At 36.4% G+C, this 71,059-nt stretch overlaps 5 protein-coding genes across 11 annotated transcripts in view; 2 read left to right on the forward strand and 3 right to left on the reverse strand.

The window, feature by feature from the left end:
• Nucleotides 1-14,147: 14,147 nt before the first annotated feature.
• Nucleotides 14,148-27,578, reverse strand: morc3b (MORC family CW-type zinc finger 3b). The gene is made up of 17 exons (XM_073842569.1): nucleotides 27,543-27,578; nucleotides 27,022-27,094; nucleotides 26,214-26,346; nucleotides 25,211-25,438; nucleotides 23,612-23,752; nucleotides 22,543-22,657; nucleotides 20,992-21,120; nucleotides 20,787-20,906; nucleotides 20,606-20,703; nucleotides 20,405-20,512; nucleotides 18,566-18,688; nucleotides 18,202-18,276; nucleotides 18,076-18,118; nucleotides 17,868-17,943; nucleotides 16,427-16,523; nucleotides 14,976-15,501; nucleotides 14,148-14,657 (listed from the first exon to the last, which is right to left on the reverse strand). Exons 1-17 carry the CDS (start codon nucleotides 27,576-27,578, stop codon nucleotides 14,403-14,405), a joined length of 2,376 nt encoding a protein of 791 aa, XP_073698670.1. The 3' UTR covers nucleotides 14,148-14,402.
• A 376-nt stretch (nucleotides 27,579-27,954) lies between these two features.
• cbr1 (carbonyl reductase 1) lies at nucleotides 27,955-31,649 on the reverse strand. Of its 2 annotated transcripts, none has more exons than XM_073842387.1 (4): nucleotides 31,491-31,649; nucleotides 31,076-31,374; nucleotides 29,334-29,441; nucleotides 27,955-29,254 (listed from the first exon to the last, which is right to left on the reverse strand). In XM_073842387.1, the coding sequence occupies exons 2-4, from the start codon at nucleotides 31,359-31,361 to the stop codon at nucleotides 28,818-28,820; spliced, it is 831 nt and encodes a 276-aa protein (XP_073698488.1). In that variant the 5' UTR covers nucleotides 31,362-31,374; nucleotides 31,491-31,649; the 3' UTR covers nucleotides 27,955-28,817. The 2 variants fall into 2 exon arrangements, with proteins under 2 accessions (XP_073698488.1, XP_073698489.1); XM_073842388.1 differs by having other exon boundaries at nucleotides 31,076-31,391; nucleotides 31,491-31,617.
• Nucleotides 31,650-31,787: 138 nt separating this feature from the next.
• setd4 (SET domain containing 4) lies at nucleotides 31,788-37,486 on the forward strand. Its single transcript, XM_073842434.1, has 10 exons — nucleotides 31,788-31,946; nucleotides 32,033-32,128; nucleotides 33,145-33,182; nucleotides 33,305-33,393; nucleotides 34,055-34,484; nucleotides 35,764-35,938; nucleotides 36,029-36,110; nucleotides 36,247-36,327; nucleotides 36,484-36,607; nucleotides 36,701-37,486. The coding sequence occupies exons 1-10, from the start codon at nucleotides 31,847-31,849 to the stop codon at nucleotides 36,830-36,832; spliced, it is 1,347 nt and encodes a 448-aa protein (XP_073698535.1). The 5' UTR covers nucleotides 31,788-31,846; the 3' UTR covers nucleotides 36,833-37,486.
• A 1,523-nt stretch (nucleotides 37,487-39,009) lies between these two features.
• Nucleotides 39,010-45,998, reverse strand: cryzl1 (crystallin, zeta (quinone reductase)-like 1). 2 transcript variants are annotated; one of them, XM_073842128.1, is made up of 14 exons: nucleotides 45,950-45,998; nucleotides 45,579-45,657; nucleotides 45,392-45,469; nucleotides 44,756-44,828; nucleotides 44,615-44,659; nucleotides 44,463-44,531; nucleotides 44,228-44,361; nucleotides 43,009-43,120; nucleotides 42,386-42,406; nucleotides 42,089-42,187; nucleotides 40,595-40,707; nucleotides 40,379-40,484; nucleotides 39,416-39,461; nucleotides 39,010-39,241 (listed from the first exon to the last, which is right to left on the reverse strand). In XM_073842128.1, the coding sequence occupies exons 2-14, from the start codon at nucleotides 45,639-45,641 to the stop codon at nucleotides 39,142-39,144; spliced, it is 1,059 nt and encodes a 352-aa protein (XP_073698229.1). In that variant the 5' UTR covers nucleotides 45,642-45,657; nucleotides 45,950-45,998; the 3' UTR covers nucleotides 39,010-39,141. The 2 variants fall into 2 exon arrangements, with proteins under 2 accessions (XP_073698229.1, XP_073698231.1); XM_073842130.1 differs by lacking the exon at nucleotides 42,386-42,406.
• A 1,904-nt stretch (nucleotides 45,999-47,902) lies between these two features.
• The window catches only part of itsn1 (intersectin 1 (SH3 domain protein)), a 66,023-nt gene continuing 42,866 nt past the window's right edge, over nucleotides 47,903-71,059 (forward strand). For all 5 annotated transcript variants that reach the window (XM_073843047.1, XM_073843048.1, XM_073843049.1 and 2 more), the window contains exons 1-4: nucleotides 47,903-48,064; nucleotides 60,716-60,779; nucleotides 66,790-66,885; nucleotides 71,038-71,059. The exon at nucleotides 71,038-71,059 is cut by the window's right edge and continues 42 nt beyond it. In XM_073843047.1, coding sequence (XP_073699148.1) covers nucleotides 60,752-60,779; nucleotides 66,790-66,885; nucleotides 71,038-71,059 — 146 coding nt within the window. In that variant the 5' untranslated portion in view covers nucleotides 47,903-48,064; nucleotides 60,716-60,751. The remainder of the gene's footprint in view (nucleotides 48,065-60,715; nucleotides 60,780-66,789; nucleotides 66,886-71,037) is intronic.

The following is a 71,059-nucleotide window of genomic DNA, read 5'->3' on the forward strand; positions in this document are numbered from 1 at the left end:
AAATCTCAAGGGATTTTACAACTGTACTGCCTTAATTGTTTGTTTTCTACTGTTTAAAAAAAAAAATCTGAAAAAGATTTGCAAAATCGCTCCAAAATCCTAATCTGAAACAAATGATTCACAATATGTGCTCTGAAGTCCCAAACTGAATCAAATGATTTGCGATCCATGCTCTGAAGTTCTGATCTAAAGCAAAAGATCTGTGAACCCGCTCCGAAGTTCCGATCTAAATCAAATGATTCACAATCCACGCTCTGAATTCTCGGTCTTAATGATTCGCAATCATTTCAGATCAGGACTTGAAGCGTGGAGCGCAAATCATTTGACTTCAAATCACGTATTGTGAATCATTTGATTTGAATCATTCAATTTGTGAAATGATTCACAAACCCGTTCTGATCTAAATCAAATGATTCGCGATATACGCTACGAAGTTCCGATATGAATCAAATTATTTGCGATATGCAAAGTTCTGATCTGAAACAAATAATTTGCCATATGTGACCTAATTGGAGTGCATTCCTAAAAATAAAGGTTCTTTATTGGCATCGATGGTTCCATGAAGAACCTCGAACATCCATGAAACCTTTCAAATGCAGAAAAGGTTCTTTATAGTCGAAAAAGGTTCTTTAGATTTTTAAAATGTTCTTCAAAATGGTTCTTTTAAGAACTCTCGACTGAAAGGTTCTTTGGGGAACCAAAAATGGTTCTTCTATGGCATTACTGCAAAAACACCCCTTTTGGAACCTTTAATTTTAAGAGTGTGCTTCGAAACTGAATCATTTTGCGACGCAATGGTTTAACTGATTCAGAGTTTTGAAAAGCTCTGTTTCACCCATCGCTATGTGCTTTTTAAAATCATTACAATCGATGTTAAAATTTGAAAAATGAAAGGCTCTTTTAATTTGATCTGGTTTTTGCTAGTGAATTGCTGGAAATTGATGATCAAAGTCACAAGTTTGAATCAATCAGAGCAATTCCAGCGCAATTGATGTGGTTCATCTGTCCTTTTTATTTTAACACAACATTGTCAGTACTACTACAGGCTTAGCTCACTAGACAATATCTGAAATAAGTGAAAAAAGATATGTGCTCATTGAAAAAATGTAATACATAGTCTTTCAATAATTCAAACATTTTTCAAATAGCTCTTCAGAAATATTGCTATTTTCAAGGGTTTTCCAGGCCTTACATTTCAAAAATTCAAGTACTTCAAACACTTTAAGCACCTTGTACAAACCGTGTAAATACATGTACATAAGTTGTACATAAAAAAACTGGAGTATGTTTTACAAGAAAATACTATTTCAGACGTTATACTTAAACAATTTAAACAATTCTCTGTTTACTTAAGTGTTACATGTGCGTCGAAGACTGATGCGGAAGAGAAGAAATTGCTGAATAAAGTTGTTATTTTTGTTTTCTTTGTGCACAAAAAAGTATTCTTGTAGCTTCATAACATTACGGTTGAACCACTGATGTCACATGGACTATTTTAATGATGTTCTTACTACCTTTCTGGGCCTTGAATGTTTGCATTGCTGTCTATGCAGGGTCAGAAAACTCTCGGATTTAATCAAAAGTATCTTAATTTGTGTTCTGAAGATGAACAAAGGTCTTGCAGGTTTTAGATAGTAATTTCTGAGTGAATGTTTTTCTCTCTCATACACAAAATCTTTCCTTAAAAAGAAGCAAGAAAAAGTTATGATTACTCATTTTTTTATCTATTATTTTTCTGTTTAACAAATTTAAAGAGATGATTTTTTTTTTTTTTTCAGTGGGCTCCAATGTTGTTTGGTTTCCAACATTCTTCAAAATGTCTTTTTTATGTTCTGCAAAAGTAAAAGTGAGAAAATGATGACAAAATGTTCATTTTTTGATGAACTGTCCCTTTGACAAAGCAAAATGAAAATGTTACCCCTTGGAATCTACTTAAATATCCCCTGGGCACACTTAGCCCTGGTTGGGAACCACTGTACTAGAGGACGTGAAAGGGTGAAGAGGAATGAAGGAGGGAAAATAAGCATAGAAGAGGAGGGGTAATAGCTGGGAAGTAGACAGATGTGTCAATCAGACACAATTGTAAGCAGATGGACACAAAGACACCAACAGCCTTCCATGCAGTTCAACCACACTCTTTACCAGAGTATTAAAAGTTCAACAAAAACAAATGCCTGAAATCAAAGCGAGTTACTGAGATAAATACAGGGGTCATGTGATTTCATTATTGGATTCTTCTTCTCACAAGACCTAGAAATAAAGGTTTTTTATAGGCATCGATGGCTCCATGAAGAACCTTGAACATCCATTTAACCTTTCAAATGAAGAAAAGGTTCTTTTAAATGTTCTTCAAAATGTTTCTTTTAAGAACTGTTCACTGAAAGGTTCTAAAATGGAATGGAAACAAAAACACCCTTTTGGAACCTTTCTTTTTAAGAGTGTACTACATTGAAAAAATACAGGAATGTCCATTTTATTGATGTCTGTGGATCAAGACGTAACAATTTTGGTGCTACACAGTAAGGTTCAGGACACAGACACAGTCTGTGAGCTGCATGCGAAGAGTTAATGTTTAAACGGGCTGGTTGCTAGTGTAGAGGAAGGCAGGAGGGGGCGGAGCCACAGGACGGGCTTCCATTGAGAATTGAGCTGCCTGTGATTGAGCTGAACTATTCTGGGCCGCGGGGGAGGGTCTCATTCTCGCATTTACCTTCCTTTGTACGTAGCTTTAAAAATGTGACCTTACACATATTTTCTTGTAGTCGTTATTTCATAAATAGTTGTAAATGTGTGAATGCTTCCCTCATGTGGGTGTACCCTCAAAGCAATAGTCGAAAATGGTCCTGTATCACCCCTATGATAGTATTCCCAGCATCAATGAATGGTGGTGGATTTATAGGCTGGTATGTGGAAAAATACACTGTAGATTATCATAAAGGAGCAGGCTATTAAAAGAAACCTTGGAGGTTTGTAATGACCGTGTTTACAATTTCAACAATTTCAGCTGCCGTAAACAGCGATACCGTCAAAGCAATTAATGTTGTTTATGAAAGCAAACTGGCTTTTTGGTTTTGAGCCACAATTCTATCCCGTGGAGGCTCTATAGCAGCACTGCTCCTGGATCTGTATCGGTACACTTTAAGATGATTTTACACCAAACAACTGCTTTGAAACTGACCCTGAGTCAGTCCAAATTGAGCTGTATTGCTTCAATCAACCATACACACAATTTTTCTCTAAAAGCTCTGAAGTGTTAAGCTTCACCACGATTTAAAAGTTTGGTTTCAGTAGTGTTTTTTTAATAAAAATACTACTTTTATTCAGCAAGGATGCATTAAATGGATCAAAAGTGGCAGACTTGTGTTTTTACAATACTGTACACAAAAAATATGAAGTAGCACAACTGTTTTCAACGTTGATGATTATAAGAAACGCCTCTTAAGCAGCAAATCAGCATATTCAATATATTTTTCAAAAAAGAAAAATTAACACTTCTATTTAGCAAGGATGCTTTTAATTGATCAAAAGTGTCAGTAAAGACATTTATAATGTTACAAAATATTTATGTTTTAAATAAACGCTGTTATTTCGAACTTTCTGTTCATCAAAGAATGGAAAAATGTACCACTCTTTCCAAAAAAAAAACATTAAGCCTTAATTCAGCATATTAGAATGATTTCTGAAGAATCATGTGACACTGAAGACTGAAGTAATGATGCTGAAAATTCAGCTTTGAATCACAGAAATAAATTATATTTCGAAATATTTCAAAATAGAAAACAGTTTTTTTGAAATTGGAATAATATTTATTAAATTGTAATAGTATTTTTGATCAAATAAATGCAGCCTATGATTTTAAATGTTTAAAATGTCATTCTTCTTAATTCCATGACATGCTAACACCCACAAAAAGCCAACATTATGTTAATCCTAGCGTTAATTTGTTATAAATGAAACCTAACGGGCCACTTGACAGTGTTCAGGGCAAATCTGATTTACTGGACAGTATAAGCTCAAAATGAGGCAGTTTCTAGCTGTCATTTAGACAATCGAGGCAATTGTGTCCAATCACATTCCACTGCATTACAGGCCACTGCACATTTGGACAGTGTCCAGACGACGCTGTGAGACCTCATGCTGGCTGGGATGATCGCTAACATGCCATCAGCAGAACTTCACAGCCTGAAGGAGAAATGCAGGAGACGCTGGACGGCTCTGGTTGCGGGACACACATGGGATGGCAGATGCATCAGCAGGCGTTCTCCTGCTCGCTACGATAACACGCTGTTTCATTCTGGATGACGGGACACCATGTCCAGCACTGAAGTCAAGGGGGGGCAATGCCATGGCATATGTCTAGGCATATCAGAGGAACCTTGGAAAGAACGTGCATTGCTTCAAGGAGATACAAGGCAAGAATATTCAAGTACACTGCCGTTCAAAAAGTTTAGGAGCAGTGCGTTTTTTTCTGGAGCAGACGACTTTTCTACTCATCAAGGCTCCGACTATTCGATTAAAAATACAGAAAAAACCTGAAATATTATTGCAATTTAAAATATTGGGGTTTTATTTTAATATACTTTGAAATTTAATTTATTTCTGTGATGCAAAGCTGAATTTTCATCATCATTACTCCAGTCTTCAGTGTCACATAATCCTTCAGAATCATTCTAATATGCTGATTGATTATCAATGTTGGAAACAGTTGTGCTGCTTAATATTTTCCTTTTGGAAACTGTGATACTTTTTTTCAGGATTCTTTGATGAATAAAACGTTAAAAAGAACAGCATTTATTTAAAATATAAATCTTTTCTAATAATGCACTACCGTTCAAAGTTTGGGGTCAGTACATTTTTTCTTTCTTTCTTTCTTTGAAAGAAATTAATCCTTTTATTCAGCAAGGAGGTGTTAAATTGATAAAAAGTAATAGCAAAGATGTATATTGTCAGAAAAGATTTCTATTTTGAATAATAGCTGTTCTTTTTATCTTTTTATTCTTCGAAGAATCCTGAAAAAATATCATGCACTCTTAAAAATAAAGGTGCTTTAAAAGGTTCTTCACAGCAATGCCATTGAAGAACCATTTTTGGTTCCACAAAGAACCATTCAGTCAAAGGTTCTTTAAAGAACCATCTCTTTCTTACCTTTTTATAATCTGAAGAACCTTTCGCCAACAAAGAACCTTTTGTGAAACAGAAAGGTTCTTCAGATGTTAAAGGTTCTTTATGATTTCTGAAGGATCATGTGACACTGAAGACTACTCCATAATGATGCTGAAAATTCAGTTTTGCATCACAGAAATAAATTATAAAGTACATTTAAATAGAAAACTGTTCTATTAAGTTGCAACGATATTTCATAATATTACTTTTTTCCCTGTATTTTTGATCAAATAAATTAAACTTTGATGAGCATAAGAGACTTCTTCAGAAAAATTGGCTTATTCCCTATTCTCTGGCTCCATACAGTACATTTTTTTGGTACAAAAACTTTTGCGCTATTTTCCAATAAAATATTTAAATGATGCATAAAAAAGTATTACCTTGATGCAATATATTTTGAATTAAGCTAGCATTTTTTTCTTGTTTAAAGCATAAATCTAAATTGAGTGAAGTTTATGCCTAAAGCAAGAGAAAAAAAAAATAGTTGGAATAGTTGGAGTTGGAAATATATTGTCACGTATGTGGTCAATCCTGTCTTCATGAACTCTTGCACAACACATTCTGGACTGCATTCCCCACAAGCCACTGCACCAATCACTGCACACACCTGTTCCTCGTTTTCCACTGCACTGATTGCTGCACACACCTGTTTCATGTTTACCCACATGCATTTAAGCCACAGACACACACACTTCCGGGCTAAGTCTTATTGTTCCGTATGGTCATTATTCTGAGCGTTTCTTTCCGTGTTTGTTTTCCCTTGTGTTTGATTCCTGGACTCCTCCCCGTGTTTTGATTCTCACTGCCAGCCCCGATCTTCTGCCTGTGTTTGACTACTCTTTGGATTATCCTCGTTGTTGTTGTTTGCCGGTGATTGACCCTGTCTGTTTACCACGCCTTCTAAATAAAGCCTGCATTTGGATCCGAACGTCAGTCTCCAGACCTCCTTGTGACATATATAGTCAAACCAAACATTATTCAGACACCAAATATTATATATATATATATATATATATATATATTACTTTTTTTTTTTACTAGTGGATGCAGTACACTATAGTTTATTTATGTAAGTGAGGATCGCAAAATAAAGTAAACTCTGACATATTATACCCAAAAATGATTCATACAGTGAATTACCTGTAAATCTGATCAAATTTGGGACCCAAAATTATTCAGACACTTTGATCTGACCAATGTTAAAGGTGTCTGAATAAATTTTGGTTCAACTGTATATATCTATATCTTACAAAATATAACTTGATATAAAAATAATGTATCTAGTTTAAGGATGTTAAACTGATTACTGATTACGTGCAGTGGGACTGCCAGTCTCCATCGGTGTCCAGACTGAAGGATCCCTCACCATCACCTCCAGTCTCAGAGTCCTGGACTCCACCTCGGCCCTCCGACCCTGCGGCTCCACCCCGGCTCTGTGCTCCCTCATCTCCGTTGTCGGCCGTCGGCCCACCAGCTCCTCCGGGCTCCATCGTCTCTCCGGCTCCGCCCCGGTCAGTTGTCGCCCCACCTTCGCCTCTGGACTCTACTCCTTCGGCTGCGCCTCGTCACTCCGTCCTGCCGGCTCTGTGGACCTCCTCCCTCCCGTGGGCACAGCCTCGATCCTCTGTCACTCCGGCTCCGCTGCGTACCTCCGGACCTCCATCTCCGCCGGGGTCGCCAGAGCCTTGGGTTCCGCCTTGGCCCTCCGGATCCTCTGTGTCACCTAGGACTGTCGACTCTCCGGTTCTCCCTCGGGCTCCACCGGCTCCACCTCCGTCGGTCGGCCCCAGGCAGGAGCCAACCCTTCCTCCACCATGGCTTCTCCCTCCGGCGGTTACTTGCTTTAGTGCTTCCTGCTCTCATCCTCAAAACCTGGTTTTAACTCTTCAAGGTAAATTGACTACAAGATTTCAGATATTTCAAAAAGCTCAAGCCATTTCCAACTCACTGTATCCTTGATATGAGATGATATAATGATCCTTAGCTCCATAGGACCAGCTTGACCTTCTTTTGACAGAAATCTCGCATCAAAGAGAGACTTTTACCGTCACAAATGCTCCATCTATTAAGGTAGTTGAATTCCGTCTGGTTGAGGTAATAATGGCTCTCGTTCTGGGCTGCCATCACAGAATTACTGTAGTTCAGGGGCCGTATTGCAGAAACTTCCTATCTCAAGTTAAGATCTGACAAGTTCGAACTCAAATCGCCATGGTAACTGAACAGATAAGATTTTACAGTTAGCATGCTTCTTTAATACGGCCCCAGAGGACAAAGTTTCTAGTTTATATAGCGCCTTGACTTGTAGTGTCAGATATGGGAGACTTGTTACACGGAGAAGTCGTCAGAAGGGATATATCTCAGTATATAGGGACAAAAGGGCATTTTCACGCTAAAACACAAAAGTATAAATTCTGAATAAAATCATTACTCTAGTCTTCAGTGTCACATGATGCTTCAGAAATCATTCTAATATGCTGATTTATTATCAATGTTGGAAACAATTGTGCTGCTTAATATTTTTTTGGGAAAGAGCAGTACATTTTTCAACGATTCTTTGATTAAATCTTTTGTAACATTATAAATGTCTTTACTGATACTGTTGATCAATTTAATGCATCCTTGCTAAATAGAAGTGTTAAGTTTTATAATATTTCGTTTTATGTTAAAATTGCTCTAAAAAGGCTGTTAATGGGACGTTCTATTGTGACAACTAGCCCCGGCCTCTCAGTCGCTGTCTCTATCTATCCCTCCACAATGAGCAGATCAGGAACAATGAGCCAGAAATGAGACGGAAGGCAAATATGTGGCCCATTGTGTCCTCATTACGACTTCGGAGCTGTGACGTGACCGTACGGCAAAAATTCAATCACGTTCACACTCCCTAGTGATGCTGCTACCGCTTAAGGGGACCAGGAAGGCCACAAAAACGTTCCCAAATGCTACATATGTGTTATTTAAACATTATATAAAGACTACAGAAATGTAATCACTTTATGGCATCTACAGGAGGAGGAAAAGGATGCTCAGAGAGAATCTAAAGCAACTGCTCACTATCATCAGTACAGATACAGTATGTTATCAATAAATTATTTAATAACTGAACACTGATTCATGTGGATCTGTTGCTTTTTTGTTGCTTTGGTAATAATAATAGCAACATAAATAATTGATGTTTTCTTGTATTTTCTAGTCAGAACATGCATATTCTTGAGCCTTTTGCTTCATTAGCTGAAATACATAAGATAAAACTGCTTTTGATAGCTGTACTGAAGACTGAGCGCCCCATTGTGGACATTTGAGGAAATGCATTCGGGATTTTAGGTCAACATTTACTCACACACTACCATTGTTAACAAAAATATTGTCTTTACTATTACTATTATCATTTTACATAATAGTTAACTGTTATTTACGAATAGAAAAGTATTTGAGTCTGTATTTTTAACTAACAAAAGCACAAAACAGCATATTACCAAGTATGGAGTCATGCAATCTTGCTTCCTCAGGGACTAATTTACTTCCTATCTTTTTGAAAGGCACACTTGAATGAATCATTGTGTTAAAACAGCTAAACTCTCTTCAATTCTGTTGTATACATGTAAGCTAAATGCCCACTTTATAGATTGGTTTCTATAAAAGAGATGGTGACAGTAAAGCAGGAAGCTCAAAAGTGTCTGCATATTCTCAACACCTCCTTATATACAACTCTCACAGGCCTAGTACAAGTTGAGATGGATTGATGTGAAGTGAGGAGTAAATCTGAGCTAGCTGATAAGCTCTAATCTTGAATAACTCCACTAATGCAACTCCATTAAAATCCATTTTGAGACCTTGGATCTGGCTCAGCGTGTGGCCCATAAATCAACATGCAATATTCAGAGGGGGTAAAGATCGAAGAGAATCACATAACCCTCGGGATACTACTTAGTGCAAAACACTGAACTTGTAAGAAATGGACCTTTCTAAAAAAGACTAAATGTCTGACCTCTGGTCCTGGTGTGACAGTGGCGAGGCTGGAGACTTCGGGGTTTGAGCTGGGTAATTTTTTTAAGGCCATTTCATATTGACCTCCACCAAAAACTCTGCAGAAAACCAAAGTGAGAAATGTTTAGAATGGCAGAATATTCCAGATTTACACTAAGGATGATAACTATAAAGAACCTTGAACCACAAAACCAGTTGTAAGTAGCACAGATATATTTCTAGCAATTAGTCACCAATACATTTCTTACAATAAATATATAAAAACTTTTTGATTAGTAATATGCGTTGCTAAAAACTTCATTTGGACAACTTAAAAGCGATTTTCTTAATGTTTTTATTTTTTACCCTCAGATTCCAGATTTTCAAATAGTTGTATCTCGGCCAAATATTGTCCTGTGCTAACAAACCATACATCAATGGAAAGCTTATTTATTCCGAAAAATGTTACCTCTCTTACTGTTTTTGTGGTCCAAGGTCAATATAGTTCCAAAAATCGTTCTCAATATTAAAATATAGCAGAGTCCACACACCTCAGCTATAACAATAAATGCACAGAGAAACGATATCGTTGGAATCACTCTTTTTCATGAATCACGATTTTTTTTCTCTGATGATGAACGATAAAAACATTGACACGCAATCAGAATCAATCTTGATATAACAGCTCCAGAATTTAAAGCGGAAGACGAGCACAATCTTAGAATAAACAGACAAGATCGTCTGCTGGTGTGGACGCTAATATAGTTATCCTTATTGGTGTGAACCGGCATTAACAATACATAAAGGTTCCAGTTAGAATTAAAATAACTTTTTACTTCCTAGTTCCTTCCAGTCATCAATGGCACTAATATGTTGACATGCAGAACCGATAATAATTTTTTTTTATATATATATTTCAAAAGATTCACAGTCAAGCGAAGATCCACCTTATTTTTGCCGTACCAGCGGGCGCGGACATTTGTACATTTTACAGGTCTTGCTTCTGGTCTCATCACGTCCATCTAGCCTGTTTTTAGCTTGATATTTTTAGCTTGGTGTATCTTACTATATTACTTTAATGTGTTATCTTAAGATATTGGTTTGTAGTGCAAACAGTTTTACCATTTACTGCACATTGTTATTCTACCATTTCCCTATGAACAGTAGGTCTCATCCATATGCGTACTTCCGCGTTTAAAGGTCATATGGGTTTTTAAAAAAAAATATATATATATTGCAGTATATAACTTAGCTGTCCTTCAATGTAAACAGTCTGCAAAGTTATTAAAGTGAAAGTTCACTTTTAGAACAAAAATTTAAATGAGCCTACTCACCCCCTTGTAATCTGAGATGTCCATGTCTTTCTTTCTTCAGTTGTGAAGTAATTTTGTTTTTTGAGGAAAACATTTCAGGATTTCTCTCCATATAGTGGACTTCTATGGTCAAAAGGGCTCTAAACGATCCCAGCCAAGGAAGAAGAGTCTTATTTAGTGAAATGCAAAAAAAATTGACAATTTACATACTTTTTCATTTTCAAATGCATGTCTTGTCTAGCTCTGCATAAACTCTGTGTATTCTAGTTCAAGACAGTTAGGGTAGGTCGAAAAACTCCCATCTCAATTTCTTCTCCAACTTCAAAATCGCCCTAAATCGCTGCAGAAGTACCGACCCAGTGTTTACAAAGTGAACATGCAAAGAAGATCAAACAGCCTTTACTAAAAAAAAAAAAAAAAAGGTAAAACAGCAATGTAGGATGATTTTGAAGTTGTAGAAGAAAATGAGTTGGGAGTTTTTCGACATACCCTAACTGTCATGAACCGGAATAGACAGAGTTGACGCAGAGATAGACAAGACAAGCATTTGTGGTTAGAAGTATGTAAATTGTCATTTTTTTTAGAAAATAACCAAGCGTTTTACTAGATAAGACTCTTCTTCCTCAGCTGGGATCTTTTAAAACCTTTTGAAGCTGCATTTAAACTGCATTTTGGAAGTTCAAACTGGGGAGCACCATAGAAGTTCACTATATGGAGAGAAATCCTGAAATGTTTTCCTCAAAAAAACAATTTTTTAAAGACTTTATTCTACTTTATGTTTTCTTCCTACCAGTTTGATTTTGCTGGTCTGAGCAGAGATGGATCCTGGTAGAGGAGATTGAATAACAGGGCTGGACCCCCTGACCTGACATCCAGAAGGAAAAGGACTTTGAAAGATACCAAAGAGTGTTTACCAGATACAAGCTCAGCTTGGAGCTTTCAAGCTTCAAACATCACTAAAACAGTTTCGTAAAAGTAGACTCGAGCACTCGAGAATTGACCCATGCTGGTTTTGTGAACTGTATCAAACAATTCCAACTAAAAAAAGGATTCATTATCAAACTGGACATCTCTTATGAACTCTCAAGGTGAGCTATAGCAAGATTTTCAGTGAATAATGGCTTTAATTTTGGCCTGTTTTATTGTTTGGCTTCAGAATATAATGCCTGAGTCATATGGACTACTTATATGACCAACTTTTATGGCTCTTCTTCATCATTTTGGAACTTGACAGCCCTAGATACTATTTTTACCTTGTGTGTCTACAGAAGGAGGAAAGTCATGCAGGTTAGGAACAATATGAGGGCCAGTTAATGACGACTTCTTGGTGAACTACTCCTTTAAATGACAGTATTAACCAGGCCATGACACAGCCGTCCCACTGCCCTCCAGGAGATTACATCTGACTCTTGTTATGCCCTGGCAGGGCCAGTGTAATATTTTGGTAACCTTAGGCATTTAATGAGCCTGGTGGCAATAAGACAGTCACGTAAGCTTTCCCAAGAGTAGTCCATTTATAACACTGACAGGTGTTGCATGAAATTCGGCCTCTACATCAGCTGGTAGGTAAGTAGTCTTAAGAATTGACATCTGCTGGGACAGTTATGCCTGGGTAGGGTGTTGTTTTAAGATTCAGAAAAAAAAAATAATTATGTACACTACAGTTCAAGAGCTTGAGGTTGATTTTTAAAGGTCTTATGCTCACCAAGGCTGCATTTGGATGATCAATACTACAGTAATATTGTGAAATATAATTAAAATGCTTTCTATTTTAATATATTTGAAAATGTAGTTTATTCCTGGTATGGCAAAGCTGAATTCAACAGTCACTACTCCAGTCTTCAGTATCACATTCCGTTTCTTTCAGTTTCCTAATGTTATGAGTATTTAAAACAGCTGTGAATTTTTTGTGGAAACCCAGATACATTTTTTTCAGGACTGTTTTATACATAGCAAGTTCCGCCAAAAGAACATCATTTATTTGAAATAGAGAAAAAAAATAGTAAACAATACTGACCCCATACAGCAGTTTACACTGAACAGTGCTGGTCATTCTGTATGGCACTGGCAAATCGGTACATATGAGACTGACTGAGAAAGGTCATGAACTTATGACCTTTAATACATCAGGGTATTCATTTATTTTTTTAAGTCAGTCTCTCCCTGGCGGAAGAACTGACTGTGCTGGTAAAAATAAAATAGGCCTTTTAATGATTAGGTCACATCTATAGGTTTTATTTTCAGCGCAAATGGATGTAAGTCGATAGGTCACTGCTGAGTTCACTGTGTACCTTTATTATGTATTTATTGAAGGATGTCTTTAAAAAGAGATTTGATTAATAGTGAGAGTGACAGTTTAAGTGGGTAGATGGGTATGTGTTGAGGTCAGAAATAAGATAGGAAGAGAAGGACGACTGATATGCGTGGAAGGAGCAAGAAAGCATATATAGAGGTCATAGTGGAAAAGAACTTCATTAAATCTATGATAGATTAATATCCAGTACCTGAATGTGAACAAATTAAGTCTTTATTGGAGCAGGTCAGTTCACTTGGCATCTGTCTTGGTTGTGCATGCAAATACAGCTTCTATGTGCCTGACTGGGAAGAGACAACTGTTTGTCAAAATGACATATTTTGTCATAAATTTGGTTTCTTTAGTTCAAATTATACTGAACAACAACAACAAATTTTTTTTTGATATAAGTCTAAAAATTTTTAATATACAGCATACACCTTGCAGAATCTACAAAATGTTCATTATTTTACCAAAATAAGAGGGATCATACAAAATACATTATTTTTTTATTGACCTGTATAAGATATTTGACATAAAAGACGTTTACATATAGTCTACAAGAGAAAATAATAAAAATGAAAACAAAAATGACCCCATTCAAAAGTTCACATATTCTTGATTCTTAAAACTGTGTTGTTACCTGAATGATCTACAGATGTTTTTTTGTTTTTTTTTTGGTTAGTGATAGTTGTTCATGAGTCCCTTGTTTGTCCTGAACAGTTAAACTGCCTGCTGTTCTTCAGAAAAGCCCTTCAGGTCCCACAAATTCTTTGGTTTTTCAGCATTTTTGTGTATTTGAACCCTTTCCAGCAATGACTGTATGATATTGAGATTCATCTTTTCACACTGAGGACAACTGAGTGACTTAAATGCAACTATTACAGAAGGTTCAAACACTCACTGATTCTTCAGAAGGAAACACGATGCATTAAGAGCCAGGGGGTGAAAACTTTTGAACAGAATGAAGATGTGTACATTTTCTTATTTTGCCTAAATATCATATTTTTTTCCATTTAGTACTGCCCTTCAGCTGCAGAAGATACTTACATGTTTCCCAGCAGACAAAATAAGTTAAATTTATCCTGATCTTCAAATTCCAAAAGTTTTCACCCCCAGCTTTTAATGCATTGTGTTTCCTTCTGAAGCATCAGTGAGTGTTTGAACCTTCTGTAATAGTTATTCTCAGTGTGAGAAGATGGATCTCAAAATCATACAGTCATTGTTGAGCTTTCAAACAAAACAAAGAATTTGTGGGACCTAAGGGATTTTTCTGAAGAACAGTGGGCAGTTTAGCTGGTTAGAACAAACAAGGGACAAAAAAATCCAGCTGTGGATCATTCAGGTAACAACACAGCATTAAGGATTAAGCGTATGAAAACTTTTGAACGGGGTCAATTTTATAAGTTCAACTATTATTTTCTCTTGTGGAGTATATGTAAACGTCTTTTATGTGAAATATCTTATTCAGGTCAGTACTAAATCAAAAATAACATGCGTTATGCGTTTTATGATCCTGTATGACAAAGTTTATTAGAAATTGTAACAATTTTACCCAATATTTTTTTTTTTTACTCTAACACGAGATTCCTGGTGTATATACAAATGTTTAGTCATTTCCATTCTCAGTAAGAATCAGTGCTGACATTGTAAATGAGAGAGACTGCATTTTAAGTGATATTTTCTAGAACCTGGATGAGGATGGTATCTATGACATCACTGTTGTAGTCCACATGCTCAAGATGAAGAGAAGGAATGAAAGACACCAGCAGACGGCTGAGGTTTAGACGCAGTGTTCTCAGTTTAGAGCTGTCGTCTTTGTCTTCCTTTCCTCTCTGGCTGTGATCCCTGAGCTCTGACAGTTGACTCCTCAGCTGATCACACAAGGCAGAAAGCCTGCTCTTCTCCTCCTCGACACTCTCCAGCTAGACACAGCACAGACACAATTCAATATATTTAAGTAAAACATGCATAAATGGAAATTTATAGTTGCAGAACACAGTATGCATGGTGCTTAACTGTGCAAAAGTCACTGGCATAATGCAAGGTTGTTTTTGGGTGGTTGCTAGGGTGCTGCTATACAGTGGCTAAGGTGTTGCTAGAGTGGTAATGACAGAATTTACATTTTTGGGTGAGCTATCCCTTTAACCAATGAGACCTTATTGTAAAGTGTTACCATAACTTAATAATTGAGGGCGATGACAACCATCCCACAGCTTAAATGGATCACCTCTGCCTCCTACCCTGCTGATAAACTGACTCCTTTCGTCCTCCAGGGCGGCGATGTGCTCTCTAAGCACCTCCAGTTCCTGACGGCACGCATCTCTCTCCTCCGCCGTCTCGTGCATCAGCTCCATTAGCTCATCCTGCCACTGTTGCACCTCTGTCAAGCTACATTTCTCTTCTACCTCCTCTTCTTCATCATCAGCATGACCTTCATGATGCACCACCCCTTTCCTCTCATTTTTCAGGGGCAATTCAATTATCTGCTCCGCAGCTGAGCTGTATTCCCTCCCTGTCCCAGATGATGCATCTCTTTCACATGTCTCCTCTGCAGCAGCGGGCCCCTGATGCGACTCAATTCCTTCCATCATGCCGCACGCAGCTTTGCTCACGAGTGTGTCGAATTGAGTGAGAGACTTTCTCTCCTCATTCAAATCAGGCCAGAGTGTCTGAGAGGAGAACTCTTGTGGCAGGGTGAGAGAGAGGACAGGAAAGGATGGCGTCACCTCCATCTGTGTTTCTATGGCAGAAAACTTCTGTTTTGCTCTAGAAATAGAGAAATAAAACATAAATGTAGCTTTATAAATGTTATATGAAACATGTTTACTTTTTTAAATATGTATGAACAATCACAAGTTATATTATCCCTACCCTCTTAGAGAGTTTGAAAGAGCAGTCAGGTTAATGAGCGGCAATGGGGACCTCTCAGCTAAAGACCGTCCTAAACACAAAATGAATACTTAAAGGAATAGTTCACCCAAAAATAAAAATTCTGTCATTAATTGCTCGTTCCAAACCTGTAAGACCTTAGTTCATCTGCCAAACACAAATTAAGACATTAATGAAATCTGAGAGCTTTCTGACCCTGCTTAGACAGCAACACAACTGATGAAGGCCCAGAAAGGTATCACTGATGTCACATGGACTATTTGATCAATGTCCTTACTTCCTTTCTGGGCTTTAAACATGTCAGTTGCATTGCTGTCTTTGCAGGGACGGAAAGCTCTCAGATTTCATAAAAAATATCTTCATTTGCGTTCTGAAGGTGAACAAAGGTCTTTCAGGTTTGGAACGATATGAGGGTGAGTAATTAATGAAAGATTTTCAGATTTTGGGTGAGCAGTCTCTTTAAGTTACAGAAAATACAGTGAAAAGATGCATTTACACAGGTTTTCACTTTTTGATATGTTGCAGCTCTATGTTAAACTGCTTTAAAGACTTTTTTAAATAGCACATCAGTCTATACTCCATACACCGTAATGACAAAGCACAAAACAGATTTGTGACAACTTTGCAAATTTATTAAAAATAAAACACTGAAATAAGTACATTGCATAAGTATTCATACCCTCAGTACTATTCAACTCGGTACTGAAGCACTTATAGCCTTACAGTCTTTTTGGATATAATGCAACAAGATTTGCACATCTGCATTTGACCGTTATCTGCCATTCTACTCCTTACCTTTCACCTCTCAAGCTCTGCCAGCTTGGATGGGGGCTGGCAGGCATTTTCGGGTTTCTCCAGAAATATTTGATTGGGTTCAAGCCCAGGTTGTGGCTGGGCAACTAAAGGACATTTGCAGAGTTTATACGTCACTCTTGCTGGTTATTGTCCTTTCGGAAGATGAACCTTCTGTCCAGTCTGAGGTTCTGAATGCTCTGGACTAGGTTTTCACTTGGGCTATCTCTATATTTTGCTGTGTTGAGCTTTTCTTCTACTCTGATGAGTCCCTGCCACTGAAAAACAGCCCCACAGCATGAGGTTGCTACCAGCACACTTTACTTTTGGGATGTACTCTTCAGGTGGTGAGCAGTCCCTGGTTTCCTCCAAACATGAGTTGGAATTGAGGTTCATCAGACCAGAAAATCTTGTTTCTACCAGTCTGAGAGATCTTTAGGTGCTTTGTTGCAAATTCCAAGTGTGTTTTCATGTGTTTTCACTGAGGAGAGGATTGAGTTTGGCCACACCGCTATAAAGCCCAGAGTGGTGAAATGTTGCAGTGATGTTTGTCCTTCTGTAAGTTTCTCCCATCTGCATATATGATCATGGAGCTCAACTAGAATAACCATCAGGTTCTTGGTCACAACTCTAGCCAAAGCCATTCTCCATCAATTGCTCAGTTTGGCCAGGAGGCCAACTCTAAGAAGAGTCCTGGTTGTTCCAAACTTCTTCCATTATGAATATTGGAGGCTACATGCTACTGTGAACCTTCAATGCAGCAAAAGTTTGTCTGAACTCTTCCTCAGGTCTGTGCCTTTACACAATCCTGTTTCTGAGCTTCACAGGCAGTTCTTTTGACCTCAGGGCTTGGTTTTTGCTCTGATATGCATTTTCAGCTGTGCCTTTCCAAATCATAATGATTCAAATTAATTTGCCACAGGTTAACACCACTTGAAGTGTAGTAACATCTACAGGTGATATGAATGCTCCTGAGCTAAATTATGCAATAAAGTAATTTCAGTGTTTCATTTCTAATAAGTTATCAAAGTTGTTACAAATCTGCTTTGTGTGTTGTCATTGTGGTCTATGGAGTGTAGATTGATGTGGGGAAAAAGAAATCTAAAGCACTTTAACATAAGGCTGCAAAATAACAAAACATGAAAGGAATGAAGGAATATGAATACTTTAGCAAGGCACTATATATGTTTCCACATACTTATCCCAAATGAAGGAAACACTATTACATACTCAAATCTTGTATTTTTCAAAATGTGACCCTCAGTGTTGATTCTCACTACAACTGAGAAAAAACTATACACACACGGATTGTCATGAAAAGCCAAAGTTTAAGGGGTCTAATGAGGCATTTCATTAGCACAACTAAAAGCCACATCAGAGCCTCTCAAACCACCCGGTAAGGCGGGTCAAAGCTATTTTACTATGGCTTTTATGTGGCATTGCATCTTTACCAGACATAACAGAGGCTGGTGGATGTCTGGGTGCCTGAGTGGCTGTTAACGCTGGCTGCTCTTGAGTCTGTGTGCTCTGAAAGGAGAACACAAGACTCTGATTTTCCTTTTTGATGAATTTTGAGCTTAATGAATGATAAAACATTGAATGAAAACACTTTTACAAATGCACCTAATGAGAGAATCTGTGAGTTGTAAATATTCTTACATCTGGAACGTTCTCCTCAAGCAGACTCTTTGTATTTCTCCTTCTGAATAAAAACAGAATGTGACAAATATCATAATCATTCTGGTATTCTTAATAATGTCAAGAACCAGTGACCATATCACATACTGGCGTTTAAAGGGTTTAGGGTACGACTTCTGATCTTCCTCCTCATCTTCTAGTTCTTCCTCTACCAAGCAGCTCCTGTGTGGTGAGTAAGGTGACAATCAATGAAAACATACAGCATTTTGAGAAAGCCAGCATGGAGGTTGGCATAACAAAACAAAATGTCATGTGGGGCTGAACTAAAAATACTGTATCTAATGACCTACTATAGAAGCAATTGCAGTTATTCCTTCCCATCAGCTGAGCTTGAATAATTGGCTTCCTTTTGGTTTCTTTAACCTTCATACATCTCAGATGTCTCAGACCAAGTCAAATCTTTCCCTTCTTACTCATGATATCATTGCATAACTATTTAGTTTGCCGTCACCTGAACTGTGGGTCATAGTTCATGCTGCAGAACCATTTATCCGGCAGCTCAGTGATGGCATCTGGAAGCCTCCTCCACTTCAAGCAGCTGTCACATTGAACCCACACTTGATCTGGAACTTTCCTTCCAGAAGAAGACAAAGGTAACATTAGAAAACACTGAAGGGATAGTTTACATAGAAGTGAAAACTCTGTCAACATTTCCTCACCCTCTTGTTTTTCCAAAACTAAGACTTTTTGTCATCCAAGGAACACAAAAGGAGAAATTGTGAAGAATGTGGTTTACAGCGGATGCTGACTGGAGCGTTCAAGCTTCAGAAAACAAACGAAAGCACTATAAAGTATCATTTTAATGAATCAGATAATGTGGTTCGCAAAACCATTAATGATCCATTTACAAATCACTTCATTACTTCAAATCACTTGATGAACATCTCAGGTAGCTACAATGTAAAAAAAAAAAAAAGAAAAAAAGAAAAGTCACGACAACATGCGTTTTTACATTACTTCAACTCATTTATATTGAAATGATTCAATTGAGGCAGCAATTTTTTACAGTATAACCTGAATGTCACAATTTTCATTGTATAATTACTAACATTTTGGACCATTTAGTTGCCAGAAGTCTTTGTGTGACTTTAAAGGATTTGGAATTCAAAGCATATGTGGTTTTGCATCTTTTTGATGTCTTAAAAGCATCAAAGCTCATTCAAGGAGTGACATTTTGCAAAATGGCTCATTTTGTGCCAAATTTTAATTTTAATTTTAGTTTAGGCTTTAATCATTCTATTATGTGTTTATTTATTATATTTATTTTCATGTATATATACACATACAGCAAGCACAATTTTTTAATATTTTTACTATTTAAAAAACAGTTTTCTATTTGAATATATTTTAAAATGTATTTCATTCCTGTGATCAAAGCTACATTTTCAGCATCATTAACTCCAGTCTTCAGTGTCACGTGATCCTTCAGAAATCATTCTAATATTCTGATTTGCTCTTCAAGAAACACTTATTATTATTATTATTATTAATATCAATATTTAAAACAGTCAAATAATTATTTTCAGGATTCTTTGATGAAAAAGATCGACATTTATCTGAAATAAAAATCTTTTGTAACATATACACTATACCATTCAAAAGCTTGGAGTCATTATTTATTTATTTTAATTATTTTCGAGGAAAGAATTTATAGAAATGAATACTTTTATTTAGCAAGAATGCTTTAAATTGATCAAAAGTGATGATAAAGGCATTTATAATGTTACAAAAGATTTCTATTATAGATAAACACTGTTCTTCTCAACTTTTTATTCATTAAAGAAACCTGGGAAAAAAATTATACTATTCTGAAGGATCATGTGACTGGAGTAATGATTTGAAATCAATTGAGATTTTAAAATATATTCAATTAGAAAACACTTATTTTAAATAGTACAAATATTTCACAAGTTTGCAATGTTTGTTGTACTTCAGATCAAATAAATGCAGACTTGGTGAAAAACATTTGAAAAAAAAACAAAACATTAAAACGCTTACTGTTCAAAAACTTTTGACTGGTAGTGTATATATTTATTTCAGCTAGTTGCCATATTTTTTCTCTAATATTTTATTTTATTATAATTAAGCTTTTTTTCCAATTACTGAATGATTTTTAATTGTTTTGGTTAACAGTAACACACGTGTTTCATATGAGACTGGAACAACATAAGGGTGAATAAATAATTGCAGACTTTTCACTTCTGGGTGAACTACTTCTTTAAATTAGCTAGAAATGTCATTTAAACACTGTGATTTTTGGTTACTAACAGTTATTGACATCAATACTCACAGCACATCCTCTATTGCTACTGTGCACTTTGGGTCCTCTTTCTTTCGCTTGTAGCGGATTTCGTTCCAATACTCCTCCAGCTTTATGCTGAGGTTGTGCATGATCTTCCTGTACAAAATAGTGCCTTTCCATCAAAGTAACCCAAAGGCATCATTTGGGGTAAACACCAGCAGAGTGATAAACAGCGTTTGTTGAGCGCACCTGTATTTATCGGTGTCATCAAAGTCTTGTTTGTTGTGAGTGGGCTGAAGGAAATTGCACTCTATAACACCAATAACGCCCACACCTTTTCTTTCGGCCTGTTATAAACGCAAACCACGGCTTTTAGTATTGAATTTATGGGTAAAGGAAGCAGAAGAAACATGCAATCGTTTCTGGTTACCTTACATTGGCAGCTCACTTTCACATATGGCTTTATTAGCCTGTTTTTATGGTACATCATAATCCCATAATGCTCTTTGCTTTGGGTGTTGTATCCGAAAGTGATGCGCACACGCTTGTTCTAAACCCTGAGTTAAGAAAAGCTGAGATGGTAATGATGTTATATGTGTGTGCACTCCAAGAAACAATATATTTTGTAAGGATACAAGGAATGAAGGTCTGTAGTTGTCCTGTGCGATATGAGCCAGACTTTTGGATATCAGCTGACTCTTCACTCTTTGGCCTCGAATAATGATCTGCATGCGAGGCTTCAGGTATAGGATGCTACAGTATGCCTACATTACAAATACATAAAGAATCAATATTCCTCCTAACCCGTCATCAAACAGCCTATTTTACATCCCCTCCCTTTACAAATGTGACCCTGGACCACAAAACCAGTCTTAAGTCGCTGGGGTATATTAGTAGCAATAGCCAAAAATACATAGCATGGGTCAAAATTTTTGATTTTTCTTTTATGCCAAAAATCATTAAGAAATTAAGTAAAGTTCATGTTCCATGAAGATTTTTTGTAAAATTCCTACTGTAAACATATCAAAATGTAATTTTTGACTTGTAATATGCATTGTTAAGAACCTAATTTGGACAACTTTAAAGGTGATTTTCTCAGTCTTTTTGATTTTTTTGCATCCTCAGATTTCTGATTTCAAATAGATGTATCTCGGCCAAATATTGTCCTATCCTAACAAACCATACATCAATAGAAAGCTTATTTATTTAGCTTTCATATGATGTATAAATCTCAGTTTTGTCAAAATGCATTTTTATTTATTACTGACCTGAATGCGATATTTTTACATATAGTCCACAAGAGCAAACAGGGGTGCATTTTTAAAAATGACCCTGTTCAAAAGTTTACATACACTTAATTCTTAATACTGTGTTGTTACCTGAATGATCCACAGCTTTTTTGTTTAGTGATAGTTGTTCATGAGCCCCTTGTTTATTCTGAACAGTTAAACTGCCTGCTGTTTTTCAGAAAAATCCTTCAGGTCCCACAAATTCTTTGGTTTTTCAGTATTTTTGTGAATTTGAATGACTGTGTGATTTTGAGATCCATCTTTTCACATTGAGGACAACTGAGGGACTCATATGCAACTATTACAGAAGGTTCAAACACACAATGCATTAAGAGCCAGGGGTGAAAACTTTTTGAATTTGAAGATCAGGGTAAATTTAACTTATTTTGTCTTCTGGAAAACATGCAAGTATCTTCTGTAGCTTCTGAAGGGAAGTACTAAATGACAAAAATATAATAATTAGGCAAAATAAGAAAAATGAACACACCTTCATTCTTTTCAAAAGTTTACACCCCCAGCTCTTAATGCATTGTATTTCCTTCTGAAACATCAGTGAACCTTCTGTAGTAGTTGCATATGAGTCCCTCAGTTTTCCTCAGATGGATCTAAAAATATCTAATATATTTTCTTGTGGACTATATGTAAACATCTTTTATGTGAAATATCTTATTCAGGTCAGTACTAAATAAAAAATAACATGCATTTTGTATGACCCCTCTTATTTTGGTAAAATAATTAACATTTTGCAGATTCTGCAAAATTTATGCAAACTTTTGACCTCAACTGTATTTGCCTCTTTTCATTAAAAACATAGACACAATGATGTATATTTCTACTATTATAGTATATAATATATATAATTGCATTCCACATTCTTGTGAGATGTGCTCTGCTCACCCGTAAGGAGTATTCGCTTTCTGGGGTCATGTTGCTCTTGTCACAGATGTTCGCCCTGATCAGAATGTCATATTTATCTGTGTCAAAGTCAAATTCAGTCTCGCCCTTTGTGGACCTGAAAAACACACAATTTATTCACTACTGTTCACAAGTTTAGTGTTAGCAAGATTTTTTAACGTTGAAAATCTCTTTTTGAAATGATTTTTGAATTTTGTAACAAATTTGTTTTATAAAAACATTTAAAGTAACTATTTTCTCTTTCAAGAGAGGCAATTCTGAAAATTTACATTTTATCTGAAATAGAAATATAGAAGTCGGTGTTTGCAAACAGTGATGAGGTTTTTTTTGTGTGGGCAGAGCCTATCTGGTGGCAGAAAATGACAGTTTTCAAGTAGCAGTCTATGAAGCCATGGAATAAAAGAAAAAAGGTAAATTTGAGTTTATATTTCAAAATTCAAATTTTATTCTCACAATTCCAAGATTATATTTCACAATTCTGATAAGAAAAATCAACTTATATGATATAATATATTATATTCCACACTTATGGCTTTTTTCCCATCAGAATTGACAAACTCACTATTGTTGAGGTAAATTGAGTTGTAAAGTCTGAAAATAGAGATATAAACTTGCATTTGCAAGAAAAAAGTCAGAACTGTGAGATAAGATATGTATTTCATGTTGTAACTGTAGGGCTGATATATTATGTCCCCTATAAACTGCATCTGTGAATATTATGTATTGCTTAAATCAAATGAATGCTTTAAAAGTAGAGTAACCATAGCAGGTGTTATCCATATTCTGTCTGTTTAAATTTCTGTGTTTAGCTTCAATTGGCGTTTTTGATGACAGTATTCCATAAACATGATTTACATTCCGATTCTGACATCCAAATGCACAACAATGTATTTTATCTCTTATTCCATGGATTTTACCCGTTTCACTCCACTTGTTACCAGTATTTTCTGTCTACTCCAAATTGGTCTATTCTGTAACACTATAAATGTCTTTGCTGTTACTTTTGATCAATATTTTGCATCCATTTCTGCTTGTATCCAGAGTTGCTTACTTGCGAAGGTTCCAGATAATGATGCGTGTTCCTGTGGGTCCGGCAGCACTGATGGCGCGCAGCTCTGCAAACAGATCTTTCTCTGAGTTGAAGAGCGAGTATGCAAGGATCGCTCTTAGACTGGCTCCATCCTCCACACTAGTGAGATCAAAGGTCAAGACTTCAGTTTATGTCAAAGCTTAAGAAATACAGTCAAGTCCGAAAATATTCATACTCCTGGCAAATTCTGACTTAAAGTTACTTTTATTCAACCAGGGTTTTTTTTATTAGAAATGACATCTCCCAGAAGATAATAAGACGATGTACAAGAGGAATCATTGTGAAAAAAATTATTACTCATCTTTTATTTACATTTGAACAAAAAGTGGCATGTCCAAAATTATTCATACCCTTCTCAATAATCAATAGAAAAGCTTATTGGCTATTACAGCAATCAAACGCTTCCTATAATTGTTGACCAGCTTTTTGCATGTCTCCACTGGTATTTTTGCCCATTCATCTTTAGCGATGAGCTCCAACTTCTTTAGGTTGGAGGGTCTCCTTGCCGTCACCCTGATCTTTAGCTCCCTCCACAGATTCTCAATTGGATTTAAGTCAGGACTCTGGCTGTGTTGTTGTTGTTGAGAATTTTGATGTATTGCTCCTTTTTCAAGGTGCTGTTTACTGTGATTTTACTTCTCCTTTTTTACGTCAAATGAAGGCTACATCATTGTGGCCAAACAATTCAACTTTTGTTTCATCTGACCATAAAACAGAAGACCAGAAGTGTGCCTTATCTGGAGAAATGGTGTCCTCCTTGGTCTGCGTCCATGGAACCCAGCGGTCTGCAGTGTCCGTTGGACTGTCTGCATTGAGATGTTGCCACCAGCAGAGCCCAGATTCTTTAGGATGGCCTTGGTGGTGATCCTTGGATTCTATTTACCTCTCTCACTATCCTCCTGGCCAGCACAGTTGTCACTTTTGGTTTCCGACCACGTCCTCTGAGATTTTTCACAGTGCGGAACATCTTGTATTTTTTAATAATACTTTGCACTGTAGCCACTGGAACGTCAAAACATTTAGATATGGTCTTATAGCACTTTACTGACTTGTAAGCAGCCACAATGCACAGCCGCAGGTCCTCAGTGAGCTTCTTTGTCTTAGCCATCACTGTCCACGAACCAACAGCAGAGAGCTTCTGTTTTTCACCTGTTGAGTTGATTAAAACAGCTGTTCCCAATGAATCAGGGTAATTAGGATGCTTTAGAACAGCTTGGACTATTTGGAATGGTATAGAACTTTGGATTTTCCCATAGACTCTGAGAGTTTGCAAAAGGGTATGAATAATTTTGGACATGCTACTTTTAGTTCAAATGTAAATAAAAGCTGAGAAATATTTTTTCCACAATGTTTCCCTTTTGTACATTTGCCTGTGGGATTTCCGGTCAAAAAAAAAAATGTTGGTTGAATAAAAGTAACTTCAAGTCAGAATTTGCCAGGGGTATGAATAATTTCGGGATTGACTGTACATCCACATAAATGCAATTTAAATACTCACTCAATGTCATTCGAGATCTTTGCAATAACTTTAATAAAACTGAAAAGAAAACTGTGGAAGATTACTGGTTATGTCCATCACGTCTAAATGTGATCATGGGCACCAAGACTCGTTGTGCTCCGATGGCTTCAAGGTAAGACTGGGAGAGAAGTCCTACACTCATTGTGTCTCTGGTCTTTGTGAAAACAATGGCATCTTTTCCCAGACGCATGGACCCTGATTTAAACCCATTGCCATACACACCAACCGGAATGTGAAATTTCGCTGCTTTCTTATCACTGAAACCAAAGCTTAAACACAAAAAACATCAGAGAAAATGCATTACATATACTAGTATTCAAATGTTTTCAAATCAGCATATTAGAATGATTTCTGATTAGAATCATGAGTTTTTATCCCATACTTCTCTATTTTTTTCCACTCAAAATGGACAAACTCACTATTGTTGAGTTAAATTGACTTACAAAGTCCGAAATATCAGGCATAAACTTGAATTAGTGAGAAATTCAAATTTTCAAATGTTTTCAAACTGCATAAGAATGATTTCATGTGACACTTAAGACTGGAGTAATAATACAGAAAATTCGGTTTTACACAGTTTTTTCACAGGAATAAAATACATTTTTTGTTTTATATTTTCGATCACATAAATGCAGCCTTGTTGAATGGTACATCTATAGCAGTATATCACACATCTGATCATACTTTCATTAAGAAATTACTTAACAGATCACCTGCTCAAAAGTTTACGCTAATAAGTAACCGCATTCATCCACAGCATGATAAGTATAGTGATTACAAGAAGCCAATTAGGTGTCCTTAATTATTCTGGCAGTGGGCCCCAGCAGCCAGTGTTGGTTTAATGTTATAGGCTTTTAGTGCTAATGACATAAGACCACTGTGAATCCCTTGAATTAACTGAATAAGACTTCTTAATTCTCCCGCAATTATAGCAACCAGTAATTACAAGTCCATTTCACACACTTTTTACTTGCTGTACTTAAAATGAATAATAAATTAGCTTAAGTAAATGGACAGGCGAGGCTAGGCTGTAGTGTTTTGTACCTGAGCATCTTATGCAGTCTGGCTCTGGTCAAACCCTCCCCGTTATCCATAAACGAGAGGCAGTCTAGTCCTCTGATGCGTGTCCAGTCTATCCAGATCTGTCTGGCATGAACATCTGGGTCATAAGCATTATCTGCAACAAAATTAGTTGACAAACTAAAGAATATATCAAATAAACTGGAACAGCTAATGAAGCTGTTTTAAAATATGACACTAGCATAATGAAAAGGCTTTGATGAAAACCTAAAATTTTAACTTGTTTAAACATTATCAAATGCACTCCCAGTCAAAAGTTTTTGAACAGTAAAGAAATCTCTTATGTTCACCAAGCCACAGCAAAAACAGTACAGTTTTTAAATACATTACATTTTAAATACATTACTTTTAAAAACTGTTTTCTGTTTGAATATATTATAAAATTTAATTTATTCCTGTGATTTCAAAACTGAATTGTAGAATTTAATTTTGAGGTGGAATATAATAAATAATGATATTTTAACAATACAATATATCAAATTATAATGAAAAAATGCAACAACAATCACTTTTTTTTAATTCTCTTTTTTAAATCCAAGCTTTTTGATGCTAATGATGCTAACAATTAAATCACAGGAATAAATTACATCTTAAAATAAATTTAAATAGAAAACCGCTATTTTAAATAGCAAAAATATTCCAAAGAGTTACTGTTTTGCTGTACTTTAAATCAAATAAATGTAGGCTTTTTTAAAAAACATTAAAAATCTTACCGTTCAAAAACTTTTTACTGGTAGTATAAGTCGACATAAGAGGGATTTAGGGAACTTACCGATCAGCTCAGCTATAGCACTAAATGGCCAAGTGTGACTTGTGGAATTAGCGTGAAGAAATTTTGGACTGATCTGCATAAAAAAATAAATAAATAGGATGCTAATTGCAAAATGTGAAAATTTTCATTTAAAAGCAATAAGTTGTTTTATGCATTTTGCTAATTATTTATTTTAAAATGCATCTTGCAATTACTACACTGATTTTCAAAATTGTAAAAAAAGATTTAGAATTATTTTTTACTTTATAACTCAAAGTTTGGTTGAATTCAATGCATTAATTGACATTTCTTTATAAGTATTTGTGACTTTACAAAGTCACAAAATTTGTACATTTTGGATATTGTTGTGGAATTTAATTTTGAAGTAGAATATTATAAATAATGATTTTTAAAAATGACATTTTTAACAAAATATATCAAATTACAATTTTTTTAATTCCATTTTTTTTAAATCCAAGAAATACCAGAAAAATACAGGACAACTTAAACTAAAACAAAACTGATAAATGCATTTTACTTACTGTGCTCAGAGGAATGCCACGTTTTCCATTTGCCATTTTTTTCTGGACGACCTATGTTAGATATTGAAGAAAGCTGCAGAGGAAGGTTTGTTAACTTACTGAGGACCGTTTGCTGTCTGTGTCCAGATATAGCACACACTCTTCCCTCATATTCCAGCTATGCACCCGCTGAGACTTCTAAAGGAGTTCCTCACATATTGTTGTGAGCAGTAAATGCTGGTACAAACGTGTAACCTGACACCTTTTTATTTACGTCTCACAAATGCTGCTTTTATTTAAGCAGGTGCTATTGTATATACTGTATATAACAGACATAGCGAGGATACTGGATATTCAGTGGCCTCTTCCAAACTCTGTGGACATATGCATCACATATATAACAAGAGGAAGCAATACAACTAGGAGAGAAAAATCATGGAATTTTATTTTATTTTAATTCACATTTGTTTTTGTTTTCTTTCTTTTGCAGATTAGTGAATTTTTTATTAGCATTATTTATAGATACAACACACAATTTGAACCTAATAAGATGACTGTTACAATCAACTGAGTAAAACTGAATAATAATTCAGAATTAATTGATGTAGTTACCAATGTTTGCATCAATGCATTTTCCATCTCCAAATACTTATCACATAAACAAGCTGGAGTTCTAAACTATATGTCTCAATCTTTAAGGAAAAGTTGCTTAAAATGTACTTATTTTATCCAAAATGTAGACAAGTTTTTTTCTTCATTAGAACAGATTTGGAGAAATGTATCATTACATCTTTGTTCTCCAATGGATCCTCTATAGTGAATGGGTGCCGTCAGAATGAGCAACATCACAATAATCCTCAAGTAATCCACACAACCCCAGTCCATCAATTAACATCTTGTTAAGTGAAAAGTTACATGTTTGTAACAAACATAAACCTGTTGGACTTTCACTCCGACGGCACCCATTCACTGCAGAGGATCCATTGGTGAGCAAGTGATGAACTGCAAAATTTCTCCAAATCTGTTTCAAAGAAGAAACATACTCTACAACTTGGATGACCTGGGGTTAAGCACATTCTCTGCAATTCACTTTTTTGGTGAATTCACCAAAAGTTTGATCAAATATTAAAGCTTTTTGTGTTATATTTACAATAAGAAATGGCTACAGTAACTTTCTGGAGTACCTGAAGTCGTTGGTCAATGTTTTAAGGCCTGTCTAAATCTTGAAGGGTTTCTGGGTGTGACTGAACTTGACTCCAGCTTTGCAAAACAAACATACACAACTCTTTCTAGCTCTCACCATGGCTGCACTTTCTTCTCTGAAACAAACTGCCCATGAGGCTCTTTAGCCCCAGCAGACAGCAAAGCCAAGTACACTGGAGTGACGGCGCCCTCATCTGGTGACTTGGTTGCATTTGGTCCAGCCATGTCAGTCCTGACCCATCCTGGACAGCAGGCATTGCATAGGATGTAATCTCCAGGCCTTTCTTTTGTCAGATTTCTGGCCATGATTCTAGTCAGGGTGGTGAGGCCGGTTTTGGAGACCCCGTATGCAGTGCTAGGCCAACCTCGCTCCGCGTGGACCCCTTCTTGAGTTTCACGAACGAATCGCTCCATCAGCCCAACCAGTTCTTCCTCTGTGATGTCATCACTTCGGAAACGGGCCTGGAGTTCTGGACTGCAGCGGCTTAGAGCCACCGAGCCCATTACGCTGGAGACGTTCACTATCCGACCTGGAAAGAAATATTACTGTGAAGGAGACAAAAATCACCTGACAAGCAGGTTCTGCAAGGTGTAACTGCCATGACTTACCTCCTGGTTTGATAATGGGCAAGAACACATTGCACATATCTCTGGTAGCAAAGAAATTGGTCTTCAGTGTCACATCTGCTTGGATGGCAAAGGGGGTCGTGTCTGCCACTGCCACGAAGAAATCAAACATTGTTTCCATTACGCATTACGCAGTACACTACCAGTCAAAAGTCACCAAGCCTGCATTTATTTGATCTAAAGTACAGCAAAAACAGTAAAATGTTGAAATATTTTTACTATTTTAAATATTTGTATTATATTTGAATATATTTTAAAATGTAATTTATTCCTGTCACTTAAAGCTAAATTTTCAGCATCATTACTCCAGTCTTCAGTGTCACATGATCCTTCAGAAATCATTCTAATATGCTGACTTGCTGTTTAGAAACTTTTTTATTATTATTAATATTTAAAACAGTTTTTAGGATTCTTTGATGAATAGAAATCTTCAAAGATCATCATTTATCTAAATAAAAAGCTTTTGTAACATTATACACTATACCATTCAAGAAGAAATTATAAATTACTATTTTTATTTAGCAAGGATGCATTAAATTGATCAAACGTGAAGACAAAGACATTTATAATGTTACATAATATTTCTATTTCAGGTAAATGCTGTATTACAATGATTCTTGAAGGATCAGCTTTGAAATCACAGTAATAAATTACATTTTAATATATAGAAAACAAACAGTAATTTTAAATAGTAAAAATATTTCAGAATTTTACTGTTTTGCTGTACTTTGGATCAAATAAATGCAGGCTTGGTAAGCAGAAAAGACACAAGATATATGTTTTTTAAATTTATCAGAATGGTACAAAACATCATGATGTTGTGGGACTCGCAATATGAACACACACACACACACACACACACAAACAGAAAAGCATAGATGTGACTAGAAAAGACTAAAATTGATTTCACATTTGTGATTTTTACAGTCAAAAAGAACCACTATATAAAATGAATGAGAAATCCATAGTTCAAAATTTTTAGAGGTACAATCTAAAAATCATCCACAATCAAGAGGTCTTACAATTACAATTACAAATGCAATCCTAATAAAATGAAGAAAAAAAAAACGATTGAAAATATTATTTTAAGCAACTAGTCACATATTTTTAGGGGTATTTATATATTATACAAGCATCTAGTAGTTTAACCATTACATTACATATGATTTTTGTTATTTCTCCCACCAAATGCTACCAACCTGCTCTGTTTTTAACAATTAATTAATTGTAGAAAAAAAAAATCCTAATATTTGTACTATTTAATACACTGCAATTCAAAAGTTTTGGGATCAGTCAGATTTGTAATGTAAAGTCTCTTATGCTCATCAAGGCTATATTTATTTGATTAAAAATACAGAAAAAACTGTAATATTGTGAAATATTATTGCCATTTCTAATATTGATTTCCGATTTGAATATACTTTAAAATATAATTTATTTCTGTGACGCATTGCTGAATTTTCATCAGCCATTACTCCAGTCTTCAGTGTCAAATGATCCTTCAGAAATCATTCTAATATGCTGATTTATTATCAGTTTTGAAATAGAAAATCAAAATAGAAATCATTTCTAACAATATAAGTCTTTATTATCCCTTTTTAATTCCATATTCTGTTTCAAAAATAACGTTACCTCTTCTTTAATGTTTGTACTTTGACAGGATTTCGTTCAACCAAACAAACGTAATGAAGAGGGTTAATTAATAAACAGGTGCATTTAGTAACCTTTGAAGGCGATTCCAGCGTTGTTGATGAGCACGTCCAGGCCTCCGTACTTCTCTTTGAAGAAGTCCCGTGCGGTGCGGACGCTGTTGGGGTCAGTGATGTCCAGCTGATGGAAGAGTGGCGTCAGCCCCTCCTTCTTTAGACTTTCCATAGCCTCGGTTCCTCGACCGACATCCCGTGCTGTCAGGTACACGTCCCCGGTGTACCCCTTGCACATTGCCCGCACGATTGCGAACCCAATGCCTTTATTTCCACCAGTGACAAGAGCTACTTTGCTGCTGCTCATCTCTGCGATGCGTCTGCAGTGAAAAAGAAACTAAAAATAAAACCATATTCTGTGACAGCAGACTAATAATAAAATAACGAAATTAAATGCATTTAGGAAACATAAGCATTAATAAAACAAAACTCGTACCTGCTCTACTCCGCGGTAGTCAATTCGCTTCTGTTTTTGACAGTTTTGGTGCGCGTTGCCGCTTACTGCGCATGCGCGAAGGAATACACTTGCATAAAGATTTGAAATTTGATGTACAAGTCATGTGCAGCAAGTTTGCTTGCAGACACAGCAACAGTTGTGAGCTGTAAATCAATTTTAAAACGTTTTACGTATATATGTTATATATTGTTTTACGCGTACTCCGATTGGTTCTAAGACAATGACGCGACGACAACTGCATCACGTGATCCGGCTGTGTTTTTGACCATGTGGATGTGTATTTCGTTTCTAACTGCGGTGTAGAATGACTTTACATCCCATATACGCTTTCGGAAATGCTGTCATATGGAAACTTTAAGATTAATGAAACCGGGTGCCGTGCTGGCAGAAGAGCGAGGAAAAAAAGACGGAAAAAACACGAGGATGTCTCCCAAGGTATTCATTGTCTATACTGATATGTTGCAGCTTTGTAGTATCGTGTATTATATTTGAATTGTTTTGTTTGTATTTTGCTTCTTTAGTGACTTTGAGTCACGAGGCTCAGTTTGTTCTTCTGAGGAGATGGCTGAAAGAAAAGGGATTCACCTCACAGTTTCTCATCCCTGCCAACTTCCATGGCAAGTAATAGTTCCCATGATACATGGCTTTTGCAGTTGATGTCAAAAGTTTACATCCCCCTTTTAGAATCTGCAAAATTATAATTATTTTAGCAAAATAAGAGTGATCCTATACAATGAATGTCGTTGTTTATTTAGTACTGACCTGAATTAGATATTTTACATAAAAGATGTTTACAGATAGTCCAGAAGAGAAAATAATAGTTGTATTTATGAAATTTTCCATTCAAAAGTTTACATCTCCTTGATTCTTAATGTTGTGTTGTTACCTGAATGATCCACAGATGTGCTTTTTTTTTGTTTGTTTGGTTGTTTATTGAGTCCATTGTTTGTCCTGAACAGTTAAACTGTCCGCTATTCTTCAGAAAAGTCCTTCAGGTCCCACAAATTCTTTCAGCATTTTTGTGTAATTGAACCCTTTCCAACAATGACTGTATGATTTTAAGATTTATCTTTTTACACTGAAGACAACTTCACTCCCGGCTCTTAATGCATTGTTTTTCCTTCTGGAGCATCAGTGAGCATTTGAATAAGGCCCTCAGTTGTCCTCAGTGTGAAAAGATTGATCTCAAAGTCATACAGTCATTGTTGGAAAGGGTTCAAATACACAAAAATGCTGAAAAACCAAAGAATTTGTGGGACCTGAGGGATTTTTTTTGAAAAAGCAGCAGGCAGTTTAACTGTTTACAGCAAACAAGGAACTAACGAACAACTACAACAACAACAACAAAAAAAAAAAATCAGCTGTGGATAATAACAACAGTATTAAGAATCAAGGGGTAATTTTTATAAATTCAACTATTATTTATGTGACCTATCTGTAAACATATTTTATGTTAAGTATCGTATTCAGGTCAATATTAAATAAACAACATGCATTTTATGATCCTTCTTATTTGGGGTAAAATAGTTAACATTTTGCAGATTATGAAAGGGGGATGTAAACTTTTGACCTCAGCTGTATATTAAATTTCCACACTTAGTTGTGTTACTAACTCTTATGTTTTCCCCCTTAGATACTGGAAGGGGGCTTATGTCAACTCAAACTATCAAGGTAATTATTTGTATGTGCTACTTTGTATGTGTGTGCATATGTGGATGCATGCATATACATATGTTCTTAGTTCCAAAAATCCGAAACCACATTGAAAATATGTTTATTTGTTACCTTTCCAGGCCAAAGACAGTGTTATTTCCTTGCCTGAGAAATGCTTACTGACCAGCAGGACAGTTCTAAAGAGTTACATGGGTGACTATATAAAAAGGTATTTGCACTGATTTTTATATTGTATTCTGTTATAGAGGGTTTGCACTTATGTCACAATTTGGTCAGTTATCCAGATGCACAGCCATATTGGCAATACTCAGATGTAAACAACAGCATGTATTGCACAGTTAATGCACTACTAAATACATTGTTCAGCTAATTTATGCTGTCTAAACATGGGGAAAAATGGGGAAACTGTTAAATCATATAGAGAAGGACTCAGGAAAGGGTGCATTATTTTGACAAACTAAAGGTAATAGGTGGTAAAGATACGTATGAGCAGTATTAATTAAAAAATTAGCCTAATATTTCACCTACCTGACTGAAAATGAATCGAACAAACATGAATGTTGTCAAGATACTTGCCCTGGAAATCCTAATTCAGTTTGGCCAACCGCAGACACCTTTTGTTCCTCAGTTTTTTGCACTCTTCTCCTTGATTTGTTATTACTTTTGCCAGTCTGTAGTATTCCAAATGTTATCCCGGTCTAATCATTTAGTACTGCCCAAAAAATGACAATAATTGACCATTTTCAGCAACAATAATCAGCAAAATATGTGAGTTTCGTTCGGTTTACGTTCAGTGCCGCTAATATGGCCGATTGATGAAGCATCCTGAAAATACTCTGAATTTGCATTCTCTCTCTTTATTCCTGTAGATGGCATCCTCCTGTATCTCCTCTTCTGGCTCTGTGTTGTTTCCTCATTGCTGAAAGACATCGTGGAGATGCATCGGAGTGGAATCCCTACATTAACATCCTTCCAAAGTCCTACACGTGCCCTGTGTACTTCTCTGAAGACATCATTGACCTTTTGCCTAGGAGTCTCCAGAAGAAAGCCAGAGAGCAGAAAGAACAGTTTCAGGAACTCTTCTGCTCTTCACTGATGTTTTTCAGCTCCCTCCAGCCACTCTTCACCCATGCCACGGATGAGTTGTTTACCCAGGATGCACTGCGGTGGGCTTGGTGTAGCGTTAATACGCGTACGGTGTACATGGAGCATGATCAGAGTGACTATCTCTCCAGGGAGAAGGATGTCTATGCGCTTGCACCATACCTCGACCTGCTGAACCACTGTCCTAATGTCCAAGTAAGAGCAACTATCAGAAATACACTAATGTTCAAAAGTTTGGGGTCTGTAGGAATTTAGGCTTTTGAAAGGAGTCACTTCTGCTCACCAAGCCTGCATTTATTTGATCCAAAGTACAGCAAAAACTGTAAAATTCTGATTTTTACTATATAAAATTACAGCTTTCTATTTGAATATATTTTAAAATATTATTTATTCCTGAATTTTCAGCATCATTACTCTAGTTTTTCAGTATCACATGATCCTTCAGAAATCATTCTAATATGCTGTTTGCGAAACATTTAGTATTATTATTATTATTAATATTTAAAACAGTTGGGTACATTTTTCAGGATTCTTTGATAAAGAGAAAGATCCAAAGATCGGCATTTATCTGAAATGTATCTAAAATTTACGATTCAAAAGTTTGTATAGTATGTAATTTTAAAGAAATCTTTTATTTAACAAGGATGCTTGATCAAAAGTGATGATTAAGGAATTTCTAATGTTACAAAAGGTTTCTATTTCAGATAAATGCTGCTCTTCTGAACTTTCTATTCATCATAGGAACCTGAAAAAAATCTACTCAGCTGTTTTCAACATAATAATAATAATAATAATAATAATAATAATAATAATAATAATAATAATAATAATAAATGTTTTTGAGCAGCAAATCAAAATAGAATGATTTCTGAAGGATCTTGTGACTGGAGTAATGATGCTAAAAATTCAGCTATGAAATCACAGGAATAAATTACATTTTAAAGTATATTCAAATAGAAAATAGTTATTTAATATAGTAAAAATATTTTAAAATTTAGCTGTTTTTTTGCTGTACTTTGGATCAAATAAATGACTTGTTTAAAAAACATTAAAAATCTTACTGTTCAAAAACGTTTTTTTCCGTGATGGCAAAGCTTAATTTTCAGCAGCCATTACTTCAGTCTTCAGTGTCACGTGTTCCTTCAGAAATAATTCTAATACGCTGATTTGCCGTTAAAAAAAACAGTATTGAAAACAGTTGTCATGGTTAATATTTTTGTGTAAATCATGATGCATTTATTTCAGGATTCTTTAATGAATATGAAGTTTAAAAGAACTGCATTTATTTAATAGAAATCTTTTATAACATTATAAATGTCTTTACCGTCACTTTTGATTAATTTAATGCATCCTTGCTGAACAAAACTATTAATTTCTTCAAAAAAAAAACCTTTTGAATGGTAATGTACTTTCTTACAGAGCATTAAAGTTGCACAGTTATAAGTAGAGACAATAAACTTTTATTGGTGTGCAGGTTGAAGCTGGCTTCAACAAAGAAACTCGCTGTTACGAGGTTAAAAGTGTCCAAGGCTGTAAGAAGTTCCAGCAAGCGTTCATCAATTACGGCCCTCATGATAATCACAGACTACTTCTGGAATATGGCTTTGTTGCTTTTGGCAACCCCCAGAGTGTAGTATATGTTGATTTAGGTATGTAAGATACATACAAATATTACATATTTTACATGCAAATATTAAAATCTCTGGAATTGCATTGACCGCAGTTTGTTGTTTTTGTAGGAACTCTAAAATTGTGTCTAGATGAAAAAGACAAACAGCTAACACAAAAGCTACTCTACCTAAGAGACAATGACTTTTTAAGGTAAGTAATATAAGTTATTGCATGCTATTGTACTCAAAGTTTAATGTGTAATGTTGCAGTTCTTGATAAGAGTTGATTTTAAACTGATTTGCTGTAAACTCACAACAAAAATCCATATGCTTTCACTCTTCAACAGTAACTTGACGTTTGGCATGGATGGCCCTTCCTGGCGACTGATGACTGCACTGAGGCTGCTGTCCTTAAAACCTGAGCAATAGTGAGAAGTTAACATCCTAAACACATTATTTGCATGCATGGACTTTGACTGCATGATCATGCAAAATGCATGTCATTGTTATTGCTTTCACTCACTTGTATGCCATTTATTTGAATATATTCAAAACTGATTTTAATGCTGTTGTCTATACTGTAGTTCTAGTTGGAAGAGTGTCCTCTTGGGGGCAGCAGTGAGCCAGGATAGAGATAAGTGGTGCATTCGCTCTGCCCTAAAGCTTTGCAATAACCTTACTGACGACAATGTCAAAGCACTAGAGAGGGTGAGTCTAATTAAATCTATTCATTCTCAATGCTGCCTGTGTCTAATTAAAGATATGAAAGCACTTACAGTCTGAGTCTTTTCATTTGTACAGCTATCACAGCTCAAACGGGGTGCGAACCTGTCTCGCCTTGAACAACTGCGTGTGGTGGAGAGCCTGAGACGAGAGGAGCAAAGGATTCTGGAACACACACAAGTGGTTCTTCAAAACCTCTGGGGACAATAGTCACTGTGGAAACAGTAGGGCATTCAGAACACTGAGGAACCAGAAGCCTCATGCTGTCACTGCCAAGATTTAAACACAAGCCAAGAGCCAGCAGATATGGTTAAGCAATGAACTACAGCTCTTAACCCAATCACCTCCAAAACTTTAATTGTTTAAAAAAAAAAAAAAAAAACTTTAATGATTTAATTGCCCTTACGTTGTAACACGAATAGAGAGATTTTAAAGAATGTTAATGCTGCTCTTTTCTAGCAGTGCTGTTATAGTGAACCAACACTATACAGTCGAAAGTTTACATACACCTTGCAGAATCTACAAAATGTTAATTATTTTAACCAAAATAAGAGGGATTATACAAAATGCATGTTGTTTTTTATTTAGTAGCCTACTTCTGATATTTTAAGATATTTTACTTATAAAATGACCCTGTTCAAAAGTTTACATACACTTGATTCTTAATACTGTGTTGTTACCTGAATAATCCACAGCTGTGTATTAAATGTTTAGTGATAGTTGTTCATGAGCTACTTGTTTGCCCTTACAGTTAAACTGCCCACTGTTCTTCAGAAAAATCCTTAATTCTTTGGTTTTTCAACATTATTTACTATTACAGAAGGCTCAAATGCTCACTGATGCTCCAGAAGGAAAAACGATGCATTAAGAAACTTTGAAAACTTTTGAAAATAATTACGATGTGTACATTTATTCTTATTTTGTATGAACAGCATATTTCTTTTCATTTAGGACTGCCCTTCAGAAGCTACAGGTGTTTCCCAGAGGACAAAATAAGTCAAATTTACCCTGATCTTCAAATTCCAAAAGTATTCACCCCCAGCTCTTAATACATTGTTTTTTCCTTCTGAAGCATCAGTGAGCGTTTGAACCTTCTGTAATAGTTGCATACGAGTCCCGTAGTTGTCCTCAGTGTGAAAAGAGGATCCCAAAATCATACAGTCATTGTTGGAAAGGGTTCAAATGCACAAAAAGTCTAGAAAAAAAAAAAAACTAAGAATTTGTGGGAACTAAAGGATTTTTCTGAAGAACAGCTGGCAGTTTAACCGTTCAGAACAAAAAAGGGACTCATGAACTATCACTCAGTCAAAAGAAATTAAGGTTTTTAAGGAAAACATTTGAGGATTTTTCTCCATATAGTGGACTTTAATGGGAATCGATGAGTTGAAGGTCCAAATTGCAGTTTCAATGCAGCTTCAATGGGCTCGACAGGATCCCAGTGAAATAATCATTTTCTAAAAAGAAATAAAAAATTATATACTCTTTAAGGTCACACAGGGTTAGTTCTTCGCCTGTGTACTCTGGTTTAAAAAGGTAGGGTAGAGCGAAAAACTAATCTAATGTTCTCCTCCAACTTCAAAATCATCTAACATTGTTGTTTTACCTTTTATTTGTAAAGGGCTTTTGACTTTCTTTGCACGTTCGCTTTGTAAACACTGGGTCGGTACTTCCGCCTATGTCACGTGTGACCTTTCCAACGTGACTACATAATGCATGAAGTAGAGTGCAAGACAAGGATTTGTGGTTAAAAAGTATATAAATCTTTAATTATTTTTAGAAAATGACCAATCGTTTCGCTAGATAAGACCCTTATTCCTCGGCCCGTTGAGTCCTATTGAAGTCCACTATATGGAGAAAAATCCTGGAATGTTTTCCTTAAAAACCATTTTTCTTTTGACTGAAGAAAGAAAGACATGAACATTTTGGATGACACAGATGAATCATGACAGAATTGTTCTTTTTAGGTGAACTATCCCTACACAATGACCCACAGTGTGGGATTTCTGAGCTTCAATCATTTGTTTTCTCCTAGATAGCTGTGACAGTTTGGGACATATTGTGGACAGGAAGATGAGGGGACATTTAGGACAATGAGATTTTAACAAACACATCTTCTATTGAAAGCAAATGAGCTACATGCTGTGTTTCTGGTGAGAGACTACTGATAATCAAATGCATACTTCTGAACAATGATGCTGGATTCTAGGTCAGCATTATCCAGTCCTTTTCCATACAGAGCTGCCCATATTAATGGGAAACGCGAAAGAAATGGGATCAGATGGTGCTGTTAATAATCCATTGTGAATGCTTGACAAGGGGAAAAATCACATCTATGGTTTGTCATAACTAGGCCAAAGTTATATACAATATAATGTAAATACTTTCACTTTGTGATGTTTTATGCAATTTAGTTTTAATGATTTTAAATACAAACAATGCATTAAAAGTGCAACTGATAAAAACATGAGATGTAAAACAACAAAAATACAGAATTATGGAAAACACATTTTGATCTCTCTTCAAAGCTTGACAGCTATTCTTTTCCTCGCTTGCTTTCTCTGTACCATCTCCATGGAGACCGTCGCTTCGTATAAAGGCACAGGGTCCTCCAATTGCGGCCTGCGCAGAGACAACGGTCAAATTCGACACCATTCACACAACAAAGCTGATTTCACACTTAATCTCTCTGCGTTACAAACACGGCTCACATACATTCAGTTTTAAGTTCATAATTTTAGCAATTGCTGACTCTCATACACACAATCTGTTTCTCTGTTTATTCCTTATTCTCACCTGAAAGTCCCTGTGCAGAGTTTATCCATCACATCTTTCAAGATATCTGAGAAAGAGAGCAGACTAAAGGCAAATAACCCAGTTACAAACAGGAAACCACATGTCCTTTATGCTGTTGACAAGGTCGCTCCAGTAGCCTGAGGACACTGGGAGAAAACCCTAAGGTCCCAAATACATCAAACTGTCATGGACTAGCCATATGCACACTCAGGAACCCAATGACCTCATTTGCCACATAGTGATTTCAGAGAAATGGTTCTGATACCATCTAGCCAGATCTGTTTTCTTCATTCCACTGAATAGTTAAGCAGTGTTTTGTGTAAAGAATAAGAATCAGCTCATCAGAGCCATTTTCATGGGTCTATTTTAAAGGAATAGTTCACCCAAAAAAGAAAATTCTGTCATTAATTAGTCACCCTTGCGTCGTTCCAAACCCGTAAGACCTTCGTTCATCTTCGGAAAACAAATTAAGATATTTTTTGGTGAAATCCAAGAGCTTTCTTACCCTTCATAGAAACGTTCAAGGCCCTGACAAGTAGTAAGAACATTGTTAAAATTTGATCAATGTCCATACTACCTTTCTGGGCCTTGAACAGTTGCATTGCTGTCTATTCAGGGTCATAAAGCTCTCATATTTCCTCAAAAAATATCTTAATTTGTTTTCCGAAGATGAACGAAGGTCTTACGGGTTTGGAACGACACAAGGGTGAGTAATTAATGACAGAATTTTCATTTCTGGGTGAACTGTCCCTTTAAGATTTGTCTTCATGGCAAGTAATATACAAAAGAAAACGTATCTATAAGACACTTTAGATAAAAGCATCTGCTAAATACATTAATGCACACAATACTAGACTGAGCTGGAAACATTGAGTGTTTGATAAACAAAGCTGAGGCCTGAATGTGGACTAATCAGAAGGCAGTGTTCGGTTAAAGATTACTGAGGTTTATAGTAAAAGATACGAAGATATCGGCCCTGCTTGGCACGGGATGTTGTCCACACCTCGTCATTAAGGAATGAAAGTGACGCTGCCTTCAGGAAGAGAATGTGGCTGTCAGGAGGGTCCAGCTTGGAAGAGATGATAAAAATCAGTGTTGCTAGTCAATATTTGACATATAAAAAGTAGATGTGTAAAATGTTGAAGTGTATTAAAGAGCTGTTTTGAAGGAGTTGCTAACCTGTAAGTGTTGTTCTGTTGTCACCCAATGACCTCCAACTGAAAGGAGGGTAAGTAGGTCATGTTTATGTGGGCAATGCCTCTGTGCCTCTGGCTCCTCCTCATAGAGTCTCACTGTTCAAAAACGGGTTAAAATTTTTGAATGCTGATTGAAAATGAATACGTTCACTGCTGTTTAAAGTTTTGGGGTCAATACAAACTTTAAAAATAATAAAAACAATACATTTATTCAGGATGTAATAGCAAGGCATTTACATTTGCATTGTAACAAAAATCTATTTCAAATAAGTGCTGGTCTTTGGAACTTTCTATTCATCAAAGAATCCTAAAAAAAAAAAAAATTAAATCAGCGGAACTGTTTTCAACATCATAAATAATGATAAGAAGAAATGTTTCTTTAGCACCAAATCAGCATATTAAAATAATTTTTAATTTTAATTTTTACCACAGCTGTGTTTTTGTTTAGTGATAGTTGTTCATGAGTCCCTTGTTTGTCCTCAACAGTTCAACTGCCTGCTGTTCTTCAGAAAAATCCTTTAGGTCCCACAAATTCTTTGGTTTTTTTAGCATTTTTGTGTATTTGAACCCTTTCCAACAATGACTGTGGGGTTTTGATATCCATCTTTTCTCACTGAGGACAACTGAGGGACTCATGCATCTATTACAGAAGGTTCAAACACTCACTGATGCTCCAGAAGGAAACATGGTGGCTTAAGAGCCAGGGGGTGAAAACTTTTGAACAGAATGAAGATGTGTACATTTTTCTTATTTTGCTTAAATGTCATATTTTTTCATTTAGTCCTGTCCTTCAGAAGCTAAGAAGATACTTACATGTTTCCCAGAAGACAAAATAAGTTACCGTTATCCTGATCTTCAAATTCAAAAAGTTTTCTCTCTTGCTCTTAATGCATTGTGTTTCCTTCTGAAGCATCAGTGAGTGTTTGAACCTTCTGTAATAGTTGCATATGAGTCCTTCAGTTGTCCTCAGTGTGAAAAGGTGGATCTTAAAATCATACAGTCATTGTTGAAAAGGGTTCAAACACACAAAAATGCTGAAAAATCAAAGAATCTGAAGGATTTTTCTGAAGAACAGCAGGCAATTTAACTGTTCAGGACAAACAAGGGACTCATGAACAACTATCACAAAAAAACAAACAAAGCTGTGGATCATTCAGGTAACAACACAGTATTAAGAATCAAGTGTATGTAAACTTTTAAACAGGGTCATTTTTTATCAATTCAATGATTATTTTCTCTTGTGGACTATATGTAAAACGTCTTTTATTTTAAGTATCTTATTCAGGTCAGTACTAAATAAAAAAAATAATGCATTTTGTATGATCCCTCTTATTTTGGTAAAATAATTACAATTTTGTATGTAAAAAATTGTATGTAAACTTTTGACCTCAACTGTAAACAATAAATAAAATGTAGCTTGTTGGACAGAATGTAAGTAATAATATAAGTACAAATGTCATATAAAGTGGTGGTAAACCTCCTGAATCAATGATGATGTCCACTCCAAGACCTCCAGTTTCTTCAAGGCACGAGTCCACCAAATCCTCCTTTGAGTCCCACACTCTGATCACTCGAGCTGAGGGAAGAGATACACTTAAGTACTGATGCTTAAAAAAAATCAAATACACATTGATTAAGCATATCAAGCTGAGAGTGCACTATAAGCTGATGTATGCTGAATGACTGTTCTCAACGAATAGATTTGTTGTATGGCTTATATGAATATATTAGCCTGAATGAATACTTATAAAAACCACTGCCATAAATAACTTACCCAAAAGTGATTCCTGCACGCCTTGAGCGAGTGTCAAAAGGAAGAAACAAGATGAAGAAGAAAGTCAAATGATGGAGAAAGAGAAAAAGATGCTCAAGGGAGAAGTGAAAAGATGAAAAAGGCATCAGAAAAGCTTTGGCGATCAATATGAGACAAAAATCTAGGACAAATGAAATCAGTTTTGATTTGCAGAGGGGAAAGGATGGTGTTACAAACTTTGAACTGCCAGGATTACAGAAAATGCACTCGGCAACAATCCAAACTTTTCCAAAGATTTCAACATTTGAGTAGATTTTAGACTTCGCACTTGTACATAAAGGATAGCAGTGTGATGTTCATATGCTCAGGAAATATATCCACATCAGGTTTCATAAATAAGAAAGGGTAAACTTAACAGAAACAAGAAATACAACCGAAGATTAAAAGAGATTTGCTCCATGTGACTTGGCATTCGAGTTTGTCTGGCGTTTATCAAGGACTTTCAAAACAACTCACGCCGAGTGCTTCATAAATCTACACTTCCAGTGAAATGCTACGTCAAACCAAGCTTGAACTGCATCCTAAACTGACACTTCATGGGGAAAATATCTTCGCTCTACACAATGCTTCACTTCAGCACCCACCCACGCTCGGCCGGAGCTCTTCCAAAAACTTCTGGTCCTCCGGAGACAAAGCTGTGGCCAGGACTTTCACACCGTGATAGTGGGCGAGCTGAATGGCCAGAAGTCCAAAGGGCTGCATGCATACATACAAAAACAGTGCATGATAATCTGAGATTTTGAATGCAAATAAAGAAGTAGAAGTGCTGTGTGGATTCTGATATGCTAAAGAATAACAACAAAATCTATTTTCAAAATATCAGAATGACAAATTTTTAACATATACACTACCAGTCAAAAGTTTTTGAACAGTAAGATTTTTAAAGTTTTTAAAGAAGTCTCTTCTGCTCAAAACAGCAAAAACAGTAAAACTGTTAAATATTTTTACAATTTAAAATAACTGTTTTCTACTTGAATATATTTAAAAATGTAATTTATTCCTGTGATTTCAAAGCTTAATTTTAGCATCATTACTGATCCTTCGGAAATCATCCTAATATTCTGATTTGCTACTCAAAAAAAAAAAAATATATATATATATATATATATTATTATGTTGAAAACAGCTAGGTAGAATTTTATCAGGTTTCTTTGATGAAAGAAATATCTGAAATAGAAATCTTTTGTAACATTATAAATGTCTTTATCATCACTTTTGATCAATTTAAAGCATACTTGCTAAATAAAATTATTAATTTCTATAATTTCTTTCCCCCCAAAAAACTGACTTCAAGCTTTTGAATGGTATAGTGTATAATGTTACAAAAGCTTTTTATTTCAGATAAATGCTTATATTTGGATCTTTTTATTCATTAAAGAATCCCCCAAAAATGAAAAAAAATATTTCTTGAACAGCAAATCAGAATATTAGAATGATTTCTGAAGGATCAAGTGACACTGAAGACTGGAGTAACGATGCTGAAAATTTAGCTTCGATCACAGTATTTACATTTTAAAGTATATATTTAAATAGAAAACAGTTATTTAAATAGTAATAATATTTTTATAACTTTGCTGTACTTTGGGTCAAATAAATACAGGCTTGGTGAGCAGAAGAAAAATAAATACTGTTCAAAGACTTTTGACTGGTAGTGTTTATTTCATAGTATTTCTGTAATATCACAATGTCACCTTATCTTAGCGACCCCAAATCTGAACAGTAGTGTATATATATGCTAATAGGAAGCATCAGGAATTGAGTGAAAAAAAGTGTTGCCCTTTTGACCTCTGCACAGATACCTACACCAGCCCCATCCAACACCAGAACAGTCTGACCCGCGGCCATCCGAGCCAGAGTATGGAGAGCTGTGTAAGCCCTGAGACCATCTTTAATTACTGCTGCTGCTTCAAACCAGTTCACTTTCTCGGGTTTCTGAACTGTTATTAAAACATAAGCATGTGGGAAATAAAAAAAGTAGTGTATCATTAAGGATATACAGTAGGTAGGACTATTGTTAATAGTGTAATGTGAGCAATACCTAAATTATATTCATCAGTAACCACGGTGGAACAAAGGCCCGACTGCTCAGCATCCACAGGGAGAATCCCTGAGAAGACATGCAAATGTTTATTTGATTATACACATATATAACAGACTCTGAGAAAAATGAGAGTCCAATACAGTTCTTACCAACAACCTCATCATCTGCCTGGAAAAAGGTCACTTTGGGTCCAACTGGAAAAGGATTTGCATCACATCAGATTTATTAGTCGAATTTTTTTGATTAGATGGTAAATGGTATAGGTCAAATGTATAAGAAGTAATGTAAACCTTGAAGAACAACCCCAGCGATCTCCCTTCCAACTGGGACATGTTCTTTCTCAAGCTTGAGGTCATCATACAGCTGAAAAACAGATGAAGATGAATGCAAATATTCTGTATTTTGTTAAATGCGACCCTGGGCCAAAAAAAACAGTCATAAGGGTACATTTTTTAAAACTGAGATTTATACATTACCGAAAAAGCTGAATAAAAAAGCTTTCCATTGATGTATGGTTTGCTAGGATAGGACAATATTTGATCAAATCTGGAATCTGAGGGTGCAAAAAAACTAAATATTGAGAAAATCATCTTTAAAGTTGTCCAAATTAAGTTCGTAGCAATGCATATTACTAATCAAACATTAACTTTGGATATATTCATGCTAGGAAATTTACCAAATATCTTCATGGAACATGATTTAATATCCTAATGATTTTTGGCATAAAAGAAAAATCGATCATTTTGACTCATACAATGTATTGTCGGCTATTGCTACAAATTTACCCGTGCTACTCGCGACTGGTTTTGTGGTCCAGGGTCACAAAAAATATCCATCATGTATTGTAAACATTAAACCTATGCTTTTAGATTTGCTATTATTCTCCAGTTGCTGTTTTGCAGGTCATTCACGCTCTTGTTTTTCACCTTAAAATCAACTGGACTCAATGCACAGCTTTTCACTTGAATTTTGACTTGATGGCTACCAAGGTTACTGGGTACATTCTGTGACAGAAAACAAAGAACATTAGGCAATTAGAAATAGCTTAAAGACTTCTTCAAGAGACTTTCTGTGTGCAACAGAAAATGTAAAGGCATGATCATGCACTCTTACTGTCTCCTGTAGGACAAACTTAACATCACCCTGGTCTCCTGGTTTGCAGTAAAGTCCCTTCATGGCAATTCTAGCTGTTCTGCAACCAGATGAGATGAATAAATGCTCATTGAAAGATTAACTAAAACAAAATATCTAAAATTTTAATACAATTATTGTAATAATATGCAAAACAGAATGATCTCTAAAGAAAATCCCCACTGTTATTGCATGTACAAGTTAAACAAAATCCCATTCATGCAGAATACGTTACTATTTCATAGCTGAGCTACTTGTTTTCCGTTGCAATATCCCCATTGCGTGATATTACAATGTCCTCCTATGTTATGCTATAAAACAATTTTTGCATGTAAGAGTATTATTGAACCTACCAATATTTAGTTGACTGCGGTAGTGTTTTGTTCATTTCCTGCACGTGACTCCTTCTGTGTGACGTAGGTGCAGTAGAAATATAAACACATAGAAAGGAAACTTGTCGAGAATAGATCTCAGCACAATCCAATGTGTAAGGGATTAGGTTAGATAACCACTTGCAAATATTTTAACTAAATAAATGTCCTCCGTAAATCTGAAATGTATAGACCGAATAAAATAATAATTCATTTTAAATCAATAAATAATGTAATAAATCAATGAAATGTAACATTTCATTCGTAATAGTAAATAAAAACAGAACAGTAACGTCCTGAGAAGTCAATGAGGCTTAGTTTTCTGAGCTAGCAATGAGTGACTAATAAACGAATCGTTTTTTTAAAACGAATCTGTTGAATCATGTCTAAGGGATAATGTGATATAACCGCTTGCATATTTTAACTAAAATGTTGTTAATTAATCGAAAGATAGAGACCGAAGTACTCTAAATAAAATATATGTAGTAACTTGTTTTAAAAATCAATAAATAATGTAACAAACCAATGAAAGAAGCCAGTGATGAGTCATGTGACGTATCAAATGTCATGTTGCCATAAGCTTTTATCGCGGTATACGGTATTATCACGATATTGCAAAATGATGCAAAAAGTGTCATATAACAGATTTAATAACTTCTTTTTATTAACAAAACAACTGAACATTTAAATACAATAAAGCAATATACAAAAATGACAAAAGTCAACAAATGTTTAAAACAATTTGTAATAAGTCTTCACAGTATTTTGAAGTGCTTGTTCATTATCGCGATATATCAGATTATGATCTAGTTTAATGACGCGTAGATTTCTAAGCAAGCAGTGCCTGATTCATTATCGAATCGTTCTCTTAAGATCTGTTGAATCAGTTTGCAAAACTGGTCTGGGCCGTGTTGCAAGCTCTGTACCTTTACCAATAGAGTTCAATGGAGCAAAAAAGTTAGCTAACAATGGTTGAAACGCACTGCTGTTCACAAATCTGAATTATTTTTCTGATTCGTAATTGAGTGTTTTCACGGCACGTCATCAATTGGCCATTTTGGTGGCACTGAATGTAAACAATGCCACTGAAATGAGCGAAACTTGCATATTTTGCTTATAACTGGTGCTGGAAATGTCAATTTTTGTCATGTTTTGGGCTGTACTAATAGGTCAGATGAGGAAAAAATTGGAAAAAACTACAGACTGCCAAAAGTTATAACAAATCACGGATAAGAGTGCAAGAGTGTGTTGAGGAGATTCTGAACCTGAATACCTACATAGTGAAATATTAGGATAATTTTTCAATTAATACTGCTTTTACATATCTTTACCACCTATTAACTTTACTTTGTCATAATATTGCGGCCTTTCCTTCTTACTAAGTTCTTCTCTTTATGATTTAGCAGCTTCCACACATTTATCCTGTAGTTCAGTCAGAATAAATGAGCAGATAGGTAAAATATTAGGCTAATATCTTAATTAATACTGCTTGTACGTATCTTTACCACCTAATAACAATCTAAATATTGTGCCCTTTCCCGCTAAGTTCTTATCTGTATAATTTAGCAACTTCCACACGGTTTTTCCATGGTTCAGACAGCATAAATAAGCAGAACAAGGTATTCAGTAGCACATTGACCATGCTGTCAAAGCTGTTGTTTACATCCGAGTATCGCCAATATGGCCACGCATCCGGGTAACTGACCAAACTGACGTAAGTAATTTAATTTAATAGCTGAACTGTAGAAATATTACAAATAAATAAAGTAAATACATTAAAAAAACATCAAAAACCAAAACACCACTGATTTTACTGGTGAATGATCGTGTTTGGGCCGCATTGCGCCCCCTGTCTGCAGTAAACACTCAGACGCGGATGCCTGAATGACGTTCGCACGTTTCATTTTCCCCCTTTTCACTTCACTACTAGCGAAGCTGCACGGAGGAAGCGAGGAGCCAGAAGGAGCAACGAAACAAGCCTGGAATTTATCTCGCACGTTAAAAAAAGGAAAGAGTCGTCCTCCGCCTGTCATTCTATGCTCCTTTAGTGTATTCCCTCACAGAGTGCTGGAGATATAATGGAAACTGAATGATGAGGTAAGAGTGTTTGTGTGGCTCGGGCCGATTGTCCTTTTTTTTTGACAGTGACTGCGGCCGCTGCGCGACCGTCTACAGCATTTCAGGGCGCGCTTCGTGCGAATTCACTAGCGTGCTCGCTCCCGCAAGGCAGCGGTCACCTCAACGGTCTTTTCAGCACGATAACTGTAAAAAATGTCTTTCTCCAGTCGTTTATTCCTGAAAGGAGGCCTCTGTAAGCTCTCCTTCCACGCAGAGATTGCAGCTAAAGCTCAGCTCTGATTTACTGGTTTAGTTAGCACTCTGGCTAACGGCTGCTGGTGTGTTATTACCAGTGACAGCAGGTCAAAAACGGAGGATTTGTGTGGTAGAACTCACGGATATAGCGAACCATTTGGACCTTGAAAGTGCTGAAGTAATGCGTGTTGCTTATAGGGTGTAGTAACAGTGAGTTAGCCAACTGTGTGATGGAGCGCAGATGAAGATACCCTGATGAAGGCATTTTACCAGCTTCACCAGCTCATCCCAACACATGGCTGCAGGTCTCATCTCTAACGTTACATATGCTAGATATGATATTATCATATAGCATATTACATATGCTAGTTACATAAGATATTTGTGACTCTTATATTTATTTTCTAGTGCAGTCAACACATATGTGTGCATGCCGACTGGCCTGGAGAAACTGAGGTTATTATCTTGTGATTATGTCTGAAGGAAGGTGATTAAAAGGCTCAGACCCTGTAGTGCAGTCTGGCTGTGGATTTGGGTTGCTTTGTCTTAAAGTCACTATCTCCTGTAGTGTGTAAACACTGTCAGATTGGAGGTTGGTTTACAAGATCTTATGAGCAATGCAGCTGGAGCCATTTGGCCTAGGTCAGCCTGGTTGTAAACCAAGTTTGGTCCCGGTTTAAAGAGGCACTCCTTGATCATAAAGGCTTGAGTGGAAAACCTGCAAGATCAGATCTTTTAGTTGCTAGAATATACCAACATATTCAAAGATCAAGGTGATTATTGAAGATGTGTTTCTGTGCATGACTGTTAAAATGCATAATAGTATTCAAATGCTAATCATAAGTTGGACATATTGTGATTTTATAAGTATAAACACATAAACTTGGCTGTTATGATCACATTAAGCCAATACTTTGGTTCTTAGAAATCTAAGAGAGAAAGCTGGAAAATATATGTATTATCATAAATGAATGTCAATTTATGTTTACCTATTTGGGTTTGCACTTTATTCTGACTGAACTACGGGAAAAATGTGTGGAAGCGGCTAAATCATAAAGAGAAGAACTTCGTAAGAAGGAAAGTTATTAGGTGGTAAAGATACGTACAAACAGTATTAATTGAAAAATTATCCTAATATTTCACTTGTCTGACTGGAAATGATAAGAACTTTTGTTCCTCAGACAGTTTTTTGCACTCTTCTCCTAAATTTGTTATAACTTTTGGCAGTCTATATAGTACTCCAAATGTTTATCTTGGTCGGACCGATTAATACAGGCCAAAACATGACAATAATTGACCATTTTCAGCAGCAATAATCAGCTAAATTTGCTTGTTTAGTTTGGTTCCGCCAATATTTGACCGATTGTTGACATGTTGTGAAAATACTCCAAAAGGTAAAACCAACAGTCAGTGAGAAGGACATTCACATGCTTATAGTTTATAATTTGTTCTTATTACATTTGTAACACTGGACCACAAAACCAGTCATAAGGGTGCATTTTCTGAAATGTTTATACATCATCTGAAAGCTGAATAAAGCTTTCCATTGATGTGTGGTTTGTTAGGATAGAACAATATTTGGCTGAGATATGTATTTGAAAATCTGTAATCTCAGTGTGCAAAAAATTCTAAATATTGAGAAAATCGGCTTTAAAGTTGTCCAAATGAAGTTGTTAGCAATGCATATTGCTAATCAAAAATTAAGTTTTGATATATTTATGGTAGAAAATTTACAAAATTCATGGAACATGATCTTTGCTTAATGTCCTAGTGATTTTTGGCATAGAAGAAAAATCAATAATTTTTACAGTGTATTACAAATATACCCGTGCTACTTATGACTATTTTTTATACAGTAATATTCCAATGGCTGTCGATCAATCAGAAAATGGCCTTTAATCTCAAAGTAATGTTCATGTAAACGTTGTGGTGCTTACCGCCTTGCTTAGATGAGGATAATGGAGCATTTGAAAGCCTCTGTTTTAAGTGCAGGCTCGAGAGGAGCTTATTGTTAGGCCGTTCAGTTCATGAGTCATTAGAGGCTGTTTTTTGCAACCTCAAGTTTATCTGGCCACTTTCTCTCCTCCATCCATAGATTCGCCATTCTCTATTCCCCATCCCCCACAGGTGTGGAGATTTAGTCTGGGGTGCGAGATAAAAGAGATCCGCAATCCACTGTGCGACTGTCTCAGCAGGATGGATGATAGGCCAGCTGTGTGTGTGTGTGTGTGGGGCAGGTCTTTTTTTGTTCACCGCTGATATGCGGGCTGCCCTTTTGCTGCTCACTTTGAAATTTGTCTCTCTTTGTACGATCGTTGGCTCAGAAGCAGCTTTTTGTCTAGATAATTAGGTTAACAGGAAGAGAGAGGGACCCTCAGTCTCTCACCCCAGTGGTCTGCTCCAGTAGGCCTGAGTAATTTCAGTCATTCCTGTCTGCTTTTTGCTAAACAAATTGCGAATGGTGGTCTTTAAGTGTATTTGCTTTGCTGCTGGAGTATGAAGCTTGAGCTCATAGTTCTACGTGCATGTAGAGAAGGGTTGATGGTTTTTTAAATGCATATTAAAGGGATAATTCACCCAAAAATGAAAAATCTGTCATTAATTACTTACCCTCATGTCGTTCCAAACCTGTAAGACCTTTGTTCATTTTCGGAGCACAAATTAAGATTTTTTTGATGAAATTTCTGACCCTGTATAGACCGCAACGCAACTGACACGTTCAAGGCCCCGAAGGACAAAAATAGTCCATGTGACATCAGTGGTTCAACCGTTGACGAAGAGCGTATAAAATTTGTGTATGAATTCCTTTGTTCCTCACAAAGTTCTCCGGCAAGGTTCATACGCCTGTATGGAACTGTAATAGGCAACATGGCTACTATGATGAGAAAAAACAAAGATTTTTTAGAGTCACATCTTGTGACATCACGTCCTGTTTTTGGTTCGTTAGGATGTCTTTGCTTCATGATGCATTTGTATTTCATTTAAACTACACCAGAATTTGTTTGGATTGTTTGTGTGGATCGAGACACCTCACCCCGCTTGTTTAGTGCAAGCAGTGTTCACACTTACCATGCGCATTTACACCTTTATGCTGCTTTATATGTTGAAGAGAGGGTCATATGGTATTTTAAAGTGTCCTAATGTCATGTTGGAGTCCCCCTGCAATAGGTTTAATTGCATCAAAGGCAGCAAACAGTGTAATCTCAGAATCTCAAAGCATTTCTGAGCTTAAAGGATTGGTTCACTTTCAGAACAAAACTGTACAGATAATGTACTCACCCCCTTGTCATCCAAGATGTTCATGTCTTTCTTTCTTCAGTTATAAGGAAATTGTTTTTTGAGGAAAACATTTCAGGATTTCTCTCCATATAATTGACTTCTATGGTGCCCCCGAGTTTGAACTTCCAAAATGCAGCTTCAAATGGCTCTAAACAATTACAGTCGAGGAAAGAAGGGTTTTATCTAGCAAAACGATCGGTTATTTTCAAAAAAAATTATAATTTGTATACTTTTTTTAACCCCAAATGCTTGTCTTGTCTAGCTCTGTGTGTACTCTGTGTAGAGATTAAAAAGTATATAAATTGTAAATGTTTTTGGAAAATAACCAATTGTTTCGCTAGATAAGACCCTTTAAAGCTGCATTTAAACTGCATCTAGGAAGTTCAAACTCGGGGACACCATAGAAGTCTACTATATGGAAAGAAATCCTGAAATGTTTTCCTCAAAAAAACATAATTTCTTTACAACTGAAGAAAGAAAGACATGAACATCTTGGATGACAAGGGGGTGAGTACTTTAAGTATAAAGTACTTTATACTTTATCATTTTGTTCTAAAAGTGAACTAATCCTTTAAGGTCAGTGAACCCCTCCCATATGCCTACTCTGCTCTGATTGGTCAGTTGGTCAAGTCTGTTGTGATTGGTCTCCACTGAGGGCGGAAATATGCTAATACAGGACAGTCCGTCAGTGGTTGTGGGCGGAGCCTGAGCAGTATGATCATAAATTAGTTTTTAGGGATTAAGAAAAAGTAGTGAATGAATTCTTAGTATTGTATGGTGATTGCATCAATGCACTGCTAAGACAGATTTATAAGCAAACACCATGTAAAACTAAAGTTTGCATCCGATGTCCCCTTTAAAACCCCTTTTCTAAAAAAAGTAAGCGTATTAATTACAGAAAATTGATTACCCAAGAATCTTTAGTCTGGCTATGCAGTGTCTGTGGCCTTTTGCTTGGAGCAGTGACTGTAACCTTGTCATAACATTAGACAAAAGTACAACATTACAGGCCCTTTTCCGGAAGCTGTTGTATTTAGTCTCATGCTCTTTATCGCCTATTCCAGGCTCAGGTTCTGCTCAGACGACAGCAGTAAAATCCATTGAAGACGTTCTATCCGCTCTCACTGTTACAGCCGAGCTGTTCTGCCTACCTCAGCTGCAAAGAAAGCACTTCTGCTTCCGTCTGTATGGCTTTTCCTAAAAGCTTCAAGATGGAACTGAACAAATGAGCCGATATCAGATTTTGGATTCAGTTTTTGTTTTTTAGTTCAAGCAAACAGGTTGTGATACAGAATCTTTCACTAGCCTAGCTTCAGCGTGTTTTGAAAGATCGCTGAGGATGATTTGCTATCAGTGATGATGAAAGCTCAGGGTTGCGTTTTAAGCTAGATTCCTCTGCATGTGTCTGGACTGCATTAAATATGGGTGGAGTGCAGAATGTCTGGTGAATGGAACAGTTGGGGGTGTCAGTGGAACCATAAGCCTCTCTGAACACATTTGAACACCATACGACTGTAGCAAAATTGACTCCCACATTTGTTTCGGTCTTGCCCTTCGATGGAAGCCAGCGGCTTTGCAGCAGTTTGTGTTTGCTCTTCTTAAATTGCTGTTCTTTCTAGTACCGTATCAGGTATTGATGTTAACGGGGTTGAGATTGTATTCATCCAGCGACCGCTCAGGCTCAAATGACTGCTTGTGCAGTGAAAGTGACCTGTGGGGAGAAGTTCAAATACGCTGTTTACTCTATGCTTATGTTCTGCAGTCAAAGCCAAACGTGGTCCAGGAAAGACTGTTGTGCTTTTGTGAGAATGCAAACGTGTGTGGGTGCGTTTGGCCGAGTTGTTCACGTAGAACCTCGAGCCTTTTTGAAAGGAATGCAGACAGGAGTGTGAGTGTGATGCTAACGCTGTTAATATATCGCACTCTCTTTGGCCCTGGGCTCTCGCGTCACCTGACTAATGCTTCCACAGCTGGATGTGTTTGAATGTGCGTCTGTGTTGGTACATGTTTTTTCACAGTGTCTGCATGGGGTGAAGTTCAGTGAGCAAGGGAGACTAATCTAGCTTCTAATTCTGATATTGATTGATGAAGGATTGAAAAATGAATCGCCAGATCAACACACTCACAGATAATTTATCATAATATGTTTATTTTAGTAATATATAAAGGGCTTGTTCTTGACCTTGACTCTGGTATGATCCTTGCTGTCTATGAAGGGTCAGAAAGCTCTCGGATTTCATCAAAAATATCTTCATTTGTGTTCTGAAGATGAACAAAGGTTTTGCTGGTTTGGAACAAAAAGAGGATGAGTAATTAATGACAGAATTTTCATTTTTCGGTGAGATATTGTTTCGACATAGAAGAAAAGTTTGTTAGATTAGTCTGTTACAGAATTTCTGTTTAAACGTTTAAAAATTAGTTGTGGTGCACATCCCTAATCTAGATATTATATAGATAGATAAATAAACAGCTATATTTCCAATGAAATTTTCTTAGTGTTGAGTATTATGGGCATTTTTACCTTTATAAAGCCATTTTTTTCTAACCTAAGTAAACACATGCGTCATCTTGTGTGTCCAATTCTTAAATTTAATTAAAAAATTCAACTAGTAAAACACTGTAACATTGTTACCAGTCAAATGAAATCAGTGTCAACTAAATTTGTGTTGAAATTCTGCATCTGAAGTGGCATTTAGATGCATTCACACAGTCTGTTTAAGGCAAGACATGAATGCATTTAACCTGCAGTTACAAATGTATACATAATGTTTTGTGGAAAAAACCTTGAATACTTTAATGTGAAATTATTTTGGGGGGGGGGATTTAAAATGTACTTTAAATATAAACCTCGCGGCAGGTGAGTTATTGAGTCATCCATTTAACCATTTCTTTCAAACAGCTGATTGATTCAGTCGCGAAACACCGCTGTGTGTTTCTCAGAGACATAAAACAGTTCTGCTGTGACTTTGTTTGAAACTATTTTTGTTGTTGAAATACAGCAAAAACAAGGTTTTTTTTCCAGGATTCTCTGATGAATAGAAAGACCAAAAGCTTTTGTGACTGGAGTAAAGATGCAAAAAATTAAGCTTTGAAATCACAGAAATAAATTACATTTTAAAATGTATTCAAAAAGTAAACTGTTATTTTAAATAGTAAAAATACTTCAAAATATTACTTTTTTGATGTACTTTGGATCAAATAAATAAATAAATCTTACTGTTCAAAAACTTTTGACTGGTAGTGTACGCGCAGACTCTGAGCATTTTTTGCGATGTACTCGATAATGTCAAATCATATATCGTTTTAACAACAATTACACATTTATTTGATATTTTTACTATTTAAAATAGACAATATATATTGCTAACCTCTAACTTACACTTTTAGTCTATTGGGCGATAAAATAAAACAAAATCTCGTAGACTTACATTAGGGGGCTGAGCTATCGAAAAATATTTTCAGAATATTGATTCACTAAAAAAAAAAAAACTTTACCAAAACACCAAAACTGAAATTTGCATTTTTATTTAGCCAAAAAAGAATTAAATTTGGGTTAGGTAATTTAACTTGCTGCTATTCAAGATATTGAGTTCCCAGGTGATAAATTAAACCGGTCGCAGTTCCTTCAGCAATGACCTGCCTCAAAATTGAAACATTTCAGCTCCAGCATGATTTTTTTAGCGTGTCCACAGTGCTTCATGTTTCCAAAAGAAATGCTGATTCAGACAAAACGTGACATTGGAGAAGCGACAGTGGCCTTCCAAAACTATTTCAGCTGAAAAAATAATAATTTTATACTACAATATTGTTTTATTGTATTCTCTCCTGTTAACACCAATAATGGAAGATAGCAGAACTGTAATTAATCAATGAATATTCACCTAGTGACAGCGTTCCTGTTGTGTGACATCATCTTTGTTTGCCCCATGTCTTGATTCAGTGGGTCGGATTTGGATCTGGATCAATGAGGCAGGTTGGTCATGAATAAGAGTAAAGCTCAGGTCGCCTAAGACATGCAGATCTCCTCAAAAGCGTTTGTTTGTGTTTCTAGTGTGTTCTGCAGAACATTTCCCTTTCCTGCTCTTTCATTCAGAATGGCAGTGTTTGAGAGCATTGTCCCGAGGAAAAGCTTCATTAGAATCAGAAAAAGGGTGACAGGAAAAAGTAGGTCAGATGCTCAAAGACACACACACACACACACACACACACACACACACACATACGGTCATTAGAAGGGCCGTGACAAGGGCTGGTTCTACTGTGTGACAGTGTCACTAGCATTGCAGTGTTTGACACGTTGCGTTCTGCCAGTGAGAGAGAGTGTGTGAGTCACCAGTGTCCTGTTTAATCAGGGGAACTGGATGTTTTCAGTATTGAGTCAAGCTCTCTGTGAAGGGCTTAGTCCTCCATCTTGAGAAATACCCCACTGCTACAGATTAGACCACAGACAGTACAAACACACCCTGGAGCCAGTGCTATTCAGACATAATGTATTTGCGCAAATGGTATGTTCATAGTAAAACAAGAAAAATTGCATGGTGTAGAAATTGCTCATCAAATTGCGTAAAACCTTGCTTAAAATCATGCAAATGAATGCTTTGTGTTGTAGTCTGTTTTAGTGCAAACTCTAAAAGTTCCGTTTAACATTAAACTGCTTCATAGTCAAATGTATGAAGCCAAAATAAAGCATGTTTTTGCATCAGCATTCTTTTGAGTCTGCAGGCGGGGCGATCTAGTGGTTAAAGTGATGCAACATGAGAGTGAAATATCATGATTTCCTCACACATGCAGTTTCTGTACTGCTCTCTTCCAGCACTTCAGAAGAACAGACATTAAACCAAATGTGACCTGAACCACAAAACCAGTCATAAGGGTCAATTTTCTGAAATTGAAATTTATACATTATCTGAAAGCTGAATAAATAAGCTTCCTATTGATGTATGGTTTGTTAGGATAGGACAATATTTGAATCTGAGGGTGCAAAAAAATAAAATATTGAGAAAATCGCCTTTAAAGTTGTCCAAATGAAGTTCTTAGCAATGCATGTTACTAATCAAAAAATTAGTTTTGATATATTTTATATTTATGGTAGAAAATTTACAAAATATCTTTGTGGAACATGATCTTAATAACCTAATGAATTTTAGCATAATAGAGTGCTACCACAAATATCATCTCACAACTTTAGTATTATATTTTAATTTATTCTCTTAAATTATGATTTCAATTATCTGATGCAATATGTCTCAAGTTTCCCAGAATGTGTCAGCAAAGTTTCAATTCAAAATACCCCGCAGATAATTTATTATATCATTTTGAAAATGCTTCTTTTGAGTTCAATCAGAAACGCGTTGTTTTCGTGCATGGCTCTTAAAATGCAAATGAGCTGCTGTTCCCCGCCCCCTTTTCCAGCTTTTAACTCAGATATTCTGCCAAAAAACATCTGTTTGGTGTTCATCTGTTTCATGCTGAAATCATGCGTTTTAAGGGTCCCATATTGTACACATTTCTGGAGGTTTATTTTAGTTGTTTATGTCCTTAAGAATATATATTTGCGGTATAAGTGCCAAAATCCCAATATATTTTTACAGCTCCTTTTTTAGGAGCTCTGTCAAAAACAGGTCGATTTTGGCCCATCTAATTAATATTCATGAGCCTCTCTTCTGATTGGCCTGTTGTTTTCTGAGTGATGCACAGCCAGGCCAACCACAGGTAACTATGGTCGTATGCTTTAGCCGAGCCCAGAGCCATAGAGAGAGCCTAGGCTGCTGATACTCAACAGGATATTTCAGAATGATCATTAATGTTTTTTCTTTTTCAAACACCGAATGCAGTAAGATACATAACTGTTGCTTTAGTAAAGCCCCTTTCACAATGCGCGCTGATTCTGGAAAATTACGGGAACGAGCGCTGTGTGAACAAAAGCCAGAACCATAAAGGCAGTGTTGTAGTGATGATGCACGTTATCATGCGACTCTTCACGACGAAAAAATACGTGCAAAGTGGAATGAAGCGGCGATCGGGCAGAGCCAGCTCCTCATGTTCAGCACTGAAGCACAGTTTGTTCAGGTTAGTTTCAGTTTAGTGAAACGTACGCGTCACATTACATCTCACATCCAAACATCACGTCTTTACGGGTTGTGTGTAAAGCACGCACAGATTCCGGAAAACAACTGTGAATGAACCAAATCAAACAACTCCGGAACAAATCATGGGACACATTATCCGTGTATTTACCGGAATCGCTGTGTGAAAGAGGCTGAAGTTGACGTGCCTCTGGTCTCTTATATTCACGTTGTTCTGAAGCCTGTGCAATGATGTAGTTTCGACATCTATCGACTGAACAGGGTTTTCTCGACTTGTTTTCGTGTTGTTGTTGCTTAGCAATGTTATGGACACGATATTGTCTGGGTTTGACAAAAGGAGGGTGGGACGTGATTGGTGCTCGGGGGGGTGACTGAAGGCGGTGACTGAGTAGATCGGACGTCACATTGTTACGGAAGTCATAGCGGCTCGTGAAAATGAACAGCTACTTTAAGCAGGCTGTGTGCAGTTTACTGTGGATTGACTGTTTTGAAACTCATATGGTAGTTACATAGCCCCTAGACCTCAGTTATCATGAAAAAAGCCAGGAAATTTCGATTTTGACAATATGGGACCTTTAAACCATACTAGTTTAAACTTGCAGTATAGGGTTTTCAGAGTGCACACTTCCGAAGCACACACACAGAAAGCAGCTGTCACACAGCATGTGAGTACTAAACTAAGTTCTCTTCCATGTCTTCTTGCGTTTAAACTGCTAAAAACACACAGGAGTTATAAAAACAGTTGGTTATGTCTGTGAAGGTAAACAGCTGGGAAAGAAATTACATGTCTATATTAGATCTGTGTGGCAGCAGCGTAATATACAGTAAATAAATCAATAAATCCACTGCTCTCTTGTCTCTTCTGAGGCTGGGACTCTAAATAGTGTTCAGTTCTCGTCTGTGCAGCCAATGACAGAACAGTTAGCATGCTTTCCTTGAACTTTCACCATGGCATTAGAACTGGTACACCATTGATGTTTTCGAAAACAAAATGGGGGCCCATTGGTGGAAACATACAGATTAAGGGCGGTAATATTATAATAAAAAAATTCTGGAATCTGACGCACTCGTTTTTTCACATGCTTGCAGAATAAGGCTTACCAAAACAAAGTTACTGGGTTGTCCTTTTTCACTTTTTATGGGTTGGTAGATGCACTGGGGACTTTGTAGTGACTTAAATGCCCTAGTATTGTAAATCATAAACTGAAGTATTTATTGTGCTTCAAACAGTATTACTACAACAAATTTTCCCAGTGCCTCGATTAGCAAGTTTATTTGTGTTTAATTTGTAAAAACCTTTCAGTTTGTGTTGTGATTGGTCCCAGCAGAGACAGAGCAATGAATTCCATTATGCAGGAACGGAAAGGAAGAAAAGAGTGGGGGAGAGACAGAGAAAGAGAGAAAGAACAGTCTGGCACTGATTAAAATACTTTGGCCAAGGTGCCCCTGGGTGTCTCTGCTGGAGAGAGAGAGAGTGTGTGTGTGTGTGTGTGTGTGTGTGTGTGTGTGTGTGTGTGTGTGTGTTTGTGTGTTTCTGTGTGAATTCTCGCAGTGCGTTTACACAGCTGGGAGATAACTACTCCCATACTGAGGCCTTTAGATAGTTACTTTGTCAGTGTTTTGTGTCCAAGTGTGTTACTGAGGTAACTTTCAGGCTTACTGTAAATGAAAACTACAGAAACTCAGAATCTGCTAAATGTAAATTATTATCAAGATGCATGTTATTTTTTTATGCAGTACTGACCTGAATAAGATATTTCACATAAAAGACGTTTACATATAGTCCACAAGATAAAATAATAGTTGAATTTATAAAAATTACCCTGTTCAAAAGTTTACATACACTTGATTCTACACTTGATTTTGTCTTCTGGGAAACATGTAAGTAGCTTCTGAAGGGCAGTACTAATTCTCCTCAGTGTGAAAGGATGGATCTCAAAATCATACAGTCATTGTTGGAAAGGGTTCAAATACACAAAATGCTGAAAAACCTAAGAATTTATGGGACAGCAGGACTGTTCAGGACAAACAAGGGATTCATGAAAAACTATCACTGAACAAAAAACGCAGCTGTAGATCATTCAGGTAACAACAAAGTATTAAGAATCAAACGTATGTAAACTTTCAAACACGGTTACTTTCTCTTGTTGACTATATGTAAACGTCTTTTATGTGAAATATCTTATTCGGGTCAGTACTACATATAAAAAATAACATGCATTTTGTATGATTCCTCTTAGTTTGGTAAAATAATTCACATTTTGCAGATTCTGTTTATCTATATTTTTCCCACCTTCTTAGAGAGTTGGAGAAAGCAGTCAGGTTAATGAGCAGCAATAGGGACCTCTCAGTTTAAGACCGTCCTAAACACAAAATGAATACTTAGAGAGATAGTTCGCCCAAAAATGAAAATTCTGTCATTATTTACTAACCCTCATGTCGTTCCAAACCTGTAAGATTTTCGTTCTTCTCCGGGAACACAAATTAAGATATTTTTGGTCGCGGTCTAGAGCCCTGCCTTAGCAACATCATCCTTTCTCTGATGACTTGTGTAACGGCAGCGCTGGGAAATAATCCCTCTCCATCAACCTGTCACTCACATGAGATTGCAGCAATTAGCCAATCACAAGGATCCGATCAATTCCCAACTGATAAAAACAAGTCCTGCCCTATATATTTTTTTCATTCAAGAAGCCATTTTGTTCAGATGTATGTCACAATAGAGAAGAGAATGTGATCACAGTTTGTGTGCAATGCCAACTTTAAAGCATTGCTGTGCAAATGAGAAAAAAGTCTAGTTAAGTTATCAGTAGGTGAATGACTAGTCAAACATCCTTACCTGTCCTTATTCAAGTCAGTTTTGTGTGTGTGTGTGTGTGTGTGTGTGTTTCAGTAAGTAAGTGGGAGTTTATTTGTGGGGACCTCTGTTTTGTCCTTCCTCTCACAGGTCAGAAACTCCCTGTCGAGAGTGATTTTGTGTTTCAGGACGATGAACAAGTCATTTAAGTTGTTTCTCAGAGGTTTAATGAGTAAGAATGAGAGCTCAAGGTCTCTTTGTGTTGTTTTGCAGGAGTTTGTGGCTGGACGGCAGCTGACGGACTGAACCATGGCTCAGTTTCCCACGCCCTTCGGAGGTGAGTTGATGCTTTCACTGACTGACTGACATGTGTGTGTTTGTGTGATGGAAGCTGGGTAGATGTGTATAGACTGTGTGTGTTGAGAGAGAGAGAGAGAGGCAGAGAGAATGAATTCAAGTGAGTCAGTGAATGTCTAAAAGAGTCAATGAATAGAAGAGAAACGCCCTCACAGGACTGCTGTCACTTTTGTCTTCAGGCGTTCGCAAGCTTTTCTTGTGTCCTTCTTCCAGTTTCCCTTACAGTTTAATGTTGAATATTAATATCCATTGAGATCTAAAAGTGATATAATATTTGTATTTCAGTATTATCTAGAGCTGCAACAACTTATTGAAAATAATCCACAATGAGGATAATACAGTTTAAGTGTAATATAATTACCATGTTCACATGAGCAAATTCAAAGTGAAGTCAACGTGAAGTTAAAAGTTTACATACACCTTGCAGTATCTACAAAATGTACATTTTTACCAAAGTAAGATCAAAGTAAGATTTATTTAGTACTGACCCAAATAAGATGTTTCACATAAAATATGTAAGGAATAATTGACGACGGGCCGTAGAATTCTTAGAAAATAATGCACACCCGAGGTGGTGATGCGGTCACGACGCGAAGCGGAGTGGCCGTTACACCTCGGGTGTGCATTATTTTCGTAGAATTCTACGGCCCGAAGTCAATTATTCCGCTTATACTACAGTTACCACACCTCAAGACATCGATCAAGTGATATATTTCAAGACATTCGTCCGGTTTTTATCCTTAAAACGCTATTGTGAGTAGGATTAATTTCTTACGCAGCTCATTCACCACTTCGTTGCTAGTTCCAAAACGTCATTTTAGAACTAGTAACGACGCTTGGGCTGTTAATAGCAAAATAATGCCGTTAATAATGAAGTTTAGACAGACCGAAAGACAAGCAGACAGACGGAAAGACTCGAGTGAGGGAGAGAAACTAAGTGTATGACTTTACCTCTCTCACGTCTGTCTCTCAAGGGTGACTGGCAGCATTGTCTCTACTAACAGTTAAACTTTAAGTTCATTTTCTTCAAGACCACGCCGTTGTTTCCTCGCGTTTGGGAGCTGTCATGTCGTTGTTAAGTTGTTATCGTCAGAGCAGCGCTAACAACATTAGCGCGAATGCTAACGCGAGTGCAAACTGTAACGTTATGTGTGTGCGTCTGTGAGGTGAGTGAGAGAGGGCGAGAGAAAAAGAGTTTGTGCTTTCCTTACATGATAAAACGTAATATAATGTGGAAAAAAACATGGAAATAATCTGTCGTTATTATCCTGATGTTTACTGTATTTATTAGCTTGGCCAGTGTTATTGTGGGTTTTAGTTATTTTGCTGTTTTGGGCTGTAAGGACCTTTGAAATAACTGAAATGTGTGGCGAAGTGATATAGACATGCACTGCGGTCTAAAGCTGCCTGGAACTACGTTCGCCGTGCGTATCCCTGAATATAATGCACACCTCTAGAACGTTCATCAGCCAATCAGATTCAAGCATTCAACGGCCCTGTAGTATAAGTTTACATATATTCCACAAGAGAAAATAATGAATTATATATTATATATAATTGAATTTATAAAAATGACCCGGTTCAAAAGTTTACATACACTTGATTCTTTTTTTTTCTTTTTTCTTTTTTTTTGAGTAATGGTTGTTCACGAGTCCCTTGTTTGTCCTGAAAAGTTGTTTTTCTGAAAAATCCTTTCAAGTTCCACAAATTATTAGGTTTTTCAGCATTTTTGTGTATTTGAACCCTTTCCAAAAATGACTGGATTTCGAGATCCATCTTTTCACACTGAAGACAACTGAGGGACTTATACGCAACTATTACAGAAGGTTCAAACACTCACTGATGCTTTAGAAAGAAAAAAACTATGCATTAAGAGCTGGGGGTAGGGCCGAGCCATTAATCGAAGGCGATTGTCGTGCGCATTTTGTCAATAAAGCCGGTTCTTTGATTAGCCGTAAATCTCCAGCACCTGTTTTGAGATGAAGCAGCATGTAGTACACAGAGCCGTGGTTCACTTAGAAGCTACGCGTAATCGTGTTCATAATCAAAATCGATTTAATCGAACGATTATAAAATCGAAAAGAAATCGTTTGCGATAATGGCAGCTGTTTGCGTAGCTTCTCAGTGAACTACGGCGCTGAGTAAAAAATGGTGCTACATCTCAAAGCATGTGAAAATACCACATTTAATAATATTTTTACTTCAAACTTACTTCATAACGTCAGCCAAGTGTTTAAAATGAATCCGTCTGTGAAATGATGTGGCTTCTTATAAATAATAGCGCACAGAACATAGTTGCTAATATTCTAAGCAGTTATTAACGCATTGCATTATAAGTGTATATTATTCTAATGAAAATTACAATAATACGAACTTCAGTAAACCATATATTGTCATAGTAGTGTGTTTATTAGTCATGTTGAATGAATGAAAGCAGTTAAATCTTCCGTTTATTTAGCTGCTGCTATAGGTATTCTCTAGGTTTCTCCTTCAGGTGTTTTTGGCGTTTCAGAGAGAGAGCAACCTCTGGCCTTCGGATGAAGATTTACTGCTGATCACAGATCACCGTGCTTCACTAAAAGATACGCATGACAATAGGAGCTTCCGATTAATCTTGATTACGATTTCATTTCGATTTATTGAGCAGCCCTAGCTGGGGGTGTAAACTTTTGAACAATGAAAATGTGTACATTTTTGCTTATTTTATCTAAATATATGTATTTTTTTCATTTAGTACTGCCCTTCAGAAGATGCTTAAGTGTTTCCTAGAAGAAAAAAATAAATTAAATTTACCTTGATCTTCAAATTCAAAAAGTTTTCACCTTCTGTAATTCAATCAATGCAATATCGATTATTACAGATCAAGTAGATTGATAACCGATATTTTAAACCAATATATATGTCTGGTATAAAAATGAAAATTAATGTCAAATTTAAGAATAACAAGGGCTCTGACAAAAAGTTTTTTTTTTATGCGTTTAAGTTATTTATTTTATTTTGAAATTGATTTTGAACTGATATCGATAACCATAAAATGTTTAATATCGGCGCTGATAATCGGTCAACCCCTATTAAATACATTTTTGTTTATTATTTGTATGTAGATAAATTCACTATATGTTAGGGATGCACCGAAATGAAAATTTTTGGCCGAAACCGAAAAAGAGGAAACCAAAACCGAAACACCGAAAAAATTATGCCAATTATTAGTACCATTGCATTTATGACTATGACTGTGTATTAATCTTACTGAAATCAAGGCATTGCAATTGCATAAATTAATATTAAAGTTTCAAAGAATAAATCAATTATATTAATGTAAACAATTATTATCAATCAAGTATTATATTACTTTCATAACATATACATATATTTTACTGCCTTTGTTTAAATTGTTTAAATTTTTATAACATTATATTGTGGATCCATCAGTTCATATTTACAACTCGTACGTGTTTACGTGTTTCTCTTCCAGCAGGAGGCGCTATCAGAATGGTACACAAAGCAGCGCAGCAAATGACTTTGATACGTGCAGCGCTCATATTTATTCAATGGATAGCCTTTTGAAGTGTCATCGCAATTCTTGTCTTTCAGTCCCTACATTTAAGAGCACCTGAAATCATAATTAAGACTTTCTTAACCCCTAATAACACTGCAGTCATCAATGAAAATTAAGAGCTTTAAGACTTTCAAAAACAAACCTTACACAAAATTTGTTTCTTTTTATTTTTTTTCCCACCATGTTCAGGGCACAAGAAAAATATTAGGGGACTAAATTAATATCAGCATATGAAGTATAATCATCTCTCATTCATTGTCTCTGAGAGAATGCACGTCAGATGCTGAAAGCACTGTCAGTTTTTACTTTCACTTTAACATATTGCGCAGTTTTCACGTTGCTTGTGTGATATCCATTGGCTCACCTCCACGGTTTAAAACATAAATTGAAAATACATACGGTATCTTTAAAATATTGCGACGTAACACCAACCTAAAGCCATTGTTTTTCTCTCACTGAAAGCTACATCTGTCTCGATCTCTGCTCTCATCACTGGCTGGACGCACCACTGCAGACACACCCCCTCTTGAAATTTCGGCATTACATGTTTTGCAAATCGCTATCCATTGGTCTTTCTCAGATATACCGAAATACGTCCACACCGCAGACGTGTTGCTTCAGACAAGCACGTGCAGGCTGCAGTTTCTGTTTGCATCAACACACTGTTTCGGCCGTGTTGTTTCGGTGATAAAAATCTTTCCGCCGAAAACCGAAAATGCACTTTTGGGCCATTTTCGGCCGAAAATTTTCGGTGGCCGAATATTCGGTGCATCCCTACTATATGTTTTTCATAGCCTTTAATTGCACATTGGGCAGGCTGTAGAATAATATTTTTTTATAAATAATCGAAATAAATTAAATATTTTTTAAATGAAAATTACTATTTTTGAACAGATATAAAGTTTGGAATTTTATTTATCTGATTTATCCGATTGTTGAAGAAATATTTGACAGATTAATCCATTAAAGGTCCCATATTGCACACATTTCTGGAGGTTTATTTTAGTTGTTGATGTCCTTAAGAATATATATTTGCGGTTTGAGTGCCCAAATCCATCTCAATATATTTTTACAGCTCCTTTTTTAGGAGCTCTGTCAAAAACAGGTGGATTTTGGCCCGTCTAATTAATATTCATGAGCCTCTCTTCTGATTGGCCTGTTGTTTTCTGAGTGACGCACAGCCAGGCCAATCACAGGTAACTACGGTCATGTATGCTGTAGCCTAGCCTGCTGTGGCTTTGTGATACTCAACAGGATATTTCAGAATGATCATTAATGTTTTTTTCTTTTTCAAACACCGAATGCAGTAAGCTACATAACTGTTGCTTTAGTAAAGCCCCTTTCACAATGCGCGCTGATTCTGGAAAATTACGGGAACGAGCGCTGTGTGAACAAAAGCCAGAACCAAATGCCATAAAGGCAGTGTTGTAGTGATGATGGTCGTTACCGAGCGACTCTTCACGACGAAAAAATACGTGCAAAGTGGAATGAAGCAGCGACCAAGGAGCTCCTCACTATCAGCGCTGAAGCACAGATTGTTCAGGTTAGTTTCAGTTTAGTGAAACGTACACGTCGCATTACATCTCACATCCAAACGTCACCTGTCTTTACGGGTTGTGTGTAAAGCACACACAGATTCCGGAAAATAACTGTGAATGAACCAAATTAAACAATTCCGGAACAAATCATGGGACACATCATCTGTGTATTTTCCAGAATGGCTGTGTGAAAGAGGCTGAAGTTGACGTGCCACTGGTCTCTTATATTAACGTTGTTCGGAAGCCTGTGCAATGATGTAGTTTCGACATCTATCGACTGAACAGGGTTTTCTCGACTTGTTTTCGTGTTGTTGTTGCTTAGCAATGGAATGGACACGATGTTGTCGGAGGTTTGACAAAAGGAGGGTGGGACGGTGGTTGGTGCTCGAGGAGGTGACTGAAGGCCGTGACTGAGTAGATCGAATGTCACATTTTTACGGAAGTCACAGCGGTTTGTGAAAAGGAAGAGCTACTTTATGCAGGCTGTGTGCAGTTTACTGTGGATTGACTGTTTTGAAACTTATATGGTAGTTACATAGCCCCTAGACCTCAGTTATCATGAAAAAAGCCAGGAAATTTCGATTTTGACAATATGGGTTCTTTAATGTATGTAATTTACATAATAAAATTTCAAAATATCATGTTTGTCAAAATCTTCAAACTCCAGGTTTATATTAGTTTTTTATTCCTATATTTTTATTGTGGTCTCACACTTTTAGCTCCCTCTGTATAAAACTATGTTGCGTATTTCTCAGTGATGTTTTTTACACACTCAAACTGCATTAATAGTTGATTTATGCATTTTTAGTTGATTTATTAAAATGTTAGCAGATTAAACACATGTAAAAGTATGCTGCTGCTGTTTGTCTGATATCTTCCCTCATTCTCTGTAGGGGGGTCGGATACATGGGTAATATCTGTGGACGAGAGAGCCAAACATGACCAGCAGTTCCACAGTTTGACCCCCACACCTGCTGGCTTCATCACAGGTAATCACCACTGGTTTTCTCGCTGTGAGAAAAGTACAGAACGCTCGTTAGTTCTAATGTTTGCCAAAACACTTTAGAGTTTGATGCTGTCTGAAATGCGAGAACAAATCTGTGAGTTCTGTGCAATTGAAAATGACCACCAGCAGTGCAGTCAGTCAGACATTTCTATGCTATTATTTCTCTGTAGGATACACAGACACACAGAGATGGAGCAAATGAAGCGAAAACTGAAAAACAAAAGCAACTGCCTCTTTCCCACCATCCTGTTTTTTTTTTTAAACACATCCCCCATGCTAATAAAAATGACATGGATATTCTTCACGGCTGTTTATTAAAACCATACCACTTCCTGTTTTCCGCCTGTAAATGGGTGGATATTTACTTCCATGGTCAGACTCGCAAATGTCTTAAAGGGATAATGAAATTTTGAAGTTTATCTGCTTACCCCCAGGCCATACAAGATGTAGGTGACTTTGTTTCTTCAGTAGAACACAAACAAAGACTTTTAACTCAAAACGCTGCAGTCTGTCAGTCATATAATGGTAGTCAATGGGACCCACGGCTTTGAGAGTGGATAAAAAAAATAATATAAATACTGTTCAGTTTCTTGCACAGACTGATTGTTTCATGTGTTAAGACCTCAATGTATCGTCACGAGCCGCAGGGTTTAATTTGGTTTTGTCTGTGTATGTTTTTTTGACTCTCAAAGCCGTGGAGCCCTCGACTGCCATTATATGACTGACAGACTGCAACAGTTTGAGTTGAAAATCTTAATGCACTGCAAAAAATGCTTACTTAGATTTTTTTGTCTTGTTTCCAGCCAAAATGTCTAAAAATTCTTAAATCAAGAAGGATTTTCTAGACAAGTAAAAATTATTTTCTCATTTTCAGAAAAAATAAGTAAAAATTTAGTTTTTGCATAGAACAAGCAAGATAATCTGCCAATGGGGTAAGCAAAAAAATCTTATTTCAAACAGATAACAAGATTATTTTTCTTACCCCATTGGCAGCTTATTTTGCTTGTGTCAAGCGAAAACAGACTTAATTTTGACTTGTTTTTTTCTGAAAACAAGACAATAATTTTTACTCATCTAGAAAATTTATTAAAGAATTAGATTTTTTGGCTGGAAACGAGACATTTTTTGCAGCGCACAAACAAAGATTTTTAACTAAAACCGTTGCAGTCTGTCAGTCATATAATGGCAGTCAATGAGTTCCACGGCTTTGAGAGTCAAGAAAACATACACAGACAAAACCAAATTAAACCCTGCGGCTTGTGGCGATACATTGAGGTCTTAACACACTAAACAATCAGTCTGTGCAAGAAACTGAACAGTATTTATATCATTTTTTTACCTCCTGAGCGTAAGAAAAGCATTTTTTGCAGTGTGTTCTACTGAACAAAGCCACCTACATCTTTCACTGCAAAAAATGCTTTTCTTACTTAAATTTGTCTTGTTTCCAGCCATAATATCTAAAAATTCTTAAATCTAGATAAGTAAAAAATATTGTCTTGTTTTCAGAAAAAAAAAACAAGTCAAAATTAAGTGCATTTTTGCTAGAAACAAGCAAAATAATCTGCCAATGGGGTCAGAAAAATATTTCAATTTTCTGTTTGTAGTAAGATTTTTTTGCTTACCCCATTGGCAGATTATCTTGCTTGATCTAAGCAAAAACTCACTTAATTTTTACTTGTCTAGAAAAAAAAAAAAAATATATATATATATATTAGCTGGAAACAAGACAAAACATCTAAGTATGAAAAGCATTTTTTGCAGTGTTGATTCCCTGGGGGTAAGCAGATAAACATCAAATTTTCATTTTAGGGTAAACTATCCCTTTAAAGTGCTGTAAGAAACAGTCTGTAAAGTGTTAGCATCAGTATCAGCACCTCATCCACCGAAACGGACAAACCCTGGCTTCGCCACTGACCTATAGTAAAACCATCCCATGTTAACATTAGTCAGAAGAGCAAACATCTAATGCTTGTGTAAATGTTTGCACAACGCAGATGTTTTAAAGTTCAAATTCTGATTCCCTGTAACGTATAGCTTAGTTGTGAGTTGACAGTGTGTGACGTTAATAGAATCACTGAGAAAAACCAGAGAAGGAAACAGATCCGGGTGTGGTGTCGATTTCCACATGACATGTCTAGAAAGGGTAATTTCTCTGTCATCTCTGCTGATGCTGTTAGTTTCTAATCTCTAGTGGAAGCTTTGACATGTTTGTTCATGGTATAGAAAGCCATCTTTCTCCCTTTTCTCTCTTTGCCAGTCTGAAGATTCTGGAATGTACATTGAAATATACAGCCAAGCCCGAAATTATTCATACCCCTGTCAAATTCTGACTTAGTTACTTTTATTCAACCAGCAAGTTTTTTTTTTTTTTTTTTGACTGGAAATGACACAGGCTTCTCCCAAAAGATAATAAGACGATGTACAAGAGGCATCGTTGTGGAAAAAAAATATTTCTCATCTTTTATTTACATTTGAACAAAAAGTGGCATGTCCAAAATTATTCATACCCTTTTGCAAACTGTCACAGTCTATTGGAAAATCCAAAGTTCTATACCATTCCAAATAGTCCAAGCTGTTCTAAAGCATCCTAATTACCCCGACTCATTGGGAACAGTTGTTTTTATCAACTCAACAGGTGAAAAACAGAAGCTCTCTGCTGTTGGTTTGTGGACAGTCATGGCTAAGTCACGACAAAGACCCAAAACACACAGCAAAAGTGGTAAAGAAGTGGTTAGCAGACAAAAACATTGACGTTTTGCGGTGACCCAGCCAGAGTCCTGACTTAAATCCAATTGAGGAGGGAGCTAAAGATCAGGGTGATGGCAAGAAGACCCTCCAACCTGAAAGAGTTGGAGCTCATTGCTAAAGATGAATGGGCAAAAATACCAGTGGAGACATGCAAAAAGCTGGTCAGCAATTATAGGAAGCGTTGGATTGCTGTAATAGCCAATAAAGGCTTTTCTATTGATTATTGAGAAGGGTGTGAATAATTTTGGACATGCTACTTTTTGTTCAAATGTGAATAAAAGCTGAAAAATATTATTTTCCACAATGATGCCTCTTGTACATCGTCTTATTATCTTTTGGGAGAAGCCCGTGTCATTTCCGGTCACAAAAAAACTTGCGGGTTGAATAAAAGTAACTTTAAGTAAGAACTTGTCAGGGGTATGACTAATTTCGGGCTTGACTGTATGTTCAAAGTACACAAAAACCCTTCATGATCTCTTTGTACTATCATAGATAGATGAGAAATTAACCTCCAAAGGGCTAATCAAAATCACAAGATGCAAACTGTAAAGCCAGCTTGTCCCAGCTGGACTTTGGACATCTCCTGAAGAGATGGTACTTGTGGGTTTCCTGTTGACCAGAGCATCTGAAAGAGCCTCTTTGTGTTGTCTGAAGGACGGCTGAAGCTGTGAGTGGCCCACAGTCAGGCAGGCATGGAGAGGGAGTCTGTTTTTGGCTCTGAGGGTATAAAGGCGTTCTGTGTGTGCGCGCCGAGGAAGACACCTGTTATCGAGAGGAAAAGTGTTTAGAGGAAGGTGAAAATGTCGTTGAGTGTGCTACATCATTTTGATTTTAACATGGCTGAGGCACAACCTCACATCGCTCATTGCTTTGTGTTGGTTTGTAGGTTGTAGCATTGCTGTGGCATTTTTAGTTGACACTGGGCTAAGATTGTGGTATAATCAACCATAGAAAAACTGTAGTTGGCTGCTTTACATGTTTTTTTTTTGTGTTTAGCAGCAGTATAGGCTGTCATAAGAGCAGGAAATCGGTTTGATAGGTTAGATAACATGCGCACACTGACTCAGCTTTCCTTTTTTGCTCAAGCTGTAGCTGGCAGATCACTTGCTCTGGAGGCCAATGTCACTCAAGTGCAGTCAATAAACCCTTAACATGTTTGTTGACAAGATGGTTTAAATAGGGTTACGTAACTTTTAATTATGTTATCACTGTTTTTACTAGCATACTAAAGCAATTACATCATTTTAATGTCATAAAACTATTTGCACCACATTAATTTTGAGTTGTGGGGTATACTGTAGTGTTTTGTTCATTTATACCATACCGTGTGTTTGTTTATACATTTATATGCATATTCATTTTTTCTCCTTTCTCTCTCTCTCTTTAGGTGACCAGGCAAGGAATTTCTT

Source organism: Garra rufa, chromosome 6, assembly GCF_049309525.1.
Source record: "Garra rufa chromosome 6, GarRuf1.0, whole genome shotgun sequence".
NCBI lineage: Eukaryota > Metazoa > Chordata > Actinopteri > Cypriniformes > Cyprinidae > Garra > Garra rufa.

What these genes read in the sequence shown, in the direction of transcription:
- cryzl1 (XM_073842128.1), bottom strand. Translation starts at nt 45,641, where the DNA reads ATGAAGGGACTTTACTGCAAACCAGGAGACCAGGGTGATGTTAAGTTT. An exon ending in CGCTGGGGTTGTTCTTCAAG is followed by an intron (nt 44,660 to 44,755) that starts GTTTACATTACT and finishes ATCCTTTTCCAG; the next exon opens with TTGGACCCAAAGTGACCTTT. An exon ending in TACTGATGAATATAATTTAG is followed by an intron (nt 44,362 to 44,462) that starts GTATTGCTCACA and finishes TTTTAATAACAG; the next exon opens with TTCAGAAACCCGAGAAAGTG.
- cbr1 (XM_073842387.1), bottom strand. Translation starts at nt 31,361, where the DNA reads ATGAGCAGCAGCAAAGTAGCTCTTGTCACTGGTGGAAATAAAGGCATT. An exon ending in CGCTGGAATCGCCTTCAAAG is followed by an intron (nt 29,442 to 31,075) that starts GTTACTAAATGC and finishes TCTTCGTGGCAG; the next exon opens with TGGCAGACACGACCCCCTTT. An exon ending in GCCCATTATCAAACCAGGAG is followed by an intron (nt 29,255 to 29,333) that starts GTAAGTCATGGC and finishes ATTTCTTTCCAG; the next exon opens with GTCGGATAGTGAACGTCTCC.
- morc3b (XM_073842569.1), bottom strand. Translation starts at nt 27,578, where the DNA reads ATGGCAAATGGAAAACGTGGCATTCCTCTGAGCACA. An exon ending in TGCTATAGCTGAGCTGATCG is followed by an intron (nt 26,347 to 27,021) that starts GTAAGTTCCCTA and finishes ATTTTGTTGCAG; the next exon opens with ATAATGCTTATGACCCAGAT. An exon ending in GGAGTCAGTTTATCAGCAGG is followed by an intron (nt 14,658 to 14,975) that starts GTAGGAGGCAGA and finishes TGCTGTGTCTAG; the next exon opens with CTGGAGAGTGTCGAGGAGGA.
- setd4 (XM_073842434.1), top strand. Translation starts at nt 31,847, where the DNA reads ATGCTGTCATATGGAAACTTTAAGATTAATGAAACCGGGTGCCGTGCT. An exon ending in CATCCCTGCCAACTTCCATG is followed by an intron (nt 32,129 to 33,144) that starts GCAAGTAATAGT and finishes TTTCCCCCTTAG; the next exon opens with ATACTGGAAGGGGGCTTATG. An exon ending in ATGTCAAAGCACTAGAGAGG is followed by an intron (nt 36,608 to 36,700) that starts GTGAGTCTAATT and finishes TCATTTGTACAG; the next exon opens with CTATCACAGCTCAAACGGGG.